Source organism: Lemur catta, chromosome 4 (genome assembly GCF_020740605.2).
Source record: "Lemur catta isolate mLemCat1 chromosome 4, mLemCat1.pri, whole genome shotgun sequence".
NCBI classification, from domain to species: domain Eukaryota; kingdom Metazoa; phylum Chordata; class Mammalia; order Primates; family Lemuridae; genus Lemur; species Lemur catta.
The window spans coordinates 98,946,204-99,018,292 of NC_059131.1; the positions used below are offsets into that span (position 1 = coordinate 98,946,204).

Genomic DNA, 72,089 nt, shown 5'->3' on the forward strand with positions numbered 1-72,089 from the left:
ACTGTAACCCAGACGGTTTGGACATACTTACAGGACCTCTTGAGATATGTTCTCTGGACTGTGCTACTCATATTCAGCTTAGAATAAACCACTTTAAATTACAGTGTTTAGGCTTTTTCTGTTAACAATTAACCAGGGGGTAATCCGAAACTAATTAAGAGGTTGAAATTGTCCAATTAACTTTTTCCTATAAATTTGATTAGATTTAAAATTACACATTATTTTGTAATAACCAAATAATTTTTACAAAGGAATTCAGAAATGTGTGATAAGCTGTCCACACATGTAAGCCGTCCCCATGTACAATTCTTTGTATACAAAATACATAGGACCCTAGAAAATTACTACTTATTCTTCCATGAATTTTTGTTTCACTGTCATAGATCATATTTACTAATAAAATGTCCCCTGAGAGTATAAAAATCTTAAATGCCTGTTATGCCACTATTAAAGAAAAATTATTCATTTATGACACTTGTTCCAGAAGATACAGAAGACTTTATTCTGGGGGGAGGCTATCACACACAACAGGTATAGGTACCAATGCCCTGGGGTCTTGCAGTGAGGAAGAGAAATTGAGTTCAACTCCAAATACATCAAGAAAAAGTGGGAATTTATAGCCAAGGGATAGGATGAGGGTCAATGGATGGAAAATTATTAAGAACAAACTTTAGGGGGGTGGGGGAATTCCGGCTACCCAACCTAACAGGATTCTTGTTGAACACATGCCAGGGTGACAGGTATCACCTAGCGGGATGGTGGAGTTTGAGGAAACTGATCACATTTCAGGGATAATACAATGGCTACACTGACTTAGTGTGATTCCTGCTAAAATTGAACAATGCAGAAATGCACAAAGATGTCTAAACCTCAGGACTTAGTTAGAAAAGATTTCAAGCGAGCCAGTGCAGAGTTTGGTCAAAGAGAATCATGATTGGGAGTGGGTAAGTGGGAGTAAAATGGAGAATTTTTTCAAAATTTTCATGTTTATACACATCTATATTTTTTACAAATGTCTATTACATTTATAACAAAAGGTATTAAAATTATTTTATAAAACTGAATTCAGTAACATCATCTCTGCCCTCACGTCATTTTTCTTGGCAATATTGCCTTCTTTTCTCATGTTGGACTCGTCCAATTAAACTATGTATTCATTTTCTTAATGATTATTACCTTTTTTCATCATTAGCATGTCTTGAAAATTCACCCTTTGCATTCTATCCAATCTTCCATTATTGTAATCAAAGGCTCTAAATTATATGGCCTTAAAACATATCTGAGGGCTTGCTCATAGCCCTGCCAAATTTACTCTCTTTCCTTTATCTCTCATCCTATTCAGTCTGCATCATTGTGCTCTTTGCTAAACGGAAAGAACAATGGCATGGTTGCCTGGAAATTTGGTTCCAAGCTTCATTTTTGTCATTATTTTCATCACCTTGCTAGTGTCACTTAAAACACTAGGTCTCATTGCCATCAATTTGAAAAGATAGATAATACCAGGATATTGCTGTCTTCCCTTCTTTCTGTAAACGTTTTTGAAGTTGATACTTTTAAATATCTAGACTGGATTCATCAAGTTTATTATTTTCTTGTATTCCACTATATAATATTCCACAGTTTCTTTTCTTCGCCACTATTTTATCTTTCTTTGTGTGCTTTGTTCTAAGTAGGTTAACACACTACAAAAGCTCCTTCTCCATAAGTTCCATAAGTCTTTCCTCCATTTTCCTAATTAAACCTTTTTTTAAAACACAAAGTCCAACATAATTCTTGTTTTTTCCCTAGTCCTCTACAATTATTTAGAGCATTCTTCTCTTCCTCATTTCAATTTGAATGGCAACTATTATCAGTTCTAAAAAATCCAGTAAATTTTGTTTTTTAATTGTTTTGTGTAATTCATTAAGGGCAGAATGTGGTTTTAGTTTGTACCTTTAATAACTCATAGTTCAACATTGGACATACAGTGGATAATAATTACGGATTGTATGAAAGGATAACAATTGAAAATTAACTGTTTTGTGCTATCGGCAGAATGATTAGCATCAAAAACTAAGAACCATTTATTTTCTCTTCTAGTTGTGAGACAATAGTCAGGGCTTTATCTCCTGGTGGGTTGGTTTTCTGTCTTTTATTCTGTCAGCCTACCAAATTCTGGTGCATAGAAATTTTAGAATGACGTTGGGGATTAAAGGGTGACTGGCACTGAGTTTAGGCTCTGTCTAGGAGATGTTCACAGATATCTGGGAAAGGCACTTGTTTCTGTTATTTCCAGGGTATATTTCACTTCACTTTGCTGCTTCCCTATTATTTACTATCCCTTTATAAACTTACTTTGTCTCTGCTTTGATGAAGTGTGGGTGGATACCACACAGATTACCAGAAAAACAAAATACAATTTGTGTCAGGCACATGTGTTGGATTTAAGCATTAAACCAAAGCAATGAGACACATCAGAATAAACAAAAGGGATATTTTCCTCCTCCTCCCATACTGCACCATACTATGTCACGTTTTGGTTGCCTCTCTGAAAATATTAAAAAATGTAGCTCAAAATGGCTTAAACAGGAAATGGATTTACAAGTTCACAGTCCTTCCCAAAATCTGTAAGTACGTGAGTTTAAGACTATTCATTCAGCAACTTAAAATGATCAGGAATCAGAAATCTTCTGATATTGCAGAGCTGACCCATGACAATTTGGTGTTGGCCATCAGGCATCCCTCTCATGATTATAAGATTTGTCACTAGCTCCAAGCTTCATACGCTTGAACCCAATAATGTTATAAGCCACAAGCCCAGAATATTATTTCTTTGAGACCCTTTTGAAGTGCAAGAATTTTTTTCCCCAAGTCTTCTTTCAGAATTCAAAGACAGGCAAAATTGTACTATATTCTCTTTTCAAGACTGAGATTGAGAATGGAATCATCTTGCTATCTTTAATTAGCTTGATTCACTACATGGGATGAAGGAAGGGCACAGATTCCTCTAAAGCACAGGACGATTTGGAACCTAAAAGCAAGTCAGATTCTCTGCTAACGAAGAAGTGAGAGGGTTTAGAAGTGATCTGATATATTTTGTTTCTAGGCACCACATGGTATGTGCCACTTGTATGTTTCCAAACTTTTTATCAAAAAATTGAGAGCTAGAAGGAGAGAAATGTGAGTTATATCTGCATTATGGCTTAGTGGAAAGAGAACTGGGCTGGATGCAGAAGTAATGAATCTTGTTTCTGACTCCTTTTGCAATTCCTGTCTGCGATAGCATTGTATCTATCTCATTGGGTGTCAGTGTCTTCATGTATTAACAAGGTTTTGAAGAAAGGGGATTTAAAAGATCACAGTTTTCTGGTTTGAATATTTGTATTGGGAAAGATACTATTTGTTAAGATAGATAATATCATGGGAAGGATAAATTTTAGAAGATAACAGAATACATAAAGACCTATTGGATGTAAGGGAGTTAGAATATTGATTGGCATATGGCCCTGTAGAGATGTCTGGGAAATGTAAATATTATTCATTTATAAAAATATATGATATTTGAAACAATGAGGCAAAGTAAGTTACTAGTCTAGAGAGACAATATAGAGGTCCAACTAACACTAACATGAAAGCATGAGAATAGTTAAGGAAGACTTTCCAGAATATGTATATTTTTTTAAGTCAAAAGTAGTTCACAAAGAATCTATTTTGGTATTTTTAACTATTATTTTAGTCTTTTTTGTTTCACTCACTTCTTAACAAGTGTACATAACTAATATTTTGATAAATGTTTTCTTTAATGATTGCCAGAAATGTTTCTGCAAGAAATTTACATATCAAAAACTTTTATTATTTTCATTATGGTATAAAAACACATAACATTAAAATTACAATCTTAACTATTTCTAAGTGTACAGTTAAGTGATATTAATTATATTCATATTGTTGTGTAACAGATCTCTTACAATTTTTCAACTTGCAACACTGAAACTCCATATGCATTCCCCGATAATTCCCGCTCCTACTCCCCTCAATGTTTGGTGACCACCTCTACACTTTCTGTTGTTTTGTACATATCAACAATTTTACCAATCACATTTCTTAATGTAAATAATATTTTTATTGTAATTAATATGTGCTGTCTTTTTATTTTAGCACTCTGTGTTTTTATCTTTCAGTTGCAAAATGCAATAAAGTCAGGATGCAGTTGGATAATTTCATCCTCACTGAAATAAATTGTCTGTAAAATGCATAGAAATTAGAAAAATACATGATGATAAAGCTACTAGTTTATAGCAATTACTATAACTCAAGTAATAAAATCATGGATATTTCCATTACTCCAAGACGAATCCAAAGATGCCCGACACCAAATTTTGTGGGGACTAAAGAGTTAGTTATGAGCTAATTGTTTCGTGTTTTAATTTTGAGCTTATAACTTTGGACACATAATGTTTTGTTAAAGGAAAGAAAATTATTTTTCCCTTGTTAGTGACTGTAAAACTCCTTATTGATGCAGAAAGATACAAGCTAGTGGAAATTTATTGATTCATTCATCCAGTTCTCTAGCCATTCATTTAAAAATGTTACAACTTTGCATGTATTAGGGAGACAAACATGTATTATTTTATTTCCTAAAGAATTTTCCAGTATACTGCCTAACATAGAGTTCATGAAATAAATGCTTGTAGAATAGAAGAATAAATAAAAATGATAATTAAAAATAAGCCCACTTTTGTGCTATGAAACATTATATAATATAATGTAACAATTTCTATAATAAATGTCTGAATATATTGTTATGAAAAGACTGTATAGTTATAAGGAGGCTTCACAGGATAATATGACCACTGAAAGATCAAAAAATAACTCATATAAAGTATATATACAGAATTTAAAGATGGGAATAAGAATAAATATAATGAATTAATGACTGAATATGGTGCAAAATGGCTTTTAAAACAAGCTTTGTTTACCATATCTATGTCTTAATTTTTTTAAATGTGCCTCTGCTTCAATTTCACAGATCTTGTAGCTCAAGGAAGTAGTATGGCTTAGTTAACAAATTCACTTGGATAGAGAAATGTAACAAATAGAATAGATTTCTTGCATATATAAAGGATCCAATAAATGTTTTTGACAATACAAAGTATGAAAATGCATAAATTTGAAACAGCATTAAAAGAAAATAAGTCTTTGAAAATTTCTACTACCAGAGAGAAGAAAAACTCTTAGCTTATGAGTACACAAATTATACTCACTTATTGCAGATATTACAGATTTTTAGATACCTGACTCCTTGCAGATTTTTCCTTTCTTTTTTTCTTTTTACAAATCTGTGTTCATATATATTTGTGTCATGAATATACTTAAGATATCAACTTACCAAACTATGCTTGAGTATCGTTAAGTAGATTAAATTGAATGATGAAGGCTCTTTTTAATAAAATGAATGTGGTGCTCTTTCTTGTTAATTGTATTAAGCAAAATCCTCTCTTGGGATTGAGTTACTAAATTTATTCTATCAATAAAACACAGCTATTAGACATTCAACTTGATCAATATAAATGTCCAATTAAGGCAATTCAGATCTAAATACTTTTCCTGCTCAAATGCTATTTTGTTTATTTGATATAGCAAGACTGTTTTAATAAGAATGGGAGCATATTTTCTTAGTAGAATGGGCTCCAGCTTTATCCAAGCTAATACAAGAGGTGCTAGATCACTATTGGTTTTTATGGTTCAGTAGTACTCCATGGTATACATATACCACATTTTATTAATCCACTCATGTATTGATGGGCACTTCAATTGTTTCTACATCTTTGCAATTGTGAATTATGCTGCTATAAACATTCTAGTGTAGATGTCTTTTTTATGGAATGTCTTGCCATAATATCTATTTAGTGACCTAAAAATCTTCATAATTGACATTTGAAAAATCCTTGTTTGATTATTTCTTTGTCTTTGTCATTTCTAAATTTTTCTATTGACTGATTTTTCTTCTTGGTTACAGGTCATATATCTCTGCTTCTTTTTCATGTTTAGTAATATTGGATTATATGCTAGACATTGCAAATTTTGTTTTTAATATTTAGATTGTTGTTTCAAGAGTGTTGTTATTTAAAAAAAAAACAGGCAGTTAATTTTCTGACAGATCAGATTGATATTTTAAGGCTATGTTGTTGTGGGTCTAAAATAGCTTTTAATCCACATGATCAGGCTAGATAAACCTCCTAAATGTGTGCCTTTACTGGTATATCTACTGAGTGCATTAGGTGGTTCCTAAAGATTGCCTGTTCTTGTCAGTCAGAAATGAAGTGTCTCTTAATCTTGTGCCAGCTCTCCAGTAGTTGTTATTTCCCTGATGTCCTTTTCTGAGCCTGTGGAATCCTACCCACAACATGCACATCTTGGTATTCAGACAAGGACACAAAAGGAACACTTGAACAAATTTCTGAAGTTTTTTTCTCTTCTTTTTCTTTTTTTTTTTAATGATTATATTAAAATGTATTTTTTTAATTCAGGATATTGTGAGGGTATAAGCATTTTGGTTACATGAAATGTGTTTACCTCGCCCCAGCCAGAACTACAAACATGTCCTTCCCCCATACAGCGTGCCCTGTTTCCATGAGCTTTTCTCTAGAACTCTACTCCACAATTTCTGGCTACCTGAGCCTCTCAATCTTAGATTTGTCTTTGTTTAGTTCAGGGAGGTTACATTATGTTTTAATTCCCCTCCTAATCTGGTAAATTCCTGTAGGTAAAAACGTGGACAATTGTGAAGGCTCATCTCATTTGTTTCTCTCTTTCAGAAATCAAATATTTGCAGCCAGTTGTCCAATTCTGAAAACAGTTGTTTCATTTTTTTTTTTTTTCAGTTTACTAATTGTTTACAGTGGAAGGACTATCTGATAGCAGTTATTTAGTCACGGCCAGAAGCAGAAATCTACATTCTATGAGTAGGAGTAAATTAAATGCTTTGTACAAATATAAAGCCTTATATAACTACATCGGTTGGGCAATTTTAAAGGAAACTCTTGTTATTATTTTAATGAGATTGAGAATATGAACCCTATATAGTGTGTTATTAGTAAATTATTAGTATAAAAGATGTTAATGTAACTAAGACTTTCAAATGTAGGCATGCAAGCCACACAATACAGTGGCATGAAGAGATGTAGGAGATAGCTATATTTATAAAAATGGCAAAGAAATTGGTAGAAAAATGAACATCTCAGTTCTACTAAATAACAAGAGCAACAATAAGAAAAACAAAGAATAGTATTGTCATTAATAGAACCCATGTCATAAAAAAGATAAAATAATACAATTATTTGGAAAATCACTTTGAATATCTATTTAAATTGCAGCATATATAGATAAATTCATAAAGTGGAAGAGCTTTCATAAAATGAGACATGAGTAAAGAAATATTTTCTGGTATAATTAAATCAGGAAGAAAAAAAAAAAAACAAGAGAAAAGAAATAGGAGCAGGAAAAGAAAATGAAGGAGCACAAGAGGAAAAGAAGATAGTCCCCACTGGCACATGAAATTGTAACTCCTCAAACAGACATTAGTTTTCTAGGGCTACCACAGGAAAGTTTTGGATGGCTTAAACAAGATAAATTTATTTTCTTACTGTTCTGAGGGAACAGTAAGTATGGTTGGTTTCTTTTGAGTTCTGTTTCTTTGGATTGTATTAATAGATGGCCATCTTTTCCTTGTGTCTTCACATGGTGTTCTCCCTGTATATGTCTGTGTCTAAATCACCTCTTTTTATAAGGACATGAGTCACATTGGATTAGGGCCCATGCTAATGACCTCATTTTAACTTTAATCACCTCTCAAATGACCCTATCTCCAAATGTAGTCACAACCTCCAGTTCTACTGGAGGTTAGAACTTCAACATGTGAATTTGGGGGGATGACACAATTCTATCCATAAAAGTAGGTAGTAAATTTTTGAATCCAAAGTCTTCATATGTTCAATGTTTCTGTAGTTTCTATAAAGCCAGTTAAGAGGGCTTTTCACATGGCAGTATTGAATGATTATGATTTTATATATTTGTTGTAATCTTTTCAAAATGCATAGATCTATAAAGATATACTTTTATTTTATTGAAAATCTAGTGTATTGAAGTAATCTATTTTCACGGAAAAAATGGATGAAAGTGAAAAGTAGTTACTCATCGACTCATTTTTGATAAATGAACTAGAATGTATAACATCATGCTATTTCAATTCCAAGATTTATTGCAGATTTCTCATGTTTTAAGACAGGTTTAGTGAACTTAATATGAGCAGTTCAATAGAGGTTGGTTTATAGTTCAGTTTGTGATAGGCAAGTTTCAGAGGAAAGTAAGTTCCGGTGGAAAGTAGCTGAATTATCTACTCAAAACTTCTAAAATCTTTATGGTGATTTTCTACTTCATGATCCTTTTTGATAATAATGGATTAATCAATAATTTTATTTGCATACATGTGCAAAACAATAACCTCTAACTTAACCTGGAGAATAAAATAGGAATTAGCCATAATATATTCAATGTACTTATATTAGCCTGAAGTAAATATCTTAATATCAACATTAATATATTTCTATATTTATTTTTGCATAATTTTAAGTGATGATTAGCTTACTGAAAGATTTCTGTGATTGTGATTAAAGTACTTTGAAGCACACTATTCCAGAGCAGTAAAAAATTTAAAATTCTGTTTGCTGTGCTAAAATTAGGTGATATGTATTTGCCATTCTTAAGATATATGCTAAAGTGAAGGTGGTAATTTAATTTTTATTTTTGACTTTTTAAAGACAAGAATACAGACTCAGAACATCTGAGCTGTTTATTTAAGATCTTACTAGTAATAAGTGAAGAATATAGACATTATAAAACAAAGATAGTATTCTCTTCTCCATTTATTTCCAAAAATGTATTTAGCTAATGAAGACAGGATCCTTTTTTTTTCCAGTTTTATTTATTATTTAGAATAGGAAGAGTATTTCCAGTTTAATTTTATCTAGCCTAATACTCCAAGCTGTTCTAAATATATTGTCTCATTTTTTAATATGGCCAAGCACATATTTTACTTTATTTTTATTTATTTAATAAACATATAGTGTATGTGCCAACTGATGATATAGATAGTATTATTCTCCACATTTTCAAGATGAAGAAATTGAGGCATGAAAGGTTAATATTTACACAAGCTAGGGATAACTGGTGAAGTTAGCGTTTGAATCCATACAGTCTGCCTCTAGAGTAAATAAGTTTAACTACTCCACCAACCCTGTATAAACTCTCAAACAGCCAATTAAAGCAACCTTTAGGTACAGAAACACAACTTGATTATGCTTTCATATGGAAGAGAAAGGTGAATCACAAACTGGATGAGCAATACTCAAAATTTTTCCTATTAATAGATTGAAAATGTGTGTTGACCATTCAAGGACAGTTTCACAGGCATACCATAGTGTCCTTCAAAAGGTATCTTCAAACCATCTTTTACTTCTTAAAAGTTTTATTGAATTGTATTTGTAAAGATATATTTGCTTCCATTACTTTTTTATTTACTTCTCCAATGACTACAAATATTTGTACCTGGTATTTACTATGCTTATTTTATATATATACCAAATTCTCTCTAGATGTTTATTTTATGTATTTACTTTATTCTCTCTAGACTTTGAGTATCCATTTTGAGGGTACAAGGTTAGGCTTTTAAAATGGGTTTTAACACTTGTTTCCCTTACCAGCTATCATATATCTTATTTATTAACAAGAAAGTAAAGTATTTCATGAATTTCAATCTCACAAGTCCCATTTCTGGCCAATTAAACTTTAATAAAACAAATATCGAAGTACATTACAACTTAGAAGATATATTTCAACGTCTTATTTATGTTTGGGAAAACTAATGCATGCTATTCTATACAATGTCGTTTATAAATTTTGATTCTTATTTTATATGATTATGAACTAAAGTGTTCATCCTTTTTCTTATATAGAGTTAAGTAGGATGATGTTTGAGGAGTGATATTTAAGACACATAACTACTTCTTGGTTCATTTTATTAATTTTATGATGCATTTACATTGATATATTTTTATTAGTGTATACTATTCACAGAAGCTTCTGATTTCCACCTTATTTTTCATCACTTTTTGTATGTTTCCTTATTAATTTATCATTCTAATTTTTAATCATTTATGTTGCCTATTCACTCAATTTGTCATGCATCTTCAGATATGTTTATGGGTATGGATGTTTTATTAAAAGTAGTGAGTTTTTAGGGAAACAAAATAACATGGTGTAAAAATGAGTTTAAGATTTTTCCATACAATTTTGTAGAATCATTTCTGTTATTTTGTAAGTTTTTCCATTAAGTGAAAGTACAATATGTTTTAACTCCTATTTCAATTTGAATTTCAAAACCATTGATGTTCTTTAAAATATTAATATTGATAACATTGGAATTTCAAAAAACAATTTGATTTACCAATATAATATGAAATGGGGACAATTAAGCATAAAATTATGGGCAGTGGGTTTAAAATTATGCACACAGCTTATCAAAGAAAAACTAATGTCACGTGTGAAAGTAAATGTCAGAATTAATAAGTTCCATCAGAAATAGAAAAAAAGAAAGAATCTCAAGATTAGACATCTCCATGGCTTCTTAGTCAAAACACTCCACTAGTTCTGTCTCTGTTAGAATATTGCTTAGTGGGAAGCTGACTGCCTTTCTCCTTCTAACTTTTCTGTGACGACTTTTCAAGAAAATGGTTCATGCAACACTGCTGTCAAATGGCTAGGAATAAGATTCGAGGCTACAAAGATGATCAGGAACCAAAGCTTGGAAAGCTGATTTTAACTCTCAGAATCAGTCATTAATTAGTAAATGTGTCTGAAAACACCCTTTCACTGTATAACACTTTTCAGTGAAATTTTCTGCCAGCAAGTTCTTATTGTCTTTTTCTTATAGTTGCTCACTTTCATCACCCATAACTTATTTTTGTGAAATTACTTCTTCACGTAAAAGAAGTCTTCGATTGAAAATGCCTTCTTTCACTTCAACTAATCATTTTCCAAAATGGAACTCAGGGCATGTTAGGCTAGGTTATTTAGCCACACTGTCATACATCCTGAGATGACAAGCCACACAACACAATTTGATAAGTTTATGCACAAATATCAATTGTTATGGGAAAAACCTTAATTTAAGTTTTTTAACCAATCCCCTGGTCAAAGGATCTTGTAAAAATATTTAAAGACAGACTATTTTTTTAATTATTAAATTCTCCAAATAAAGCTAACAAAATTACTTTTCCCTTACTTTATCTTGTATCTGTTCAATTGTGATTTCCATTTATTTATGACAAAAGGTAAAGGTATCTGACCTACCCTAATTGTTTTAGCATTTTAATTTTTGAAATATATGGAATATATGAATTGTAAGAAAAGTATCCAGGAAGAAGTAAGTTCACTAGTGAACTCATTTAGCTAATTTTCTGGAATCAGTAGTTCTAGGAGTTATTGTTTTTTATTTTTTTCTCATAATATAATCTAGTCATTTCACATGCAAATTCTCTGAAAATGTGTTTCTGTTTGAAAAATGGTAATGCTAAATTTTAAAAATATTTTGGCATGGAATTGTGATCTTGGAATGTCATATATCAAGTGTCTAATTCACTAAACATAAAGGCATAGGAGCACAGTTCTTTGAGGATTACCCTGAAATAGTGGAACTGAAAATGAAGTTCATGTTTATAAAACATTACCAAAAAGTTTGATGAATAAGAATGTTAAAAGAAAGTATTGTAGACAGAAAGAGAATAGAAGATGAAAGGTCAGAAATAGATGGATTCAGTCCCAAGGAACAATTAACTCATCCTAGTGGTCTTGTGGAAACGTGACGTATTTTTGCCACTAGGGATGAGGGGAGATAACTTGAATAATTTTGTTACATTACTTTACTTGCTTAAATTGCCGCACTGCATATAACTTCCTATGACTCAACAAAGGCTGTGATGAGGCAAAACCCTGGGCAACTTACTTTTAACGGAAATGCTTATTTGTAAGCGCAAGTGTTAGCAAGAGAGCACAATATCAGACAAATGCTTCATTTTAAGTCCTATTAATTCTTTCTCTAATGTTTCTACCACTTATATTTATCTAAGAAAAGTGAGAAGAAATAAATATGTGTTTCCATGTGATTAAATCTTAATCTTTGGCTCAAAAAATGTTATTGCTATTATACAGATGAAAGAAGAAAAAAAAATCTGAAAAAAACAATAAAAATTTAGTTCTATGTAAAAGATCCAAATAAACATTTGATTTGAAATTATACTTATTTAGTAATTCAATAGAAAATATTTGCCTCAGCTCAATAGTTACAAAACATAGATTTCATCTGGAGATTCCTCTAAACATACCAGAAATGTAAACAAAGTAAAAATCATTTTTAATTAGATTGTGATTGGACTAAATGTAATGATAAAAATTGAAATAGGAGCTTTCCACTTATTTTATCTGAGTTGTTAAAAATATCCTGTTACTTAAATTCAAAACAAAATTTGTCATTTGGGTTGAATACTTTATTTGAAAGATTACAATAGTAAAAATAATCAGAAACATCTGTAGTAGTTTAAATAATATAATTGTAGTTTATATTGCCACATCTATTCAGTGCAATCTTGTTTCATAGTATATCATGCACTTTATGTATGTTATTAATAATCAAAATTTTTAACTTAACATGCAATATCCATAATTATTTGTATTTTTATTTTACTCCCAAAAATCCTACATAAATTTTTTATGGACTGAATTATGTTCCCCCAAAATTCATATGTTGAAACCCTGATCTCCAATGTGACTGTATTTGGACCTTTAAGCAGGTTAAATGAGGTCAAAAGGGTTGGGCCCTAATTCAATATGATTGGTGTCCATACAAGAAAAGGAAGAGACCAGGGAAGGGCACACACAGAGGAAAGGCCATGAAAGGACACAGGGAGTGGGTAGCTGTGTGCAAGCCAAAGAGAGACGCCTCACAATGAACCAAACCTCCCAGAACTTTGATCTTGAATTTCCGTTCTCCAGAACTGTGAGAAAATAAACTTCTGTTATTTAAGCCACTCAGTCTAGGTATTTTGTCATGCCAGCCCTAGAAAACGAATACAAAATGCTAAGACCAAGTTGGTCATTTTCCTAAATAAGTTTTAGGATGAGAAAAATGTTATATATAGAAATATACGGTTTGCTACTTTTGCTTTAAAATTCAAAATAGATATATACCTGAAACCACAAAGTTATTAAATTTTAATTCCAAAAAAATGACTACCATAAACACAGAGCCAGATGTTTTAGTTTATTGTTTAAAAATGTAATGGGATGAGGTGTGGGAAATCTTGGGCAGCAATAGAGTTCTACATGCTATTGGGGCTTGAAAGTAGAATGCAAGGAAACATAAAATCATGTGCACTTTGGTATATGTCTACTCCTATTTGGACAATGGGTGGTTGTCTATAAAGAGTAGATCTAGTTTTTGAAAAAATGTAAGCAGCTAAGCAGGAGATCAGCCATTTAGATAAATCAGAACAGGATTTTAGGGCTACAGGTGCACTGGAGTACTTTGCAAGAAAGCTGTGCTGCATATGGTCCATTGATATGATCCATTCCTACCACCTTACAAGGTGCTCTTCTGTACTGTAAGGGCAGCAAGCTAAAGACTTCATTTCATAGATTCTTTCACAAGTATTAGATGCAAATAAGGTTCTTTCAAGTAGAGACATTCACATGAGAGTTTTGAAGGAGAAGTGTAGTCCTGGGGTATCAGCCACCTCCTCATTCATTAGGAAGAGCATGCCAAACTCAGCAGTCCAGTGGTAACCTCCTGATGATTTTCCACTTCCCTGATTGTGTCAGAGGTTGTATCTCCCTTGGCCAGACAATTCAATAATGTAATATTCGGAAGTATAGTTCAGAGCCTACTTTTCCAGTAATGCTCTGGATTAAATCTTCTTCTGCTTATAATATTTGGTGTAATTTCTGACTCTTAGAGAAATCAAGAAGTAATTTTCCATTTTCTGTATGAAATTAATTCTACTGGCTCATGGAAAAGCAGCTGTTATCCATATTCTGAATTTGATTTAATAGAAAATGTATATTATTATAACCCAAGATATTTCCAAATGTATACAGAAGTAAACAAATATAACTTGCCCCCAAACATGAAAGTAACTCCAATTTCACACTTAAAAGTTTTTTAAACTCACAGATTCTTACTCTACTCCTCCCCACCCATCCCATATAGAATATAAATTAACTTAATTGATGATTGTGATTAATAGTTCAGTAGAAAAACTGTTTTGTCAACAAAGAGTTAGCCTTACTTTATCAGTTGGCCACAAAGTTGAGTTACAACATATCCATTCACATGCACAAAGGTATTAAACCCTCTCTTCCTAGCCCTAGTGACAGCAGGAAGAGTTTATGAAAGAAAAAAAAAGTCATGTTATTCTTTCAGTCTTTTATTCAATTCAGTTACTTTCTCTTCTATAATAGCTCAGAAAGGAAAACTGTATTGAGGCACAAACCTGCCTTTCCATTGCCCTAGGAATGTTTAGATGAATTATACCTGAAGAAGGCTTTTAACCAGCATTCCTTTGAATAATTTTAACGGAAAGGATACTTGACAGGGAGGGGTAAAAGCTTGAGTTCTTAGGTCTTTGTAGCCATTAACTAGCAAAGAGCATTTCATTAAATCCACTGGGACTTAGGTTCCACCACAATTAAAAATCAGAGGTGACCCAAATGATCTCTACAACTCCCTCTAGGCTTAAGATATCAGGCTTGTCTTCTGGCTACACTGTACCAGGAAAGAATATTTAAAGAGAGTATTTGAAATGGTCTATTATCTTATAGAAAGAAAATGCTGAATTAGAACCTGTTAATTAAATATGCACAGAAATAAAAGGAGGAAATAAGGTATTTCCCAAAGGAAAATCTATAATTTAATGCAGATTTTTAATTAATGTCATGTCTCAGATTATCAATAAATATTATGAAAGAGACTTCTCTCACCACCGTGCTACCTAAATTCACATATGTCTTGCCAAAATCCTCTAGGGAAATGCTGGCACATATCTTCTTAAACCTTAAAAATATACTTATTTGCAAAGTTGTGTATGTGTGTTATTTTCTGTCTTACAAACAAGAAATGAAAATATCTGAAAATCATAATTTTCAAGGTGATTTTTGGAGCAGCACAATGGTGAGGAAATTCTGGCTGTTCAAAAGATACGATTTGATAAAAATTTATCCCCAGGATATTTACTTTTATTAAGACCCCTGGCTTCACTTTCTTAATATTTTTAAGGCTAAGATTCCTTAGATATTAGGAAGAGATAACACTAGCAACGACATTTTGGGATTTATTGTGATTCTAGCTAAAATGCCAGTACTTCTTTTGAGTTTGTTGCCTACATGAAAAAGGTAGGCAATAGGTCAAAATGAGACAAAGGTCTCTGAGAAAAGCTTTGGAGTTCAGATACCATTACAAAATTTGCAAATTAGTTGAATTACCAAAATTTATCCACTATTATAAATTAGTTCTCTCAAGTTCATGGTACAAGGCATGGTAAGGTGCATTACTGATGGGTTATGGACAGCATTTTCCATGGGCTACGTTGTACACAAATTCATCAATGAACAGAAAAATTCTTATAATTTCAGATATATTTATAAATGTCTAGAATTTGAGAAAAATAGTCCTTTACACATTGTTTACACTGGACAATCAGTTTGGCCATTTGCCTAAGCATATTAGTCAATTTGAGCATTAAATATAACTGATTAAGGAAATGAATTGACCAGCTGCGTGACTGAACTAACCAAATTAAGCAATCCATTTAGTGTGAAATACGTGTAGTCTAACTGCCATGTAATTCATTAGTTCTATTATTTTGTTTATGCCCTGGGAGCTCTCTGACCTTCTCTGCTCTGAGAGATAGCACGCTCAACAACAAAACAGGCCAGAGGCATCATGATCATCAAAGGCTCAGATACATTGTCAATGCAAACAAATACCTACAGAGAATTAGAACTGATGAATCAAGGTTTTCCTGTAACTTTCTCCATTGAAATTTGGGTAACTCCCAAGGAAGCAGGAAAAGAGCTTATGAACTAATGATTCAGGGATAATGATTTTCTCTGGGCAAAGATTATTGACACAAAATGGTACTTTTGAATACTGGAGGACAGAAAGACAGTTTCCAAGCCAAGAAGGTTTTTATATAAAACGATATATAAAACACTACATAGCCTCACTAGCACTAGGCTTGTAAACAGAAGAATTCTAACATATACTCTGCAGCAAAGTGGAAAGAATATGGGTTTTGAGTCTGACAGAGCCAATCATCACATTTCAAAAAATTTTATTTCCTTTGGATCTACAAGAAATGCTGTGAGGTATAAAGGTAAAGTGTCTTTCTCACATGAGAAAAGGAAACATGTTTAAAATGAATAAATGACTTGCTAATGATCACGTAAATATCAGAGCCATGACTAGTACCTCAATGTTTTTGCTTTTAATTTATTGTTCTTTCCTTCCATTAAATAAAATTAAGTCTTACATATTTCACTTGCAAATGATCAAAGTGTCAATTTAAAAATAAGCCCCATGCCCAAAAAGTAAGTAAGAGGGAGATTCATTGGTTTTACACAATCAGAAAATCCAGAGGTAGAAGTGACTTCTGGCATTGCTGGATCCAGCAATTCAAACAAGCAACTTGGTTATGCAATCTCTCTCTCTTTCTCTCCTTCTCTCATCATGCATGTTTACCTTCTCTTCCTCCTTTCTCTCTTGCTCTGCTTCTGTCCGTATGTTGGCTTCATTCCTTATTACTGCTGACAAGTTCTCCATACCTGCCAACAATGATGACAATTTCAAGTCAATATTCCGTTCTTTTCAGTCTTGTGACCACACTGCCCTGCTTCTGCTTTTCCTCTTTCTTCTCTTCCTCCTCTGTTTTTATCTCTGATTCCTGACTCAAATCACAGGTCAATCTGAAGACTCATCAATGCTTCCAGAGCTGTAAGGTACCTTTATTTTTCAGACCTGAATCACATTTATCCCCTAACCAAAGATAATTTCACTAGTAGTCTTATGAAAATCACGTGAGGATGTGTGATGATTCTGTCCAAACAAAAACATAAAATGTTTGTTGATTATATCATGTTGTTCAATAAAGAATGATGTAAGAACTTGCATGAACATAGCATGACATACTAATGCATCAGAGGCCGGAAGTTTAATGAAGAAAAACTGGGAATAAAGGGAACCTAGCATATAATTGGACATCTACAGGGAAGTGCTGCTAACTAGTTCCAATCACACCCTCAAGTGGAGCATGGTAACCAACCCGTGCTGATTTATTGATCTGAAAGGAATTCAGTCTAGGCAATGACAGATTTAGGAAGAGGTGACAATGTTAGAATCTAGGTTGGAAATAGTAAAAATAGCCAGAGTATCATGATATAGGTGTCATAGACAGGGAAATGTTTTTCTGGTTAGAAGGAGTTTTGGATATAGCAGATTCAGACTAATAGCAGAGTTCCATTGGCAGTTTCACACTAGTGGTAAAGTTATCAGAAGAAAGGCGACATTTGGAGTTCTGTCCTCCTCTCTGTCTTCTTGATTAAGAACTGGAACAAAGAAAATGGTGTCCAACTATTCATTAGGCTCTCATAAATTCCTCCCAAAACCATTGACTCTTATCTTTCAATTTTTAAACTATTAAGACATAACTGGATTGAGATATAGTAGTTATTTATCTAATTTGGTGTTTTTTCTTGCTTTTTTAAGTTCAAAAGTGATATTTAAAGTTTCCCTCTACATAGAAACTATAATTGTTTTCTCAGGGTTTTCTTTTTGTACTTGAAAGAGAGGCATCTAAGAAGGATAAGCAGGAAGACGTAGCATTTCATCCTTAAGCAACCATCCATCGAAGCTGCTTCTAGTGTTACGGGTTTATTCTTCCAAGGTAGAAAGATGGTTAAGATTATAATTGTGTAGTGTCCCCAGAGACACAGCCTGAATAAATTAAGTTTTCAAGCATAAAGGAGACATTTTCTGCTCCCAAAGGACACAGGCTCTTTCCTACTCCCAAGAGAAATCTAGCTGTTAAATACAGTACTCAGGATTTAACAGAGTTTTCCTTAGTAACCAAAGTTAAGTCCTTGCAACACGCATATTTGCAGAAAAACCCTTAACAAAAACAGATTCTCAGACATTATTAATCTCATATAGCATTTACACAGTCCTTAGATTGGTATAGATTCATCCCTGTTTATGAAGTGAGTGGTGATATTGCCAAAGGAAGCAGTACATTTTAAAAGAAAATAAATCCTCTCTTTAGCCATAAATTTTATGATTTCATGAAGTGCCACTGACATAATTATCTTTAATAAACACTAAAAAATTATAATAGTAAATAAGAGTCTTATTACAGAATAGTTTACTTATCCTGATGAAATCTGCTAGTAGTTTTTAAAACTAGCCAGAGACTTGTTTCATGTATTGCAGTAAATGCTATGGAAAAAAGATAGCTATTGAAAGACATTTACTTTAAATATAAACAAATTTGAGCCCTAAATATTAATTAGAGTATATTTCAGTCATGGACAAGTTTATGTTCCCCTAAAGACAAATCTGGGCAAAACTTGCCGCATTTTACATTGATGGTTTTAAAATGCTTGACTTTAACATTGCTAAAATAAAATCTTGAATTCTTATTTCCAACATTTTTTCTTGCATTCACAAACATGTTTATCATACACAAATCTTACAATCACAACACCATACTCAAGTGTTGTAAATAAAACTATTTTTCTAGAACTGAAATGAATATATGAACTTTCATTTCTTTTCATAGAGAAAGATATTCAACACTTCATCTTGCCAATTCAAGGTCATGTAAGCTATTCTAATTTTAAGTGTGGTCAATGTAGATATCAAATTGATTCCACTCAAATGTATTCATTTTTAATTTCTCCTAGCTTCCTTAGGGTTTTCTAAGTCTGCAGCCTGGGTTGGTGCATATATACCATCCTGGCATTGGAGAGTTATACCTAGACTAAGCCTTATCCACTGACCTCTGCCATGGTGCATTTTCATTTTACGTTGTCTTATTCATTAGGCACTGTGACAACTGTGGCTTGTGTCTATGGATCCACCAGTGGCCACAAGCCTCAAAGTCACCTACACACTTTGAGTTGTTCTCATCTCAAATGATGTCTTTTGGGTCTACCAGCTCACAGGAACCCTTCCTTTACTCTTTTCTGCCACATAGGGGTATGTGGGACTCTGTGCTTTGCCTGACACACATCTTCCTACACACTTTTCACAGGTTGACTAGGGGGCTTTGGTATTCAAATTGCATTATCCTGAGCTGCACCTAGAGTAGATAGTCACAAATAGGACTGTTCTCAGCATGACTAATAAATCTAACCGTTGACAAAATCTCTGTCCTTGATCAAACTTTATTCAGCTTTTCCTGAGCACTCTTTTACTCTAGACTTTAACCTTGGTCCCCATTTTATCTTTGGCCTACCTAGCTCTGTCTTAGCAATGAATCCTGATTAGTTATTCCTTCCACTCACCCTTGATATCTGATCAATTTCTTCATCCCCTACCATTGATATCCAAGTCCTTAGCCTGGCTTTAGCAAGAATCTTATTAGGACAGTTTAGCAAAAATTATTTTACCTTTGGTGTCTTCTCTTAGCAATTTTCCATCCATTAATCACCTCACCTTCCAACCTTGCTCCTTGGCTATATATTCCCATTTGTCTTTGCTGTATTCAGAGTTGAACCTGATCTCTTCCCTTTATTGTAATAGTGTTGACTCCTGTTACAATCGTCTTGAATAAAGCCTTCCTTACCTTTTTAAGAAGTGCCAAAATAATTTTTTCTTTAACATTATCCTACCCAACCCCCCACCAGCCCTATATCATCCCTAAGTAATATTTAGAGCTCCAATCTGTTTATATTTTAAGCAGATGTCTTGCCTAGCAAGATGGCGGACTAGAAGCAGCCCGCACAGGACTATTCTCTGGAGAGGATTAAAAGTGACCAATAGATATCCACCTCTGGATCAGTCATCTGAGCTAGAACACTGGGAATTCATGGAGCTGAGGCAGGGGTGAAGTAAAGGACATAGAAGTGGGATGAGCTGTTCAATAGGACTGTTGGTAATTAGAAAAGGCACTCACATCAGGAAAAGGGAAAACAGGAAAAAATCTCAGACTCCACGCTTCCCCTGAAGATACTACAGCCGCAGTAGTGGGAGGGCTCCTCCACCACAGCAGGCTTCTGAACTGTAACAGAGACCTGACTGGACGCTATACAGCTACATTGCTCCGGAAAGAAGGGACTATTGGTTGGTGAGCCCTGGGTGCTCCCATTGGCACCACTGTAACCTCCCAACCCTGGGACGCTACTTTTGCCCAGGGGTTAGATCTGTGACTGCTGACTCACCCTTGTTCCTGCCAAGTGGGGAGGGAGCAGGGAGTCCTAGTTATCTCGTGCAGCCATGGGCAGGAGATATACACCCCTGCCGCCACTGCAGCTACGGGCCCTAAGCAGAGCAGGAGATCACAGGCCTAGTGCCTACTGCTCTAGCCCGGGCAATCCCTCTCAACTGTACTTCCTGTGGCACCCTGCAGAGCATGCACTGGTGGCCCTCAGCACCCACTGCCCAATGCCTAGTAGCAGGACAGGTATTGTCACCACTGCCTGAAAGGCTCTGAGTGAGATGAAAGACAGTGTAGCCATGGCCTTTGGATCTGGGCAGGCAGCACACCAAAGACCCGCACCATCCTGCACAGGTACCCTAGAAGCCCTGCCTTGCCCATGTACCCTGCCCCACAGCACTCCAGCACACAAACCCCATTCTACTAACCAGCTCCAGCTCTCCTGAGCACCTGGCCCCAGGGGCCAACCCTGCCATAGTAGCCCAGTGACAACCACAGGGGCACAGGGAAGACACACCATAGCAGCAGTGTTAAAGACTCATAGTACATCTGCCACTCTGCTGCCTGGTCAAGTTTGCAGAGTAAGAACCAAGCACACCATCTAGGGACCCATAATTATTTTCATCAAGCAATAGAGGAGAACTGGTATATTATATCTGTTACCTGTTTTGAAACTAAGAGAAAAGGCCCCAGATGAGAAGGAACCATTATAAAATCTCTGACAACATAAAAAAAAAAAAAGAAAGCAACAGACTGTCTCAACCCCCTCAAAGGATCACAACAGCTCTCCAGCAATGAATAATTGCAACCAAAAGAAAACTGTTGAGATGACAGGGGAATTCAGATTATGGATGACAAGTAAGATGAATGGAATTGAGTAGATGGTAGAAAACCATCACAAAGAAACCAAAAAAAATTTCAAAACATGAATGAGAAATTCACTAAAGAGTTAGATAACATGAGAAAAGATATAACAGAACTTAAAAAAATGAAAGAGTCATTTAGGAAATTTCAAACTATAACAGAAAGTTTTAATAACAGGATAGACCAAACAGAAGAAAGAGCTTGAAGACAAGGATTTCAAAGTACCCAGTAAGTAAAAAAATATAGAAAAAAGAACAAAAAAAAAACAGGTAATCACTGAGAGAAATATGAGATTATTCAAAATAGAGAAATATAAGAATTATAGGTATCCCTGAGGGAGAGGAAGAAAAAGCAATGAACATGGAAAACCCATTTGAGAGAACAATAGGGGAAAATGTCCCTGATATCACCAGAGGTTTACATATCCAGATACAAGATGGTCATCAAACACCTGGAAGATTTGTAGCAAACAGGACATTATCAAGACATACAGTCCATAACTACTTTGCAAATTTCTACACACAGAAACTAGAAAATCTAGAGGAAATGGGTAAATTTTTGGAAACACATGACTTCTCAAGATTAAATCATGAAAAATAGAAATTCTGAATGGACCAATAATGAGTAAGAAGCTTGAAACAGTAATAAAAACTCTCACAGGAAAAAGAAAAAAAAGCCTTAGATCAGATAGATTCATAGATGAATTCTGCCAGACCTACAAAGAAAAACCGGCATCCATTCTGCAGAAACTATTTCATAACATTGAGAAGGAAGGAATCCTCCCTAATTCATTTTATGAAGCCAGTATCACCCTGATACCAAAGCCAGGAAAGAATATAACAAAAAAAGAAAACTACAGACCAATATCCCTAAGGAACATAGACGAAAAAATTCTCAAGAAAATACTGGCAAAGCAAATTTAATAGTACATCAAAAAAATAGTGATCAAGTAGGATTCATCCCAAGATGCAAGGATGGTTCCATATATGCAAATCAATAAAGGTAATTCACTACATAAACAGAATAAAAATCAAAGACCACATGCCCATCTCAATAGATGCACAAAAAGCATCTAATAAAATCCAGCACCTCTGCATTACAAAAACCCTCAACATACTAGGCATAGAAGGAACATACCTAAAAATAATAAAAGATATATATGACAAACCCATGACCAACATCATACTGAATGGGGAAAAGCTGAAAGCATTCCCCTCAAGAACCAGAACAAGACAAGGATTCCCACTGTCACCACTTCTATTCAACATGATACCGAAATTCCTAGCTAGAGCAAACAGGCAACAGAAAGAAACAAAGGGCGTCCAAATTGGAAAAGAGGAAGTCAAACTATCCCTGTTTGCCAAAGATATGATCTTGTACCTAGAAAACTCTAAAAACTCCACCTAATAACTCCTGTAACTCATAAATAACCTTCAGTAAAGTTTCAGGTTAAAAAATTAATGTACACAAATCAATATCATTTCTATATACTAATAACAATCAAGCTGACAGTTAAATCAAGAATGCAACACAATTTACAGTAGCTACAAAAAAATACCTAGGCATATACTTAACCAAGGAGGTAAAAGATCTCCACAACAAGGAATACAAAACACTGACAAAAAAAATCCAAGATGACACAAAAATATGGGAAAACATCTCATGCTAATGGATGTGAAGAATAAACATTGTCAAAATATCCATACTGCCCACAGTGATTTACAGATTCAATGCAATTCCCATCAAAATTCTAACATCATTTCTCATGGATCTAGAAAAAAGTAATACTAAACTTTATATGGAAATGGAAAAGACCCCAAAGAGCTAAAGCAATCCTAAGCAAAAAGAACAAATTGGGAGGTATCACATTACCTGATTTCAAATTATACTGCAAAGCTATAGTAACCAAAGCTGCATGTTACTGGTATAAAGGTCAACACATAGACCAATGGAACAGAATAGGGAACATGGAAATAAAACCATATAAGTATGACCAACTGATTTTCAACAAAGCATACAAAAACATGGGGGAAAGGACAGCCTGTTCAGTCAATTTTGCTGGGAAAATTGGATGAACCATATACAGAATAATGAACCTGGATCCCTATTTCTCATCATATAAAAATTAACACAAGATGGGCTAAAGACTTAAATGTAACACCTGAAGCCATAAAATTTCTAAAATAAAATGTGAGAAAAACTCTTCTAGAGATTAGCCTAGGCAAAGAATTTATGAATAAAACCCCAACAGCAAATACAGCAGCAATAAAAATAAATAAATGGGACTTAATTAAACTAAGAAGTTTCTGAAATACAAAGGAAATAATCAACAAACAGACAACCTACAGAAAGGAAGAAAATATTCACAAACTATACATCTAACAAAGGCTAATATGCAGAATTGACCAAATGCTCAAATAAATTGGCCAGGAAAAAACAAATAACCCCATTAAAAAGTGTGTAAAAGATGTAAACAGACTCTTCTCAAAAGAAGATAGACAAATAGCCAACAAGCATATGAAAAAATGCTCAACATTACTAATTATAAGGGAAAAACAAATTAAAACCACTATGAGATACTACCTTACCCCTTTCAGAATCGCTATTATTAAAAAGTAAAAAAATAGAAGTCGGTGCAGTTGTGGTGAAAAGGGAATGCTTATACACTGTCAGTGGGAATGTCAACTTGTAAAATGCTATGGAAACAGCATGGAGATTTCCCAAAGAACTAAAAGTAGACCTACCATTTCATCCAGGAATCCTTCTACTGGGTATCTAGGCAAAGAAAAAGGAATCATTTATACAAAGACAACAGTACCCAAATAATTATTGCAGCACAAATCAGAATAGCAAAGATATGGAATCAATGTAAGTGCTCATCAACTGATGAGGGGTAAAGAAAATATACCATGGAGTGTTACTCAGCCATAAAAAAGGAATGAAATATTGTCTTTTACATGGATGGAACTGGAGGACATTAGCTTAAATGAAATATCTCAGGAATGGACAAACAGATACTGCATGTTCTCACTTATAAGTGGGAGCTAAATAAAAGGTATATATGGTCATAAAGAGCAATAATGGACATTGGAAACTAAGAAGGCGGAGGGTGGGAGGGCAGCGAGCAATGACAATTTACTTATAGAGTACAATGTACAGTATTCTGGTGACATGTACACTGAAAGCCCTGACTTCAGCATGATATAATTTATCCACATAACAAAAAACACATGTACACCATAAATTTTTCAAAATATATAAGAAAAGCAGATTCCCTTAAATAGCTATCTTTTTCCATAAATTCTACCCCTGCATTTAAAACCATTTCTATTCTTTTACTTCTATTTTTAAAACACTTCCTCCAACCCAGGAATATTTATTTATGTGTTTTTCTTTTCTTTTATAAGATGGTAAACTGCTCGTAAATCATGACTCTGAATCATTTTCTCCTACCTTGCCAGAATTACATCATTCTATGGCTTTTTTCCTATGTTAAAATAGCTCTGAGTCCTTTAGTTTGGAACAATTTGTGTGCATAGCCATAAGTTTTGGAATTCACCAACAATTTTTTCTCACACATTTTGAGCTCTACTATATACTTTTTTCTCAGGTATTTTGTGTCTACCCTCCTAGAGAAATACTGAACAAGGAATATCATGGGTTGCATGTAGTATCCTAAATGTCACCACTACAATTAAAGCACATTTAGTTGAAGTACAAAGAACACAGAGTTTTAATTCTTTGCATCGACTCCAATCCTCAGTCTGTTCTCATCTTTCCTGCTAGAGGAGCCCCAATTCTCTTTAGATATACAACTTTTTCAATGTGGCTATGTGCTTTAGAAGAACCAGGTGCTATTCTAATCCTGAAATGTATTCAATGGATAAACACATCATAGTGAAAAAGTAAACGTAGAAAGATATGATGAGATGAAAGAAATGGTCCTTGTGCAAAATAGTACTACAGGTAATAATAATAATGATATACTGAAGTAAAGAATAACTATTTGTGCTTTAGGCAAAACAAAGTAGGAAACACACACCCATTTCTGAGTTGCTATTTTTTTAATCATAAATATATAAAATATCTTACCACCTAGGTATAAAAAACTACCTTCAAACACTGAGCAAATGATAACCATTTATTAATTGCTGCGTATGTGGTAGGCAACTGTAGCAGTAAATAGTGGAACAGTAACCTGTGTCATAAGACCGAAACAAAGAATAACAGATGACTTTTCTAAGGAAATCGTGTTTATACTTGAGCCTGAAGAGTTAAGATATATTTAGGCAAACAGAAGATGAAGAATATTCTAGGTCAATGGCCAATGCGTGCAATACATTGGCTGGCCCAACAGCCAGAGTGGCTGCTACAAAGTAACTAATGGAAGAGTCACTAAAGACCAGTATGCCTTCTGCAACAAGAAATACCAGAAAACAATGAAGAAAGCCTAGAAAAAGTGAGACAGCTCAAAAGTTTTATTCTCAGCCACTTTTTAAATGTGAAAAAGCAACTTTTATTTAATCATTCATTCAAGAAATAAAATATTGAGCCGAATAGAGGCCTGCTCTGCTCTGGATAAACAACATATATAAAACTGAGTTCCTGCCTTCAGGGAGCTCACATTATGATAAAGGAGATTGGAAACAAACAAACACCTAAATACTATAGTGGCAGGTGGTAATGAGTCCCGTAATAAAAATAAAGCAGGCTAAAGGAAAAGAGTGTTAGAAGTGCTATTTTAGCTGGGAAAAATTAGGAAGATTTCTTTGAAAAACTGACACAGAAGCAGAAACCTGACCAAGGTGAAGGGAAAAAATAATGTAAATATTTCAGGAATAATTATTTCAAGGCTGAGGGAGTGTTCATTGGCAAGGCTCCGAGATGGAGAGTACTGAAAAAGTTCAAAAAGTAGCAAGAAGGCCAGTGTGGGTAGAGTGGGGTAAGCAAAGACCACAGCAGCAGAGGATGAGAAACAGAGAGACAGAAGCCGATAGTACAAGGTCTTTAAGGTTAAAAGGAGGACTTTCAACTCAAGTCTATGTGCTTTGTGAAAACATTAGCACACATCAATTTTGGCTTGATGAGAATTATGCGTTCAGTATGCTATGCTGACTTCTCTGTGGTTGATGATCTAGGTGAGGCCAAGGGTCAAAAGAGTACTTTCTACTTATAATAGCAGAGTGACTATAGTTAACAAAAATGTATTATATATTTCAGAGTAGCTAGAAGAGAGGACTTGAATGGTTCCCAAACATAAATGATAAATACTCAAAGTGATGGATACAACAAATACCTTGACTTCATCATTACATTCTATGCTGTGCATGTAACAAAATATCACATGTACCCCATAAATACGTAAAATGTTATGTACCAATTTAAAAATTTTAAAAAGAGTAGTTAGAAAGAGAGAACAGTTGGAAAGTTATTGGTATACTTCAGGCAAGAAAAGCTGGCTGCATGAACTAGACAAGCAGCATTGGAGTAAACAAGGTCAAATTCAAAATTTTGAAAATGCAGAACCAATAATATTTGTTGATAGATTGGTTGAGGAGCAAGAACAGAGTGTGGAGTTTACCGGGATTCCAGGTTTTGGTCTGAATATCTACGTATAACATGGTCATTCACTCCAACAGGGACAATGAGGAGAGGAGCAGGTTTTGTAAAACAAATCAAAATTAAGAAAACTCCAAAGGATAAGTTATCATCTTTAATTAAGACGGATTTCATAGGCAGTTTTGTGTGAATTACAAGCAGCAGCGCTGCACAGTATCTGCAAAGATTCCTCACACCAGGCCTCCAAGCTTAGCTAGCAGAATTATCAACTGGATTGCAGCTCCCAGAGACCCCTTTATCTGTGCTCCTTGGTGTAACACACAAACTGCACTCACGCTGAAGAGCTCTGCAAGTCTGTATCTAAAATTAAATTAAAAATTAAGGTCTTCTGTATGATCATGATTAATAAAGCAGAAACAATATTCTCCCATGAGGCAAATGATAAACCTAACAGATTTAACTAGAAGATGTACTTCATTGACAATTTGTACATCTCAAAGTCTAGGGGTTGGGGGCAATGGATAAAAAGTGTTGATGAAGGATTGTGGGTATTGCTGTCACTAATCCCTATTTCGTCTATTTCAATAACATTTGGTATTTTGGAGAAAAAAAAACCTATAATCCTTTGTGTTTACTTGAACTATTGCAGTACACAAATATCTGCAAGTAGTTTAGTCAAATAAATATGAGCTATGTATGGTCATCTTGGGGGGAGTATTATCTTGAAAATAAACTTTATAAAATTTTAATACATTATGTAGTTGGGCTTAAATATGTATAATGTCTAGAAATAAGAAGAAAATGTTTCTTGTGTATCCTGCTATAATAGCACTGTTTGTTTCCTATTTGAAAAATTACCAGTTAGAATAATTTTATTCTTTCCCCTAAATTGAAAGAGGGGGGTGTAAAATGAATTTTTCTTAGCATAACATTCAGCTTTATGTGACCTTTGGAAACAAAGAAAGAGATCAAGGTTTAAAAATTTCTGGCTGGGAAATTATAGGCTCATGCCTATAATCCTAACACTCTGGGAAGCCAAGGTGGGAGGATTGCTTGAGCTCAGGAGTTTGAGACCAGCCTGACCAAGAGTGAGACTCTATCTCTACTAAAAATAGAAAAATTAGCCAGCCATCATAAAGTGCACCTGTAGTCTCAGCTACTCAGAAGGCTGAGGCAGGAGGATTGCTTGAGCCCTGGAGCTGGAGGTTGCTGTGAGCTATGATGATGCCACTGTACTCTACCCAGGACCACAAATGGAGACTCTGTCTCAAAAAAAGAAAAAAAAAAAAAGTCATATGCCATAATCAAAAGTACTCTAATTTCAGGCAACAACTGCTAACTACTACAAACATCTTAGTTTCTAGTTTTACTATATTTTTGCTGCACCAATATAAGAATAGCTTATTCACTTCTGATGGTATATTTTGGGTGTAATAGACTAGTATAAAGCAAGATTCATTTATCATGAAAGAACAAGAAAAAATTACAAGATGATGGGTACTCAGGTGGATAGCTAGAAAAATAGAAATAAGTCAAGGGTCCAGTCATTACTCCACAAGAAACTGCTAAGCTAAGTTACTAAAAAACTGCTCAACTCATTTATTTTAAGGAGAAAGATCTGACATCTTTGGAGTCCTGCCTGAAGCCCAGAGTGTGTGAGGGAAATTGGTAAGGAATGCTGGATAAGAAGGATTGTGTGTGAGTGTTGTTGCCATTAATCCCTCCTCTGTCCATTTCAATAAATAGATTTCTTCCCTAAGGAAGGAGTTTTTAGTAGCTCTTCAAGTGAACTGCTCACATAGCTAGAAAAGAAATACTTTGATCATCGCTACCCACTGCCTTCATAATGTGAAGTACAGACATAACCGAGTCATACCTCCAGAACTTGTTGGCTGGAAGATCTTGAATTACGTAACCTCCCTAAATGTCAATTTATGTTCCTGTAAAATTACTATGTGATTGACTTTTGAACAACACAGGTTTGAACTGCATGGGTCCACTTAATACGAGGATTTCTTTTTCAATAAATATATTGGGAAAACTTTTGGAAATTTGTGACAATTTGAAAAATACTCACAGATGAATCATATAGTCTAGAAATGTAGGGGAAAAAATTTTTTTAACTTAAGAATGTCATGAATCCATAAAATATATGTAGATACTACTCTATTGTATCATTTTCTACCATAAAATATACCCAAATCTATTATAAAAAGTTAAAAGTTATTAAAACTTACTCACACACTGACAGATCATATATGGCACCACTCACAGTGAGAGAAATATAAACAAATGTAAAGATGCAGTATTAGCTCATAACTGTGTTATTGAACCCAAAAAGGGGTCCAGCCTGGGTCCTGCCACTAACTGCATAAAGAACCAATTATTAAGACAATGAAGAGTGTCAAGGAAGAAAGTAATTTTAATGCAAAAGATGTCTGTGTGGTGAATGGTAGAAACAATCTAAAATCCAACCCACCGACCAACTAAGGGTAAGGGCTTTTACAGCGGGCTGTGGAATGCAGATCAAGCTGAATGCGGTTTGAAGCCACAGGGTCTTCAGATGGTCACATTCTGAGGGAAGAAAAAGTAGAAAGGAGGTTACTTTGCAAGACTGATAACAGCTGCATAAAATTAACTGTAGTGTACACTGTACTACTGTAATAATTTTGTAACCATCTCCTGTTGCTATTGCAGTGAACTCAAGTATTGTGAGCATTCACTTTATAAAGCCTTGTAGTGCTAATCATCTCGTGAGCAGTTCATCTCTCCAGTAAATTCTGTATTGCAATAAAAAGTGATCTCTTGTGGTTCTCATGTATTTTTCATCATGTTTAGTGCTATACTATAAACCTTGAATAAAGACATGGCATTTGCATGAAGTGCCACCAGTGATGCTGGGAGTGCTCCCAAGAAGCAGAGAAAAGTCATGTAATTACAAGAAAAAAGTTGAATTGATTGATATGTACCACAGATTAAAGTCTGCAGCTGTGGTTGCCTGCCATTTCAAGATAAATGAATTCAGCATAAAGACCATTGTAACAGAAAGAAATTTTGAACCCATCATTGCAGCTACATCAGTGGCATGAAAACCTTGCACATTTTGCAAAATACCTTTTTGTCTCATATTGAGAATGCAACTTTTATGTGGGTGCAGGATTGCTATAAGTAAGCCATAGCTATAGACTGTAACATGATTCGAGAAAAAGCAAACTCATTATACGACAACCTAAAGTAAAGAGGAAGGTGAAGGATCTAAAGCTGGAAAATTTAATGCCAGCAAAGGATGGTTTGACAATTTTAGAAAGAGGTTTGTCTTTAAAAAATATCAAGATAACAGGAGAAGCAACTTCTGCTGACCAAGCATACAAGTTCCCAGATGCCATTAAGTAAATCATTGAGAAGAAAGTATATTGCCTGGCAGGTTTTTTATACAGACAGAAGTGCCCTATTTGGGGAAAAATGCCACAAAGATAGATATAGATATTAGTAAGGAAGAAAAATGTGCACCAGGATTAAAGGCAAGAAGGTATAGGCTAACTCTACTGTTTTGTGCAAATGCAGTAGGGTCTAAGATCAGGACTGTCCTTATCTATAAAGCTGGTAACACCCCAGCCCTGGAGGGAGAAACTAAAAGCTAGTTCTGCTAATATTAACATCTTGCATAACTGTATCATATTTATCAAAACTAAGAATTTAACATTGGTACAATACTGTAATTAACTTAAATGCAGACTCTCTTCAAATTTCACCAGATTTTCCAGTAAGGCCCTTTTTCTGTTCCATGTTCCACTCCAGAACCCCACATTGCATTTAAGATGCCACATGTTTTTAGTCTCCCCCACATGTGAGTGATTCAGTTTTTCCTTGTCTTTCATGATCTTCATGTTTTGGGAAAGTATTGATCATTTGTATTATAGAATGTCTCAACATTTTAGAATGTCTGACAGTTTCTCATCATTAGGCTGAGATTGTACATTTTGTGGCATGAATGCTACAGAAGTGATGTAAATCATTTGGTTAAGGCGGTGTTTTACTGGGTTTCTCCATTGTAAAGTTATTCTTTTTTCTATTAATTATCAAATATTTTAGGATGAATTCCTTTGACACTATGCAAACATCCTGTTCCTCAGATGTTGGTACAACAATTTTATCACCCATGGATGGATCCTGTCCACAATTTTTCCTGTGGTGTTCTAATGGTGATTTTTCTATTTATCTCTATCCCTTCTACATTTATGAATTATAATTATTATCTAAAGAAGAACTAGCTCATCTCCCTCATTTTTTTATTTGTTCAATGATTAGTTTATATTATTAGGTTCAAATGAACCCATGGATTTACTTTAACCTATGGTTTTTCATTCAAAACTATCCTATTTATTGCATTATTCTAAGTATTCTAGCTTTGGCCATTGGGAGCTGCTTCAGGATAACTACTATAATCTTTTGACATGTCCCTGTCTTATTCTGTTTTGTACTGCTAATACAGAAAACCACGGACCCGAGTAATTTATAATGAACAGAAATCTATCAGTTCACAGTTGCGGAGGCTTCAAAGTCCAAGATTGAGGGGCTAGCATCTGGCTAAGGCCTTCTTACTGCATCATCCCATGGCAGAAGGGCAAAGAGAGGATGAGAGAGAGAGAGGAAGACAGCTAACTTGCAGCCTCAAGTCCTTTTATAATTGGCATTAATCTATTCATGGAGGTGGCACCCTCATAACCTAAACACCTCCCATTAGGCTCCACCTCCCAACACTGTTGCATTGGGAATTAAGTTTCCAACTCATGCTTTCTGGGTGACACATTCAAACCATAGCATCCCCTCATCCTTTTTTTGAGACTTTTTTACTTTCTGGCACCATACAATGTTCCAGGATCATCCTGTGTTTTGTATTAACCATTTTTTTTTCAATAAGACCTTGCTTCTTTTATTGGAGAATGGTATTAATAAACCAAGACCTGCTATTTAGAAACATTACTGCTAAGAAATCCTTGCTTTTTAGGCCTTCAAAATGGCTAGAGCTTGGAAAATATAGGTTTTTATTTCTATTTCTGGATGGATAGATAAATAGGTATGAGATAGGTTAGATAGATAGGAAGAGAGAGAAATAGAGAGAGAGATACAAATTTACATCTGTATTTCTACATACCATAACTTTATGTGATATGTTGAATTTCAGTCGAACACCACAGGTTTCATTCTAAGGAATGAAAAACCTGGTCCTCATTATTTACCATGTATTTACCAATTTGTACAGTCCTAGAATATGTATGAAATAGTTTCAGAATTGATGACTCATACCCCTGTGAGAAACAAATTTAGTAACTACGGTACAATATCTGTGTACATTTTTGTCCTGAGTCTTACAGCATCCAGTCAAAATACTATTTCTCAAAATAAATTAGGTTAGTTCCATACTTCTGCACATCCTTCAATATGACTATATTATTCATATGTAGTGCAGGTGGTTTCATATGTACATTTTAATTTCCTCTTACATGCTTCTTGATTTTTCATATCTACAGAGTGTGGTCAATTTATGTTTGGAGAGTAAATGGAAAGAGAGATGGATGGATGAAAGAATATAAATTTTTTTAGAAGAAGTTTCTCTGTCAGGTTTCTCAAATAGTATATCTGTTTTGGTGATTAACAGATGTTTTGTCATATTCTTTAAGTGTCATTGGACAGGTGACCTCTCAGTATTGTGTATGTGTGCGTATGTATGTGCGTGTATATGTGTGTGTGTGTTTCCAAGAGATGGAGGCAGAGAAAATGCAAGATATGGCAGGGGGAGAAGTATTTCAGATTCTGATGTTTTTCTCATTTATGGTATTCTTTGTCCAAGTGCTCCCATTCTTTCCCTCTTTACTGACTGATTCTTGAGAGCATTTAAAATGTGCCTCATGTGGTATATCAAATCATTTGTCCTCTTGCATAGAGTCAAGCTCTGAGAGTTGATTATTACTAGGTTTCTGGCCCAGTTCTCCATATTAAAGTTTCTACTGGCATTAATAAAGTACACTTCTCCTAAAACTAAATGGCAACATTCAATAACTTCAGTTGCTAAGAAATACAAAATTTTATATGTAAAATGCTTGCTGAGCAAACAATAGATTAAGTTTCCTACTTCGTGGCCTACACATCCAGTTTGTCAGGAGAATAGGAATTCGGATGCAGCAAGACTAATGTGAGGAGGGTAAGGCATTTGCCTCAGGCATGAAGTTTAAAGAAGTTATAAAAATACCCAGTAATTGAGGTAATGTAATATCACTGTATACTCCACTTGCCTCAGGTTTAAATATGGTTCATCAGGTTGCTGTTGTTGACCATTCTGTATCTAAAATTTTGATATTTTGTTTATGGTGATTTCTTTTGCATTAATTTTTGTTGTTAAAATATGGCTATGGCATTAAGTATAATTTGTCTTGAATACTGAGTTTTGGGTGTACCCCCTAAGATTTTGCCTCTGAGGTAAATTTCTCACCTACCTCACCTCACTGTGGCACAGCCCTTGCTCAGAGCCTCTATTTTACCTGCACTTGATATAGTAAATGTTGACAGTCATAAAATCACAGAGTGTATATATATGTGTGTGATAACACATATGCATATGTAAGACTAAAAAGGAATAATATCAACATAAACCAACATAAACAGTTTGTCTCCTAATAATCTATTTACTCTTAGAGACTATGTCAGAATACCATTCATCCCACAACAACAAATAGCAAAGTCACACTATCCCAAATCAAGCAAAAATCATAAAAGAAAATTTATGAGCCTTTAGTAACTTTTTTTGACAGAAACATATGAGAATTCTATTATGGAAGTGAAGACACTAATTATAGATTTCTTGCCAGGAGAGATGAATGCATGTCTAACAATGATGCAAGAGGGGTTCTGCAGTAGCCAATTCTCTTATTTTATCAAGCAGGGATTTTCTTTTTAAGTTTCACATTATTAATGATAAAAAGAATACAAATCCCTGGCTGCCCAGATTGCTAAATCTTACTTTTAATACCATCCAGATATTTTGAAATCTCAAGTGTCTTATGATTAATATCTTTCTCTGATACAGTAAATTAAGAAGTTGAAACTGATCCATTTTGCTTCATACTGTCCGAGCTTCCCTTTTTATGATCCGACATTCTTGTCTTAAATAAAATCATATTCAACTCTAGTAAATTGGTTGCCTCAGTGTATCTAGAGGGGAGAAAAAAAGCATTCTCTTCTCGCCCTGTTGTCAATCCAATTTGATGCAACCGAGACAGCATTTCTTCTGAGTTTCCATTCCAATATTTAAGACCTCTAATTTTAATTTAAAATAAAAGAAAAGAAAAGTGATGTTTTTAGAAGGTATTTCCTAATTCCTAAATTATCTCTAAAAGGGAGTAATTCAGTATCAGCGTCAAATGACACCTTAACATTACAGGAAATGAAACACTAGATTTGGAAGCTTGAGGAGTTGATCCCTCCACTGAGACAACTACTGAGCCGGTAAGAACTGTCTGAAAAAACCATTATGAAACTCTAGTCAGGTTGAACACCTGACACATCCAGAGGAGTCCTTGATGGAGGAACTCTCAGAGATTTCAGTGAATTACGCGTTTCCTATTGTGGCTACCATTGCTCATCTTCCAGCCCTATGGGGATGTCAGACCACAATGGAGTGTGACTTGCTGGTGCCAGAGTGAGAAATAGAGATTTTATCCTCCAGAAATTAAAGTTTTTCATTTTGGTTGGTGCTATTGATTGCTGAGGAGTTGCCACAGAGGTAGACAATTAATTTACCATTGAGCTAAACAGGTCATTCGTGGGAGAGCATTTAAAGCAACAGACACTCTTTTTAAAATTTTTCTTTTCCAGGCATTTAGAGAAATCTTTATCAGGTTACTGACTGACCAAGGAGATAGCAGAACAGAAACTTCAGTGACCACACAGAACAAGGAATATAGCCTTTCCAAAAATGGATACAAAAAGTTGCTAAATTGACAATTCAAGCACTCATCAAGTAATAACAAATCCTAGGGGAGAGGGGAGAAATCTGATGTCCAGAGTTACCACATTGCAATTTTCAAAATGTTCAGTTCTCAACAACAAAAAAATTATAATCCATCCAAAAAAGTGAAAGTATGGTCTATTCTAGGTTAAAAAACAAATAAATAGAGACCACCCTAAAGAGGTTAAGAATTGAACTTATTAAGCAAAGACTTTAAATTAACTGTCTTAAATATGCTCAAATGTCTGAAAGAAACCATCGTCAAAGAAGCAAAAGAAATTAAGAGAGGAATTAATAGACAGGTAGAGAATTTTAATAGATAGATATTATAAAAAGGAATCCAAGTGGAAATTCTGGAGCTGAAAAATACAATAATTGGATGGAAATTTAACTGAGAAGTGTTCAAAAACAGATTTGAGCAGGCAGAAGACAGAAGCAGAGAATGTAAACATAGGACAAATGACCCGTCTGGAACAAAGAAATAAAAAAGAACAAAGAAAAAATAAACAGGGCCAATGGAACATATGGTACACTGTCAAATGTACCAATATATATATAATGGGAGTTTTAGAATGAGATTAGAGGAAGGGTCAGGAAGAGTATTTGGAGAAATATGGATAAGAACTTCATAAATTGGATGATGGATGTAAACTTACATGTCCAAGAAACTCAATAAATTTCTAAAATAAACTCAAGGAGATCCACAAGACATATCAAAATGAAGCTGTAAAAAACTAAATAGAAAGAAAGAATTTTTAGAACAATAAAATAAAAGCAACTCTTCAAGTACAACCTTTCCTCATTTACAGTAACAAAATCACCCAGATTAGAAACAAAGTGGAACAACTATCTCTAACTGTAGAAGGCATAACTCATAAAATACCCCCAAACCTAGTAGATCTAATAAACAAATTCAGCAAATTTGCAGGGTTCAAGATCAACTAACAAAAATCAGTCATGCTTCTATACAACAACAATAAACAATCTAAAAGGGAAATTAGGAAAGCAATTCCACTTATAATAACATAAAAAAGAGTAAAATATTCACTAATGACTTTAGCCAAGGAAGTAAAGATGTCTATACCAAAAACTACAAACATTGCTGAAAAAAACTTACGGAAGTCTTAACTAAATAAATAAATAAAAAGATTTTATGTTCATGGTTTGGAAGACTTGATATTATATGTGATGACTAATTTTATGTGTCTCTATACTTAGGTTAAGACATGTTAAAACATTATTTCTGGGTATATCTCTGAAGATGTATCTGGAAATACATGCATTTGAGGCTCTGCCCTCATCAATGTGGGGACTCTCATTCAATCTTTTGAGATAGAACAAAAAAGTGAAGGATGGGTGCATTCTTTCTCTCTGTCCTTGAACTGGGACATCCATCTTTTCTTGCCTTTGGACATCAGAGCTTATGGTCCTTAGGCCTTTGGACTCTGCAACTTATACCAGCACCCTCCACTCCCATTCTCTAGCCTTCAGCTTGAGCTAGGAATTAAATCAGCTTCTCTGGTTCCCAGGCCCTCAGACTTAGATTAAATTACACCACTGCCTTTGCTGGCTCTCCAGCTTGCAGACAGTTCTGTTTTTCTAGAGAACTCTAACTCATACAGATGTCAATATTCCCCAAAGCAATGTATAGCTTCAATACAATCCCTATCAAATTTCTGCTGCTCCTTTATGCAGAAATGGAAAAGCAGATTGCCAAATTTATATAGAAATGCAAGGGGCCCTAATAGCTAAAACAATCTTGAAAACAAAGAATAAAGTGGGAGGATCCACGTTTCCTTATGTCCATATTTGTTACAAAGCTACAATATCCAAAACAGTATGGTGATGACTTACAGACTAAATGTAGACCAATGGAATAAGGCTGAGAGTCCAGAAATCAATCCAAATATTTTTAGCTAATTGATTTTCAACAAGGGCTCCAAGACCATGCATGAAGAAAGAGCGGTTTCCTTAATAAATGATGCTGAGACCACTGAATTTCCACATGCAAAACAATTTGATTTGGATCCCACCAAACTTGATTTCTTAAACTGTTTGGGATACTGTAATAAAATATAGATCCCTTGGCTTATAAATAACAAAAATTTATTTCTCACAGTTCTAGAGACTGAGGAGTCTAAGATAAAGACACCAGCAGATTTGGCATCTGGTGAGGGCCTGATTCTTCGCAGACAGCTGTCTTCTTACTCTAATCTCATATGGCAGAAGTGGTGAGGAGTCTCTCACAAGCCTCTATTATAAGGGCACTTATCCCATTCATGAGCACTCTGACCCCATATCCTATTAATCTCCCAAAGCCTCCACATCTAATAATATTACCTTGGGGGTGAGGATTTCACCATATGATTTTTTTAGGGGGGAACATAAACATTCAGACAATAGCACTCAATATATAAAAGTTACTCAAAAACTGACCAATTATTAATGCTTACATATAAAAGCTAAAAATATAAAGCTATTAGAGGAAAACATAGGGATAAGTATTCATGACCTTGGAGTTGGCAATAGATTCTTAAAATGAATACCAAAAGCACAAGCACAAAAGTAAAAAAACATAAATTTTATTTCAAACTCTAAAAATTTTCATAAAGAACATTTTCATCACAGGACATTATCAAGAATTTGAAAAGGAAATCTACAGAAATGGAGAAAATATTTGCAAATCATATCTTAATATGATTCTATATATATAATACATATAATATTTCCAGAATATAGGAAAAACTCTTAACATTTCAACAAGATAAAGACAACCAATTTAAAAATGGGCAGAGAAATTGAATAGGCATTTCTCCAAAGAAAATGCAGCACATGAAAAAAATCAATCATTGATCATTAAGGAAATACATATAAAAAACTTAATGAGATACCACTTCACACAAGTAGTATTGCTTCAATCGAGAATGTAGAAAAAAACATGTAGTGTTGATGATTTGGAGAAATAGGAACTCTCCTACATTTTGATGGGAATGTAAAATGGTGCAGCTACTGTGTAAAACAGTTTGTTGGTCCCTTAAAATGTTAAACATAGAATACTCAGCAGTTATACTCATAGGTATATACCTTAGAGAAATAAAAATATATGTCCACACGGAAACTTGCTTACTAATGTATATAGCAGTATTATTCATAGTATTGAAAAGGTGAAAATAACTTGAATGTCTTTCAATGGATAAATGAGTAAACAAAGTATGATCCACATAGACAATTGAATATTATTCAGTCAGTAAACATAAACAAAGTACTGATACATGCTACAACTTGGATAAACCTTAAAAATATTATGTTAAGACAATAAGGCCATTACAAATGGTCAAATATTTGTATGATTTTTTTTCTATGACAACACAAATCCATAGAGACAGAAAGCAGACTAGAGGTTACTAGGAGTGAAGGAGGTTGGGGACAGAGAATAAATACTTAATGGGTATGGGGTGTCTTTATGGGATGATGAAAAAGTTTTAAAACTAGAGACAGACAGCTGGTGTTAGCAGAACACTGTAAATACTGAATTGTACACTAAACATTGCTGAGTTATAACTAAAATGACTCATTGGAAAATATATGAATTTGAACTCAATTTTAAAAATTTTAAAATAGCATTATACACAGTATTTATTAGTATAATCTCCACCGAGTTTAGAACCAATTATACTAAAATAGATTGGGTTTATGTTTTACAAATTATCTCCATTCTTCTCTCAATTATTTAATTGGCATTAGAATCAACTCTAAAGCTTCCAGTGTATTTGTTTTCCAGAGAACCAGATTTTGCAAAAGATAATATCCATCCTGAATGTTATTTCCCTTATTAATTCTATATGCAGCAGTAATTATATGTCTGAGACACCAAATTCAATAAAAATCAAATTTGTCATTGAATAATATTTACTAGAGATTATTTATTTACTATCTTCCTGAAATTCTTATCTTTTAATTAGTTGATAAAGGCATTCAAAATGATAATTCTGTACATTTGTTCTCAAATGGAAATAGAATTAAGTACATTATTTTTATCTTTGCATATTCAATAAATTCTACAAAAGATTTTAGGTCTTATTGAGCTGGCCTGTAGAAAGGGGATCGGTCCACTAAATTCATTTGATGTTTAAAACTGATTTTGAGTGGAAAAAGTAACACACGAACAGAAAGTTTGTAATGAGAAAAATTGATATTGATGTTATCTACTTCAAAAGAACACATTATATTTTTTCTAATCATAATTTAGTAAAACCCACTAAAACTTAGATGTTAATGGATGCTATCTCATTTTTTTCTAGTAATTAGTTTCAAAGGTACGTTATGAAAGAATACTGCATATTGAAAAGCTGAATATTCAAACCCTATAGTCGTTTTATCTTTTTTTTTTTTTTCTCGCTATGTTGCCTGGGCTGGAGTGCAGTAAGTATTCACAGGCACAATCATAGCACACTGCAACCTTGAACTCTTGGGCTCAAGTGATCCTCCTGCCTCAGCTACTCAGTTTCTGAGTAGCTGAAACTACATGCATCCACATTCAGTTTTTACAATTATTTAAAAGTATGCTCCAGCAAAAGGATAAATTTTATCCAGTAGATTGTAATTTCTTAAAATAATAATTTGTTAGAACATAAAATATTTTGGAAAGTGGCAAGAAAAGTGAGTTTAAGGCTTATCTAATCTAATGTCTTCTTTTTAAAGTTATTTGTCCTATGTGATCTTATTATAGGCAGAACCGAGACTTGTATCCAAAGTTTTTTTTTTTCCAAATTTTCTGCCTTGACTCACCTGTACTTACAAGATACCTCACTTGCAGACCTTTTAAAATATTTGAATAATTAAATGGCTAAGTCCAATCTTATTGCTCTATCAACTCATTATTTCTGCAGTGTACAGATTATTTTACTAGAAATGAATCTTAAATCTCAATATGCAAAATTTCTTTAAACACCATATGGAATTTTCATATTGGCTGAAGATCTATCTACATATCAATCTATTCATTTATACACACACACATATATTTGTAAATATAAATATATAATCATATTATCTATATTACATTATTACTATTAGAACGTTTTAATAATATTGCATAAGATATGATAATATAAATTCTACTATGTTATGAGAAATGCTATATACTATTATTGTGTATAATATATATTAATGGTACATACACTTATACTATAATATGTGTCAATCATGTGTGTATTGATATAGATATCTGATTTTTTAATCTTAATTCTTTAATTGGCCTGTAGGATGATAGGTAGGTGGATAGATAGCTAGAGATGCATATAGATATTAGTCATCAACACAATGTAGGATTGTTGCCTGACCAAACTTGGTTTCAATGGGTGACATTTAAGTGTCTAAAAATTGGATTCAGGTATTAAAAACCTATTTGTACCTTTTCAAGTATTAAACACTTACTTGTACAGTTTTATGACTGTGAATGTCTCCAAATATAGAAGTTTCATTAAGAAAGTTAAAAATAACTAGTATTGAAAGTTTTCTATATTTGAAGTATTGTTCTAAGCACTTCATGCTTCTCAGCTTATTTAAACAATAAAACAACTAATTAGGTAGATATGTAACAAATAAATCATAATACTATTTTGTATGAAATAGGGTCATATGGAGAGTTTAATACATTTTATTTGTGAAGAGAAAGTGAAAAGTAAGTGACACACACTATGCAAAGTATTTATCACATTGCAATGGCAAAAAATAAAATACTTAAAACTATGATTATTATTAAAGTCATTTTAACATACTTTCAGATTATGAAAGGAATACAGGAAAAGCGTGGGACATGGCAAACTGATTAAATGTGACATCTAAGGCTAGTTAACTACAGATAGAAATCAGGTTATCTACCAGGAGGCATTCTTATTATAACATACAGGACAGAAGCTATGTTATATAATAATTTAAGATGTTTCCTTACTGTACTATAGTATTTATAACATGAATCATCAATCTATGTGTACACACTATGTATCAAACGATGTATTGTGAAGTTATTATTATTTAATCAAGAATATAATGCTTAAAAAGAGGAAATCAAATTAAAGGAATTTTAATTAATGGTGGGAAGAAAGTTGATGATAGTTTTGATTATGAATCTTGACAAAGAGCTAAAATTTAACTGGACAAGGAGAGAGACAGAAAGAAAAACAGAGAAACAGAAATGGAGACAGAGAGAGACAGAAGCGGGAGGGAGAGAAAGAGGAAAATAATAGGAGGAGGAAAGATGAAAGAAGGGAGCAAGGAGAAAGAGAGAGAGAGAGGGAGGGAGGGAAGTAAGAACATGGAGCATTAACTTCAATTTTGAATAGGAGGGCATTGTATGTTTGTGGTTGGAATACAGTCCTGGTTGTGAAAAGATGTAAGATTATATTCTTGGTTTTGTTGCTCGCATACGCTGCCCTTGGTGTCCTCTCCCATGAACATATCTTGTGATGTCTTTAATGGACTTTGATCTCATCTGAGAAAAGATGATTGAGGAGGCGCTATTTTCCTCAGTTCTTGCAGACACTTGACAGCGAGAGCTATCAATTTCTCAGATGAAGTATTGGAATATCCTTTTCTGGGAATCTTAACAATTGACTGGTCAAATCATAAAAAAATATTGTAAGAAAAATTGGAAGAAACAGTTCTGTGCCTTTGGGAAATAGACTGACAGCAGTGACAGACCTTTGAAGTTTATTATATTCTTTGTTTTAGTAGTGCTACAATTTTTAACACACTTTTTCTTTTAAAAATGTGTATTCAATTTTAAAATAATTTGAAAGAAACAGCTTCTGTTACTTTCTTCAGAAACCTATCATTCCAAATTTATAGATTTATAACATACACTGTGATTTTTTTTTCCTTCATGAACAGCCACTTTCCTTAGATCCTTGTAAGCTTTCATGAGCACCACCTATTCAGTTTTCTTGAGTTTTTGGTCTACACTTTCTCCCTTCTGTGCTATACTGGATGCTACAGCTCCAACTTCTACAAAGAGAGGTGTGAGTGTGTGTATGCGTATGTATATGTGTGTGTGTGTGTGTGTGCACGCGTGAGATCAAATGTATTGCATCACAGTTTGTATACACTTTTAAATGTCAAATATTTATATTATCAAATTGAATGCCTTGTACAATATATTTTAACATTTATCCAAAATTAATACTTTAAAGAGAAGATTAGAGAGTGTTATACAAGATACCTATATTTTGTGGATAAACATGACTTACTTCTCATAACTCAAACAAATTGGTATGCCTATTTTTGGGAGAATGAAATCCTTACTTCAGATTATCTGTGACTAAATTAACAAAGAATAATTCTCAAAATGTTCTTTATTTATCTGTCAGTGTTTTGATGAATAGTTTCTCCTAACTGTAATTTCAATATGATCAGTCATAAAACCTGTGAGATATTGAAAAAAAAGGAAAAAATTCATTTGGAAATACTTTAAAGTAAGGTTATGAAGAAACTAATTATTTTCTATAAATATTATTTCTTTGTATAAAAACTGTTAAAGATGCTGAATGTCTCAATCTTGAATTCACATAACTTTAAAATATTTTGCTGTATAGTTATTTAGAAAAGACTTTTAATTTTAAAAGTGTATATAAAATCACAGTGGATAACAGACTTAAACCTAAGATGTGAAACTATTAGAATTCTAGAAGAAAATGTGGGAAAAACTCTTATAGACACTGGCCTAGGAAAAGAATTTATGAAGAAGACCCCAAAGACAATCACAGCAATAAGAAAAATAAATAAATGGGACCTGATCAAATTAAAAAGCTTCTGCACAGCCAAAGAAACTGTCACAAGAGCAAACAGACAACCTACAGAATGGGAAAAAAATTTTGCAAGCTACACATCCAATAAAGGGCTGATAACTAGAATCTATTTAGAACTCAGGACAATCAGCAAGAAAAAAATCAAACAACCCTATCAAAAAGTGGGCAAAGGACATGAATAGAAATTTTTCAAAAGAATACAGAAGCATGGCCAACAAACATATGAAAAAATGCTCAACATCTTTAATCATCAGGGAAATGCAAATCAAAACCACAATGAGATATCACTTATCTCCAGTGAGAACGGCCTTTATCAAAAAGTCCCATAACAATAAATGTTGGCATGGATGAGGAGAGACAGGAACACTATACACTACTGCAAATTAGTGCAACCTCTGTGGAAAGCAATATGGAGATACCTTAAACAGATACAAGTAGACTTACCATTTGACCCAGCAATCCCATTACTGGGCATCTACTCAAAAGAACAAAAGACATTCTATAAACAAGACATCTGCACTCAAATGTTTATAGCAGCACAATTCACAATTGGAAAGATGGGAAACAACCCAAGTGCCCATCAATACATGAGTGGATTAATAAAATGTGGTATATGTATACCATGGAGTACTACTCAGCTATAAGAAATAATGATGATCTAGCACCTCTTGTATTTTCCTGGATAGAGCTGGAACCCATTCTACTAAGTGAAGTATCCCAAGAATGGAAAAATAAGCACCACATGTACTCACCATCAAATTGGTTTCACTGATCATCACCTAAGAGCACATTTAGGAATAACATTAATCGGCTGTTGGGCAGATGTGGTTGGGGAGGGGATGGGTGTATACATACATAGTGGGATGCACACTATCTAGGGGATGGACACACTTGAAGCTCTGATTCGGGGGGGGTAGGGGGGCAAGGGCAATATACGTAACCTAAACTTTTGTACCTCCATAATATGCTGAAATAAAAAAAAGAAAAAAGTGTGTGTGGATATATATATATATATATATCCATATATATATATATATCCATATATAAAACATATTCTGTTGTTTCTTTTTCTCTGGAGAACCCTGACTAATACAGCCATTAATTCAATCCAATATTTTTTTTAAGTGCTATTGAGTATCTTAGAAGATTGGTCAGAGAGAAACCTGGTAAGTGTCATTTTGCCTATGCTTTGAATATGGCTTATACTGCTGTGATTTTTTAATGAAGAAAAATCTTGTTACTAGATGCATATTCAAAGACAGTATTTGAGAAACTATTAACAACATACAAGGACTGTCCAGAAAGTATCAAACCATTGTTAATATAACAAGAACATACTACATGGCTGGATACTTTCCGGACAGCCCTTGTATAGCAACAGAGTCTGCTCCATTTTCCTTGTATCTACAGCCCTTGTCAGCAGTGAGTAGAAGAGTCTCTCCCAGCTCTCCCTCCACCACCTTGCTCCTTCAGGTGTGATCCTTGCAGGGCTCCTGCGTCAGCAGGACTCTGGTAATCAAAGAGCTACAGGGCTCTTCATTGTGAAGACTAGGAGAAAATGATAGCAGAAGCCTATCTCACCACTGCTCTTAAATGTGTCACCTCCTGACTTCCAGTGCCCAGAACTCACATTTAAAGTATCTTTAGGTATATTTCATTTCATCAGGAGTCTTTATCTGTGATATTAGTTTAGATGCATTGGTAAAACTGAAAGTATGTGAAATTGTAATATTTTGCTTCTTGTAGCAACATTTCTCTTTAGGACCAAATTCTAAAACACTTCCTTTTGGTGAATAAAGGGGATTTCAATATAATTATTTTGAGATATAAATGTGAGAGAGCGCACTTAGCCGAGTACTACATCCTAAGAAAGATGTTCCTTGATTTCTGGTAACTAAAACTCATACTTCTCTTGCACTCTTTTGTCCCCATTCTGCCTTATGTTTCTTTTTAACACCACTTGCTCTTTGACATTACATAGTTTATTTATTTTTTGATTAACTTCTATTTCCTGTACTATAACTTAAGGTTTATGGTGAAAGAGATTTTCATTTTTTTCTGCTCAAATTCCAAATACTACAACAGATGATCAATAAAAAATTCTTCAATATTTATGAATGGAGTAATTAATTGATAAATGATGCATTGGATATTTTGGAATAATTTTTTTCTTCTGTGAATAAACCCGATTTCCAAGTGTGTATCTCCTCAGTCAGCCATTAAAGAAGACTCTTTGTACATTTCTGTTCAGATTAAAATAAATATTTTATCTTATATCAAGAAAACCATACAGATTCCACCAGGAGACACCTATACTTGATAAATAAATTCAGCAAAATCTTGGGTTACAAAATCAATGTAAACAAATCAATAGAATTCCTGTACTCCAGTAACTGTCAAGCTGAGAGTCAAATCAAAGACTCAATACCATTCACAATTGCTACAAAGAAAATAAAATACCTAGAAATACACTGAACCAAGAAGGTGAAAGATCTCTACAAAGAGAACTACAAAACATTGAGTAAAGAAATCCAGATGATATAAACAAGTGGAAAATCATATCACAGTCAAAGGTAGACAGAATCAACATTGTTAAAATGTCCATACTACCCAAAGTGACTTACAGATTAAATGCAACCCCTATCAATATCATATTCAACATCATATTTCACAGATCTAGAAAAAAATAATTCTACACTTTGTGAGGAGCCAGAAAATAATGTGAATAGCCAAAGTAATCTTAAGCAAAAGGAATAAATCAGGAGACATCACATTTCCAGACTTCAAACTATACTAAAAGGCTACAGTAACCAAAACAGCATGGTATTGGCACAAAAAGAGAGACATAGACCAATGGAAAAGAACAGAAAATCCGGATATAAAACCATCCACATACAGCCAACTGATCTTTGACAAAGCAGACAATATTCACTGGGGAAAGAATCTCTATTCAGTAAATGGTGCTGGGAAAATTGGGTAGCCACATGTAGAATAATGAAACAGGATCCACATCTCTCACCACTCACAAAAATTAATTCAAGATGGATAGAAGAATTAAAACTAAGACATAAAACCATAAGAATTCTAGAAGAAAATGTTGGAAAACTCTTCTAGATACTGGCCTAAGCAAAGAATTTATGAAGAAGATCCCAATGACAATCATAGCAATAACAAAAATAAATAAATGGGGCTTGTTTAAATTAAAATGCTTCTGTACAGCCAAGGAAATAATTAACAGAGCAAATAGACAACTTACAGAATGGGAGAAAATATTTGCAAGCTATATATCCAATAAAGGACTAGTGACCAGAATCTGCAAATAACTCAAGCAAATCAGGAAGAAATGCCAAACAACCCCATCAAAAGTGGGCAAAAGACATGAATAGAAGCTTCTCAAAAAAGATAGACAAATGACCACATATGAAAAAATGCTCCATGTCACTAATCATCCAGGAAATGCAAATCAAAATCATAATGAGATATCATCTTGCCCCAGTCAGAATGGCTTTTATTAAAAAGTCCAAAAACAATAAATGCTGGCATGGATGCAGAAAGGAACACTTACACACTGTTAGTGGGACTGATAATTAGCACAACCTCTATGGAAAACAGTATGGAGAACTGCTGTTTTGGCCATTACTAATAATGCTACCAGGATCATTTGTGTACATGTTAGCCTTTTTATGTGCAGATTTATGTTGGGTATATACCTTGGAGTGAAACTGCTGGGTGATAGGGAATACATATATTCAGCAGAGAAGATACGGAAAAATAACTATCAAAAATGTTTGTATCACTTTATTTACCAAAAAGTAGTGTATGAAAGTTTTCATTCTCCACATAATACTAACAGTAAATATCATCAATCTTTTAAAATTTAACCATGCTGGATGTGTGCCAGTATCACAGTGTGGTTTAATTTTCATTGCCTTAAAAAATGTACTGGTCATTCTGGCTATTCTCTTTTGTGAAATGCCTGTTCAAGTTCTCTTGCCCTGAGCTCGCTTTGGCAGCATATGTACTAAAATTAGAATGATACAGAGAAGATTAGAATGGCCCTTGCGCAAAGACTAAACTGAAATTCTTGAAACATTACATATAAAAATAAGTTCTCTTGTGCATTTTTGGAGTAGGGAAGGGGCATTGAATGTTTTTCTCTTATTAATTTGAGTGAGTTCATTTTATACACTCTGGATGTCAGCATTTTAGATAAAGTAACTACAAATTTTTTAGAAGTTTCATCTTTTTGTATTTAGAAAAACAATCTGCCTGCAGTTGGTTTTGTGTGTGCTTTGATATAAGAATCAAATTCACTCCTCCCCCATTGGTATATCCAATTAGCCCACAATTGGCCCAAAGTAATTTGTTGAAAAATTGCTCTCACTACTCTCCCATGACTTATTTTACTTAATTTCATTTAATGTCCCCTTTTCTGCAATGTAGAAAATGGATGGCAGGGCACTAAAAATGGGGAAATGGGAAAATATTGGGTAAGTTAGGGCAACAGCAAAGATTTGAATCTATAGTTTTAGCAGTGGAGATGGAGACAGTGAGATTCCAAAAATGTTTTGAAGGTTGATGGTTTCTTAACATATTGAATATGGGATTCTGAAGGAAAGAGACAAATCAAGGATGACACTTATTTTTTGGATTAACTGAAAGTCCTGTGTGCCATTTGTGAGTTGGGAAATGTGAGCAATGTTTCATGTGGATTTTAGCTTCATAATGTGGGAATCTTGTTAAAGCTTTTCTATAGAGAAAGAAGGTTATGATTTGCAAAACTTCTAAAATTTATCGATACTTTTAAACATCTAAATTGAAACCAATTACCTCTGTTTTTCCAGGAAAAATTGAGTTTTCTAGAAATTTCAAAGCATTTGATTGCATGAATAGTCCAGTGATAATACTGTAGTACTTAGGAAAACTCATCAGATGCATTTTTAATAATGTAGACAATACTAAATGTTAAGTAAATGTTATTATTTAAGAAGTCTATGTTTTCCACAGATCATTTTATGTTATTTGAATCTACATAATTGAATTATTATAAAGAAAAATTATATGCATAATATTTGGGCTAATTATTTTCATTCATTCTATACATTGCTAAAAGTCACATGGAATTATATACAGATTTTCTTAAATATCTCTGTATTTGATATTATTTTTCATTTTAATTGTTGTTTTTAATTTAATTGCATTTGTGTATATACATACATAAAAGTGTTTTAAAAAAGTGCTTGAGAAAATCATAGAAATTTGAATATTGTTCTCTTTTATTTTGATTATAAAGTGCTTTCCTGTCATGATAATTGACCTTTACTCCTAAAATTCATCCCTGAGATGGTAAATTGGGTCATTCATGTAATAGTAGCTGTTTAAGTTAAGTAGGCCTTTAAGTCTACAATTCTAAATCGCAGCCTGAGTTAAAGGTGCTTTAGAGGAATAAAAAACTATTTCCTCAAAAAAAAAAAAAAAAAGAATGAAGTCACTTTGACCATTTTAGCACTTGAGAAAGTAAAAAACACAAAAAATTTTGACTCTGTGCAACAGAAGCACAAATGTTCCTTTTGTATAAAGCTTTTAAAGGAAATGAATTAGAAAGTAAAGTTCCATCTGTTAACTCATCCTTTACAGTGGTGTATAAAATGGAAGGAATAATATAAGACCAACTATGTTTATAATTCAAGAAAAATAAAAAGGAAGGAAACATGAATTTCAGACTTCAAAAAACTGTGGATACAAAAAGATGACCACTATATATAAATTTGGTGCTCTTTTGGAGAAATCTAATCAAAGAAAGTAGTAATCTGGTCTCTTTAAAAAGAGATCATTATTGTATACTTTGATCACTTTGCCATTCATATACTGAAGTTTTCATAAAAATGATTCTAAGCTAAAACATTCTAGAGATAGTAAAGGTAGGATGAATAACAAATAATATTTTCTTTTAAAATTATGGAAGCTCTCTCTATCCAGTAATATGGAAACTAACTAAAGATATCTTTGTAGCTGTTGGTTTGTTTTCTGTTTTGATATTTATTTATTCTTTGATTCAGTCAAGTTCATTTTTTTATTTATTTTTACAATTTTTTTTAAATGAAACAGAAACTTAAAATTTCTCAGGCTCAATATTTTCTCATTTCAGAGTTTTAAACATGTGAAGCATATAGGTTAAGGATTAATAGAATAATTGGGGCATCAAAATTATAAATATGAATGTTTTCCCTGTAAACTACCAGAGAAGAGTGATACTCATATTCAGTGAACAATTTGCTTTTCAGTTCAGGATAACTGATGATAATACAAATACTTCTATTGTTGGGTGGGCATGTCAAAATGTTCCAGCTTTCCATAGACATATACTTGTTTTATAGAACTAATCTAATATTAAAGTATGGGCTCAATTCATGATTACTGTTAATATATGGTCATCATCCCCATTTTTACAAATATTGATTTGACTTGATAACTCACTCACATAAATGAATTTAACACCCTAACTCTTCTAGGGCAAACATGGCTTCAAAACAGGTGGTCAATTTGGTAACTACATGAAGTCCTTATTCCTGTTTCCAAGAGATTGTGGTACCCTTTCTTGTAACGTTTGAATGTACTTGTCTTTCTTCCTCCATGAAAGCCTTTGTCAATATGAGCTGGCAGACGATGAAAGTATGTGCTCTTCCAGAAGTGGTGTCCCGAAAGTCTTTATCTCAAACGACTGCACAATTCTTGTCTCTCCAGAAGTTCTTTCTCTGGCTGTTTTCTCTTAATCATCAGGAAGATCTTAACTTCTTCTCTTTCTCTTTCATCACCATAGTACTAACTCAGTCATTTGCAACAATCTGGAAGGTACTGGAGACCATTATCCTACATGAAGTATCTAAAGAATGGAAAAACAAACACCACATGTACTCACTATTAAATTGGAACTAATTGATAAGCACATGTGCATAGAGGGAAGTAAAACTCAGTGGAAATCAAGCAGGGTAAGGGGCAAGGAGGGATTGAATGTAAACTTACCTAACAGGCATGATGAGTACTATCTTGATGACAGACACACTTATTAATATAACCATGACTCAAGTGTTATAAAAGCTATCCATGTAACCAAAATGATTTGTATCCCTGTAACATCTTAAAATTTAAAAAAAGAAAAAGAAAAAAAGAATTCTTGCTTATGGTTAATGTCTCTTTTGAGACAACTAGAGAGGAAAGAACAAGCTTATTCTATAACAGTATGAAACACCTACCTATATTTTCATATTTCTAAGGGAGAAACTGCTCGCTCTCACTTAAAATGAAAATAAATATTTTTATCACAACAACACAAAGCAACACAAAAACAACATTAGTCTCCAAGGTTCAGTTTCATAGTGCCCAAAATACAAATATAATAAACCTTTTCTTGAAGATGCTTAGCATGTGATTGTCACTGCACAGAAAGCTCTCAAATCTACATCTTCCTTCTCTCACTTGTGCAAGCATAGACTTTATTACAGAGTTTCCAGTTTCAGGTAAATATCTACATGAGAGTGTTTTGCAAAAACAACATTTTGAGTTAAATATTACAAGAATTTAACAAAATTTTGAGTTAAATATTACAAGAATTTTTAACAAAGATTTAAACAAATTAGCAGGTATACTTTGTATTTTTGGTAGACTGTATTTTCAAAATTGTTTTTGTTTTATAATATAATCTAAATATATATTCTAGAGATACCAATGCTTATTTATCATTTTTGGTATTGCCTAAAAATTGAGGTCAGAACCACATTCTAGGAAACAGTGGTTTTGGTCAATTAAATGGCTCTATAGTAAACTTCAAGTCATGTCTAATTCATTAGTGTTCAAATGATCTTGCAAATACATATACCTCTCAATTTATCAGAAGTTTTATTATACTTACTAAAATGTTTTTAAAAATGTGAATCACTCAATACCCAAGTGATGATGGCTTTAAAATGCATTAGGTAAGCTTTTGCATTGTAGTTACCACTATACTTTTTATTTACATGAATTTACTAGTAAAATCAATTTTGCATTTATTAAATATACATTAAATGTTGCAGGCAGACATAAAGTCCAAGAGTTCATGGAAGAAGCTATCCCAGAATTAAGACAGGCTAAAATAGATCATTGCAGCCAAATTCTCTCATGGATAATTAAGAATGGACAGGGTATAAAGCACACAGTAAAGAAAATCTATATAAGAAGCCATTTCCATTTTAATTAGTTGTTTTCTCTCCTAATGGAAGGAAATAATGATGAAGACAGTAGTGATAATGGTAATAATTATACTATTAATAGCAATTACCATTGAATTGAATGATTACTATGTTCCAGGTTCTAAGTAACCCATTTGACAAATTTTATCTCTTAGTTCTCTATATGTATCTATTATAATCCCCAATTAAGATGAGAGAAATCCATTCTTAGGAATATTCAGACATATTCTCCCTAGGTAATACATTTAGTATACAGCAGAGCTAGGTAGGATTCACACATGGGGTTCTCTCAGTCCAGAGCTCATACTTTTAGTGACCATATGGTAGTGAGTGATGCTAAAATCCAGGATTCTTTTGACAGCTTTTTTGGTGATTTTTGTTACTGTTGTTTGTGATTGTTTCTCTGTAGATAATACCACAGTAATAGTGGTACATCTCTAGCAAAAAAGGACTCATGTTTTAAAGTATTTTTTCAATTACCTCAATGAGATGATGTTTATAAAGATTTCTTATCATTTTATTTTAGTCTTTCAGGAAGATAGTAATCAAAAAATATTTCATAATATCCATATTGATATTTAATCTGTTCTCCTCATACTCACTTATGAGTAGAGTTGGGAATATAGGTCTGGAGTGGCAGATACAATTATTCCAATCAATCCTAACCTACACAGGAGTAACATAAATCTTAAATACATATTCACTAGAGCCTGAATTTCTGTTGAAATTCTTAGAATTTGGTCAATAGCTAGGATATCTGGCAATGTTCCAGTCTTGGTTGCATTTATTTTTAAAATGGTGTGTTTTCCTAAACATACAATGATGTACTATTCATGTAATTTCTACAGTTTAAATAGGTACTATGGCCTATTTCTGGTGCAGTAGGAGTGACCTTTCTAAAACATAAATGTGATTATATTAATCCTCAGCTTAAAATACTTTGATGATTTCCTACTGGTTGTAAAATACAATCCAAGAATTTTAGCATTGAATATGCATCCCTTGGATTAGTCAACAAATACCTGTTGATACCTACTGCATTAGGTGTCGTGGTTTAAGGAGCAAATATTTATTGATTTCACATAAGACCAGAATGACGCTGTTGATAAGCTGGTGTTATGGTTCGTGACAACATGAGACACAATTCTAGGTGCTTTTCATCTTTCAACACTGTTTTACATTGTGCAGTCCTTTGTCCCCATGCTTAGCACTCTCATGGTCGCAAGACAACAGTACTTATCCAGGCTCATGCCTTTACAATAGTCAAAAGAAAAAAAAAGAAAGTGAGGAAAAACCTGTGCCTATATTAGGGAAACAATATAGCAGACTATATTGAAGAATCAATATTATTTCATATTGGCCATTTGTCTATCTTATTTTGAAAAGGTTCTGTTCATGTCTTTTGCTCACTTTTTAATGGGATTGTTTGATTTTTTCTTGCTGATTTGCTTGAGTTCTTTATAAATTCTGGTAATTAGCCCTTTATTGTATGTATAGCAAGAGAATGTTTTCTCCCATTCTGTAGGTTGTCTGTTTGCTCTATTGATTGTTTCCTTGGCTGTACAGAAGCTTTTTAATTTAATCAAGTCCCATTTATTTATTTTTGTTGTTGCTGTGATTGTCATTGGGGTCTTCTTCATAAATTCTTTGCCTAGGCCAATATCTAGAAGAGTTTTTCCAATAATTTTCTAGAATTATTATGGTTTCATGTCTTAAGTTTAAGTCTTTTATCCATCTTAAATTAATTTTTATGAGTGGGGAGTGATATGGGGGGGGATCCTGTTTCAGTCTTTTACATGTGATTACTCAATTTTCCCAGCACCATTTCCTGAATAGGGATTCTTTTTCCCCAGTGTATACTGTTGTCCGCTTTGTCAAAGATCAGATGGCAATATGTGGATGGTTTTATGTCTGGGTTCTGTGTTTTGTTCCATTGGTCTATGTCTCTATTTTTGTGCCAATACTATGTTCTTTTGGTTACCAGATCCTTGTAGTATAGTTTGAAGTCCTGTAAAGTTACACCTCCAGATTTTTTCCTTTTGCTTAAGGCTCAATATCATCAATCATCAGGGAAATGCAAATCAAAACAACAATGAGATATCATCTAACCCAAGAGAGAATGGCTTTTATCAAAAAGCCCCAAAATAATAGATGCTGGAGTGGATGCAGAGAGAAAGGAATGCTTATACACTGTTAGTGGGACTGCAAACTCATGCAGCCTCTATGGAAAATATTAATGATATGGAGATTCCTCAAAGAACTAAAAGTAGACCTACCATTTGATCCAGCAATCCCACTCCTGTGTATTTATCCAAAGGAAAAAAAAAAAGTCATTTTATCAAAAGGACACCTACCCTCAAATGTTTATAGCAGCACAATTCACTATCGCAAAGGTGTGGAATTAACCCAAGTGCCCATCAATTCATGAGTGAATTAATAAAATATGCTATATGTATACCATGGAGTAATATTCAGCCACAAAAAATGAATTAATACCTTTTGAAACAATTTGGATGGAACTGGAGACCATTATCCTAAGTGAAATATCTAAAGATTGGAAAAACAAACACCACATATACTCACTATTAAATTGGAACTAACTGAACAGCACTCAGATGCACAAAAGGAAGGAAACTCAATGGAATTAAACAGTTGGGAGGGGGAGGAAGGGATGAGTAAAATCATACCTAATGAGTAGAATGTACACTAACTGGGTGATAGGTACACTTATAACTTTGTCTCAAGCAGTACAAAAGCAATCCACGTAGCCAAAACATGTGCACTCCTGCAATATTCTGAAATTAAAAAAAGATTACTTCACTTGCCATCTCTAAATCTAAGGAGTCTGGAAAATACATTTTAGCTAGACACCCTGGGAACCAAAAAGTAATGATGTTCTATCTGTAATGAATATTAGGAAAACAGATACTAGGTTGGCATCTAGCAGTGCCTACCTGATAGCAAAAAAATATGTTGACCATTGAGCTTCCAAATGATTACAACTACCTCTGCCTAGAATATTTTCTAGCCTGTCCCAATAATTGTATCTCTTGTCCTGCCTTGCCACTATATTTAGTCTGTACCTCAATGTAACTGAACAACTGATTCCCTGAATGTTCCATATACTTTCCTTATTGTCTTGCCTTCACAATTGTTATAATTTGACTTACAATACTGCCTTATTTATTTATTTGTTTTTTATTTATTTTTGAGATAAGGTCTTGCTCTGTCACCTGGGCTAGAGTGCAGTGGCATCATCATAGCTCACTGCAGCCTCAAACTCCCGAGCTCAAATGATCCTCCTGTTCAGCCTCCAAAACAGCTGGGACTATAGGTGTGTGCCACTATGCCTGGCTAATTTTTTGGTAGAGACAGGATCTCGCTCATGCTTAGGCTGGTGTCAAACTTCTGGCCTCAAGTCATCCTCCTGCCTCAGCCTCTCAGAGTGCTAGGATTACAGCATGAGCCACCGTACCCAGCCAGTGCCTTCTTCTTGATATGCCTGCTGAGCTTCTCCATTTCAAGCATCTTCTCCTCTTTCAAGCATTCTCATATTCTTTTTCTTAAATGCTCAATACAAATTCTATTCATCTGTATCACATTACACTGTGAACATTCATATATATTTACATTCTTATGAGCAAGTGATTTATATTAATCACTGGAAATTTAGAATATATTCAAATTGTGGCCACAGGAAAGGATTGATAAAACTTGCTTTCAAATGTTTAAGTATTAATAATATGTGACCCCCCCAAAAAAGAAAAGTTATGTAAGGATGTACAATTCATTGCTGGAGGTTTAATCTTAATGAAAAGAAAATCTTTTACTCGGCTAAATTATTTACTCTTCAGTCATCATAGAAGAGGTAAATAGTGGAAATTTGAATATATAATCCTTTAGATGTTGTCACACATTGTCAATGATGATATGAATTAATTACCAAATTATGTTGTATAACTTTCTATATTTTGAATATATCACTCTATAAATAACATTAGTTTAACACTGTTTAACACTTTTATGCACTACCTTACTTGATCTTAAAAACAATCATTTAAGGTAGATATGATAAACATCATTATACTTCTTTTATAGATTAGGAATGTGTGTGTTTCAGAGAAGTTCATGGATGTGCCAAAGGCCACACAGTTACTTAGTGGCAAATTGGAAGTTAAATGTAGATCATTTGATTCCAAATTCAATGTTTTGTTTATTATATAATTCTGACTCTTGTTATAAATATTTTAATTTTATTGTGAAATTTTCTCTCCTGGGTGTTTTGTGTTCATATTTTTATTACTAATACACATTTATAAATCAACAACAATTAGTTGTTGAGTTATAATTATTTTTAAATGTTACATAAACCGTAAGCATTGTGAATATATTATAATTTATTTTCTATGGATCACTCATTATTGGAGGTCAAAATTACTCAGTTCTTAGTACAGTAACCAACTTGTTCTGGTTTGCACAGGACTTTCCTTCTTTTAAACCCAAATGTCCATGTCCTAGGAAGCTCTCAGTCCTGAGCAAATTAGGACTTTTGGTCACTGGTTGATATTATGGGAAACATAAAATGTTAATTTAAGTCCTGTAGGCTTAGTTGTTAATTAGTTAGAATTACAAAATGCCTCAGTAGCAATTTAATAAGGAATCTTGAAAGAATGAGTACTCATTGACACAGTTTAACAAAGAGGCAACTAGTCATGTGTCATTAGACACATAAAGTTCAACAAATCTTTATATTCTAGGAGTTGTATTTTAACATAAAATCAGTTAATTTTATGTATCTTCTGTATCAAAGTATCATTGAATTAGGTTTGCGCTTATATTTATGTACACAAAGAACAAAAAAGGTGTTTCTATAATTTTGAAAGAATTGTTATAAGTACCATTGACTTTAACCCTGAGAATAAACGTATTTGGATTTAAGAGTTTTTGAATGAAACAGTCTCTGTTCACTTAAAGGGTAAACTGTATTCAATACAGGAAATAAATTTTACTCATTATGTTGAAACAATAAAGCATCTTTGCTTCATTTATGGAGTAATTATTTTCACCATAATAATGCAAAAGGACAAGAAAGAATTATAAAATAAAGCGCAGAGATAAAAATAAAAATATTTTTCATTACAATAAATTGACTGCAAACATTTTTAATAACACATACTGAAAAGGGGACTTCTACTTCTGGATAAGATGCAATAGGTCACATGAAACAGTGCTCCCTCTACAACATCTAGAAAAATAGTTTTAAAGGTGTTGAATAGCTATGTAAGCCACAGGAATATAGTAAACTCAAATTCCAAAGAGGAGAAAACCCTAAAGTAGAGATGGCCACCATTCTCTTCTTGGATTCAGTAACTGATTTTGTAGGGAGGCTAGGTAACAGGCCTGACCCAGGAAGACCCCAAGAAGTAGAAACCAACAGAAGAGTGGTGGTTGAATTAAGGTAAATTCTTGAATGACGGGTTGAAAACTACAGAACCCTCAAAGAGCTCTTTATCCATGGAATAGTTTCAGAGTTCTGGAGCTGCAATGGAGGTAGGGATTAAAGATACACACTTCTAAACTGTGAATTAAAATAAACCTCTCTCATGATTCCTATGAAAAAAGTCCTGATGGAGTTCAGGAGCCCGTCTCAAAAACATGGCCAGTTTCCCCTCAAAACATTTGCTGAATATCAAATATATTGGATACAGCAAAGAAAAAGAGCTAAGGTGAGAATTGAATTTCTTGTAGACTTCTGGGACTAAGATGTAGAGGACCACCAGTTTCTTAATGAAAGCCATGGGAAGGCCACACACCTGGCCCCACGATGAACCAGAGATGGTTCATCTGCATCCCAGGCTATCTCTAGCTTAACTGTGGATTGATGGATGATACTAATACTTACTCATAAGTAATGGTTACTCATAATCTGGCTAACACAGAGAAAGGGGAAATCATTCTGGAAAAATAAACCATTTTCTGGATCTATACAGTTGTTTTATGCATAATAACCTAAATACAATTAAAAAAATTTATAAACAATTTGAAGATAAAGGAAAATGTGACTAGACAGAAATAAAGAACACTAAAAAAAATAAATATTTGGGTAAATGTAAAAGAACAGAGACTGTTTCAAATAGCAAAAAAATATTAGCACTGCTGCTACTGACCAAAAATAAATAAATAAATAAATAAATAAAATGAAATAGTAAAAACAATAATATCTTGTGGGTTTTAAAATATATGCAAAAATAAAAGACATGACCAGAAAATGTATGGATTATGGGAGGGTGCAAATAGAGTTTTAGATTTTCAGCAGCACATCCTTTAGTAAATTTTTAACTAATAAAAGACCTTCTGGTTATAGCCCTTCTGAATCCATTCATGATCATCATTTATTGATTTTATCCTTATAATTACTTAATAGTTAAGCAAGGTATAATAATTCCCTTTGATCTTTACAAACATTATTCTAGTCTTTTAATCAGAAAAATCTGATCCTCATGCAATTTCTTCATGCTGTAGATAACTTCATTCTTTAATTGTAAAATTTTTATGAATTTCTTTTTATCCTGTGCATTCTTTACCCTTAGTTCCTATATAGCCATATCCTATATAGCTTTAGTTACTATATTTTTGGGGGATCAAAAGGCAATTTATTTAGATTAGATTAATTATACTATTAATAAGTGTATATATTGATTTGGAGATAATTTATATGTCATGGCATTATTTCTTCATGTCCAAGAATAAGGGATGACTTCTGTGTAGATGTTTATTTGTCTTTCAATAATGTGCTCTCAACTTCTTCATGTATATTCTTTTCCTTATTAAATTTATTAATGTTATTAATATTTATTAATATAAGGTTGCTTGACTTTTTTGTTATTTTAAATAGGTTAATTTTCTTATTTCTTTTTCTGGGTGTTTATTGCTAAATTCAAGACAGTCTACTGATTTTTTAATCAGAATTTTTATGTCAAGTCACTTTATCCAGTTGTTTATTTCAGTATTTTGGAGGGAAACATGGGGATTGTAGATATAAATCATATCATCCACAAGAAAAATAATTTTATCTCTTTTCCCAATATTTATATTGTTTATTCATTTCTTGTGTTTTTATATAACTAAATACTCAAGTAAATGTACAGGATATGGTGAGAGTTGTGCTCCAATTGCCTTTCTTATTTTAAATGGTTTTACAATTTTGTCCTGTAGGATAATGTTTGTTCAAAATGTTGGTAAATTGTTTTGCTTAGTTTTTCTTATATTCCTATCATGCCCATAGTTTTCACTGGTAATGAATTTTGATATTGCCAAATGCTTTATTAGGATCTACCCATAGAATTTATCCTTTTATTTCATCTTCAAATGCGTGAAGCTTAAAACAATTTTTTGAAAAAATTTCTAATATTAAATCACACTTTGATTAATGGAATAAATCCTCCTTAGTAATTATACATTACATTTTATTACTCAAAAAACATATAGTGAAAAGTTAACATTCCATTATACAATGCTATTATCTTAGGCTACATATCATTCTGATGCATTTCTTGCTTCCATTTATTAATACTTTATTTAGGATATTTGTGTTTGTATTCATAAATAATTTTTCTCTCCACTCTGTTCCTCTGTCCCTGATCTGTCTCTCTCTGTCTACCTCTCTTTGTCTCTTTCTATGTGTCTCTCTGCATCTTTCTGTTTCTATGACTCTCTTTTTCTCTCTGTCTGTCTCTCTCTATATATTATTTCCCTTTGGGGACTGGAAACAAATCAACCTGGCTGTATAAAATAAACTGGATAATTCTTTATCTCTTTTTATAGCTTGAAATATTTATATAAAATTGAAATCAAGTTATCTAATGTAAAACTAATCTATCTAATCTAAAACTTAGCTAGACCAGGTCCTTTTTTCAACAGTGTAGCCTTTAAAAACACAGCCTGTTCCTTCTGTTGTAATTGATTGTTTCAAGTTGTCTAATATTTTCATCAATTTTAGTAATTTGCATTTGTTAGAAATCATCTAGTCCTTGAGGTTTTGCAAATGGGTTCTATAAAAGTTTAATGTGGGATAATGTTTAATGCTTTTGATTTCTCCAATATATTTTGTTATTCCTTTCTCACTCCTATTGATGTATATGTTTACTTTCTTCTTTTTTAATGAATTTTATTAAACTTTTAAAATATGAGATGAATTCTGAATTTTGTGTACTGCCTATTTTTTTCTTTGTATTAACTTTCATTCTATTTTTATCAAGTTCATCTTTTTATTCCTTTTAGGTTGATGTTGTTCAATTGTGGTATTCATTTTATAATTGCTTAAATTGGTCATTCATTTGCAAAAAATAATGATGGAATATAGACCTATAAATCTTTTTTTAGTATATAAACTTTATCCTATAGGTGTTGATATGAAGCATTCTCATATTTATTGTTTTCTGTATAGTTTTTAATTTCCCTTTGGATTTTCTTGTACTTCCCATGGTACTCTAGAACTATGTTTCTGAATTTAAAATTAGTTAGGATTTTTCAGTCCTCAGATTATTTATTAATATTTGTATTTTTTTGAATGATGACTAAAAATTGTAACTAAAAATGTTCAACTTGATGGCATTGTAAAGATATATTTTATGAATTTATTTATGAGTTCCACTACATGAGCTATTTTGTAAATTTTCCACATACATAAAAATGATATGCATTCTGTATGAGATATCCATGATTCTATGTGTTCCCATAAATTGATTTTATCAATTGTATTTTGTTCTGTGTTGATACTGTCTTTTGCATTACTCAAACTTTAAAGAGATTACTGAAACCTATAATTATAAATGTATTTTTTTAGTTTTCCTTGAATTTCCAAGGTTTTGTTTTATTTAGCTGTTATTTGCTTTATAAAGATTTTTAACTACTTTATCATTCACATAATTTTGAATCATGGAAAAATAATCCTATCTGTTCTCCTTAATGCTTTGGTCTTAATTTCTAGCATGTGTAATATGTTTCCTTCTCATTGTTGCTATGGGCATTTGGCCAATACCCTCTTGCTCATTGTATTTAATTCCAGTCTCCTTTTTTCTTCATGTAGCAATTTTCCTGCTGTTGTTAAGAGGATATAACTCAGTAGTATTTTTTTGACCCACCTAAACACCTACTTGCTTAAAATGGAAGAATTTAATGTATTCATATTCAGTGTTGTGATAGACAATTATATTTCTTTCTTCTCCCATTTTTTTTGTTTACTTTGTTGGTTGCTCATTTCTGTTTCTCCATATTTTTGCCAATTTGGTAACAGTTTATCAATATTTTTCTCTTGTTTTTTTTATTTCAAAATACTAAGGGAATGCAAATTTTTGGTTACATGGATCACTTTTGTAATGCTTGAGTCACAGCTAGAGGTGTGCCTATCATCCAAAGAGGGTTCATTGTACATGTTAGGTACATTTTTGCCCAGCTCTTCCTCCCCCTGGACCTACTTATTTCCATGAAGTTTTACTTCCTTGTATAAACATGTTGCTCATTGGTTAGTTCCAATTTAATAGCAAGCACATATGGTGTTTGTTTTTCCATTCTTTAGATAATTCACTTAGGATAATTGTCTCTAGTTCCATCCAAATCGTTGCAAAAGGCATTAATTCATGGTTTTTTATGGCTGAGTGGTACTCCATGTTATACATATGACACCACGTTTTGTTAATCCGCTCATGAATTGATGGGCACTTGGGTTGATAACACATCTTTGCAATTGTGAATTGTGCTACAATAAACATTTGAGTGTAGTTGTCCTTTTGATAAAATGACTTATTTTCCTTTGGTTAGACACCCAGTAGTGGGACTGTTGGATCTAATGGTAGGTCTACTTTTAATTCTTTGAGGAATCTCCATACTGTTTTCCATTTAGGTTGTACTAATTTTCAGTCCCACCAACAGCGTATAAGCATACCTTTCTCTCTGCATCCATGCCAGCATCTATTGTTTTTGAACTTTTTAACTAAAGCCATTCTAACAGGGGTAAGATGATATCTCATTGTGGTTTTGATTTGCATTTCCTGGATGATCAGTGAAATTGAGAATTTTTTAATATTTATTGTCCATTTGTCTATTTATCTTCTTTTAAAAAGCTTCTGTTCATGTTTTTTGTTCTTTTTGACTTGTACTTTTTGCTTAAGATTGCTGTGGGTATTCAGTCTCTTTTTAGATTCCAAATAAAATGTATAATTATTTTTTTCCAGATCTGTGAAATTTGAGGTTAGTATCTTTAATGGGGTTTTCATTAAATCTGTAAATCACTTTGGGTAGTATGGACATTTTAGCAATGTTGATTCTGCCAATCCGAGCATGATATGCTTTTCCATTTGTTTGTGTCATCTGAGATTTCTTTCCTCAGTGTTTGGTAGTTCTCTTTGTAGAGATCTTTCACCTCCTTGGTTAGGTATATTCCTAGGTACTTTGTTTTCTTTGTAGCTATTGTGAATTTTATTGAGTTTTTTATTTGACTCTCATCTTGTTGGTTATTGGTATACAGAAATGTTACTGATTTGTGTGCACATATTTTATAACCCAAAATTTTGCTGAATTTATTTATCAATTCCAGGATTCTCTTGTTGAAGTTTTGGGGTTTTCTACATATAAGAGCATACCATCAGCAAAAAGCGATTATTTGACCTTCTCTTTTCCAGTGCACGTACGCTTTATTTCTTTCTCTTGCCTAATTGCTCTAGCTGAGACTTAGCACTATGCTGAATAGAAGTGGTGACAGTGGGCACCCTTGTCTTCTTCCAGTTCTTGGTTGGAATGCTTTCAATGTTTCCCCATTCATTATGATGTTGTTGTGGGTTTGGTGTATATAACTTTTATAATTTTGAGAGATATTCTTTCTATGCCTAGTATTTTGAGGGTTTTTATCATGAAAGGGTGCTGAATTTTGTCGAATGCTTTTTTGCATCTATTGAGATGATCATATGGTCTTTGTTTTTATTCTGTTTATTTGGTGAATCACATTTATTGATTTATGTAATTTGACCCATACTTGCTTCCCTGGGATGAAGCCCACTTGGTTCTGGTAGATTATTTTCTTGATGTGCTGTTGAATTCAATTTGCTAGTATTTTATTGAGGTTTTTTGTATCTATATTCATAAGCAATATGGGTCTGTAGTTTTCTTTTTTGTTGTATCCTTTCCTGGCTTTGGTATCACAGTGATACTGGCTTTGTAGAATGAGTTGGGGAGGATTCCTTTCTTCTCAATGTTGTGGAATAATTTCTGCACTATGGGTATCAACTCTTCTTTGTTGGTCTGTTAAAATTTGGCTCTGAATCCATCTGGTATGGGGCCTTTTTTTTTTTTTTTTTTTTTTTTTAGACAGAGTCTCACTCTGTTGCCCGGGGTACAGTGCCATGGCGTCAGCCTCACTCACAGCAACCTCAAACTCTTGGGCTCAAGCAATCCCACTGCCTCAACCTCCTGAGTAGCTGGGACTACAGGCATGCACCACCATGCCTGGCTAATTTTTTCTATATATTTTTATTTGTCCAGTTAATTTCTTCCTATTTTTTAGTAGAGACAGTGTCTCATTCTTGCTCAGGCTGGTCTCGAACTCCTGACCTCCAGCAATCCTCCTGTGTCAGCCTCTCAGAGTGCTAGGATTACAGGTGTGAGCCACTTCACCCGGCCTAGCATTTTTTTGTTGGAAGATTTTTTATTGCTGCTTCAATCTTGCTGTTTGCTATTGGTCTGTTCAGGAGTTTTATATCTTCCTGATTGAGTCTTAGGAGGTTATGTGTTTCTAGGAATTTGTCCATTTCCTCTACATTTTCTAGTTTATCTGCATAAAAATTTTCATAGTATTTATCAAAGATATTTTGTTTTTCTGTGGTATCAGTTTTAATATCTCCTGTTTCATTTCTGATTGAGCTTATTTGGGTTCTTTCTCTTCTTTTCCTGGTTAATCTAGCAAGTGGTCTATCAATTTTTTTACTCTTTTCAAAGAACCAACTTTTTGTTTAATCGATCTTTTGTATTTTGTTTGTTTGTTTTCCATTTCATTTATTTCTGCTCTGATGTAAGTTATTTTTTTTTCTTCTGCTGACTTTGGGTTTGGTTTTCTCTTTCTTTTCTAATTCCTTGAGATATGTAATTTGACTGTTAATTTGTGATGTTTCAGTCTTTTTGATGTAGGCATTTAAGGCTATGAATTTTTCCCATAGGACTACTTTTGCTGAATCACAGATTCTAATAACTTGTGTCCCTTTGTCATTCAGTTCAAGGAATCTTTTAATTTCCATCTTAATTTTGTTCTTTACCCAATGGTCATTCACCAGCAAGTTGTTTAATTTCCATGACTTTGTGTAGAATTGAGTGTTTCTCTTGGAATTGATGCCTAGTTTTATTCCACTGTGGTCAGAGAAGACAAATGGTATGATTTCTATTATTTTGAATTACTTGAGACATGTTTTGTGGTCTAAGATATGATCAATCTTGGAGAATGCTCCATGTTCTGATGAGAAGAATGTATATTCAGTAGTTTTGGGGTAAAATGTTCTATAAATGTCTGTTTAACCCATTTTTCTCTATAGTCACATCTAAGTACACTGTTTTTCTATTTATTTTCTGCTTAGATTATCTGCCCAGCTCTGTCAGTGGAGTGTTGAAGTGCCCGGCAATTACAATGCTGTCATTTATCTCTTTGCTTAGATCTAATAGAATTTGCTTTATGAATCTGGGCACTCCTGTGTTAGGAACATAAATATTTAGGATTGTTATGTGTTCTTGTTGAATTGCTCCCTTTACCATTATATAATGACCATCTTTGTCTTTCTTTACCATTGTTGATTTAATGTCAATTTATCTGATATGAGAATAGCTACACCTTCTTTCTTTTGTTTTCTATTTGTGTGGAATTTTTATTTCCATCCCTTCTCCTTGAGTCTGTATGAGTCCTTGTGGGTTAGACATGTTTCTGAGAGAAAACAGATATTTGGATGGTATTTTTTCATCCATTCAGTGGGCCTATGTCTCTTGAATGGGGCATTCAGTCAATTCTTGTTGATTGATAGGGTTGATATGTGGAGTGTGGTTCTGTTCATCTTGTGGGGTATTACCTTATTGCTTTGTTTACTCTCTTATGCTAGTATTTTATATGAGCTCTTGCATCTATTGTGTTAATCTGTGTATAATGCAGTTCTGAATATTTCTTGCATGGCAGGTCTGGTCTTCACAAAAACCTTCAGTGTTTGCTTATATGGATAAGTGTATCCTGCTTAGCTTTGTAGGATACAAAATTTTAGGCTGGAAGTTGTTCTGTTTTAGAAGACTGAAGATGGGGCCCTAATCCATTAAGGTCTCAATTGAGAAGTCTGCCCTTTGCCTGATGGGCTTTTCTTTGTAAGCTACTTGATGTTTTCACCTCACAGCTCACAGGAATTCCTTCTTTGTGCTTACTTTGACCATTCTGATGACTATATGTCTTGTTGGTTGCCTCTTTGCAATGTATCTCCCAGGTGTTTATTGAGCTTCTTATACCCAGATGTCTAAATCTCTAGGGAGACCAGGGAAGTTTTCCTCAGTTATTCCCTCAAATAGGTTTTCCAGCCCTTGGGTATGTTCTTCTTTGTCCTCAGAAATGCCTATGATTCTTATATTTGGCCATTTTGCATAATCCCATATTTCTTATAGGTGTTGTTTATTCCTCTCGCATTTTTCTTCTTTATTTTTGACTGTGTTGAAAGAGTTGTTTTCAAGCTCTGAAATTCTTTCTTCTGCCTAGTCTAGTCTATTCTTAAAGCTTTTCACTGTGTTTAGTATTTCCTTAAATTAATTTTTCATTTTCAGAAGTTCTATTTGTTTTTGTTACATATATCTATCTCTTTAGTAAATTATTCATTCATTTCCTGAATTATATTTCTGGTTTCTTTGTGTTGGATTTCCATTTTCTTTTGGATTTCATTGAGCTTTCTTACAATCCACATTTGGAATTCTTTGTCTGTCTTTTCAACATTTTCATTTTGGTTGGGATCCATTGCTAGAGAGCCAGTATGCCCCTTTGGAGCTATCCTTTCACTCTGATTTTTCATATTTCTGGAGTTCATTTGCTGATTCCTTCTCATTTGGAGCAGCTATCACTTCTAATTTTTCTATTATCTTTTGTTTAGATGAGGCTTTTTATCTTCCCTCAGTCATAGGGGTGTGGGGTAAGAACCTTTGGTTTGCTTGTGGGTGCTTTGATGGTGGTCCACTTTCTAGATGTATGCCTTGGTTATAGATACCCTTAGTGTGGTAATTTTCTCAATTGGTAGTTGTTTGCAAGCTGTAGCAGTGATGAGCTATGTCTTTGGGCAGATTCCCTGTCTCTTGTTTATGATGGAGGTTGGAGGTCTTTGAAATCCTTTCTCTTTCCCCAGCCCTATGGTATTCTTAACAGTGTGAATTATATTGGCATGCCCAGTTTAATCTCTGAGACAGTAGGTCATCCTTGTCGGTAAGACTCAACCACATCCTGGATAATTGAGTCAGTAAATGTTGTAAAAGGCTGTACGAAATGACCTCCCTGCCAGTAGGTTGTGCTTTCTGGAGAGAACCAGCTGTAGTGTTGTTTTGGGGACCTGTAACTGGCTGTAGATCCTCAAGAGAAGAACTCAAATGCCCCAGGTGGTAGGCAAGGTCTGGAACTTCCAGGTGAGTCCTTATTCTCCAACATAGCAGAAGCCGATGGGGGACTGAGACTGGGCGGGGCTGTGTTAGATGAGCCTGCCTTCAGGCTCCACAAAGTCAGTAAGGTAGCTATCTCAGCAGGGGTGGAAAGTCCCTCCCACACTAACATGAATAGCCAAAAGTGAGGGGCTGAACTGCCCCACCAAACCAGAAAGTCTGCTTGTGGTGTCAGGGCTGAGATTCACAATCTGCTGTCAGGAGTGGGTTTTATTTTTATCCCCCCGTCCCTGCTTCTCACTCCCATCTACTGATAGGCAGGAGCCCAAACCACCTGAGCTCCTGACCAATCATGCTGTGGGGTAGGAGCTTCCCTGTCCGGGATCCTGACCTGGGCCAAGAAAACTGCTTTCCTGTGGGGGGAGCAGTGCGTCACAAGTGTATCATGGCTCAGATTCACACTACACTCTCCTCTTAATTCTGCCCAGGTGGACTCTCTTGCATCTCGAGTTTAGTTCACTAATCTCCCCCACATGCCCTTGAGTGACACCATCTAGTCCTGGGTGCTCAGGATATGACTTACTGGCTTGTCCCCAGATCCCCAAAGATCAACCCCTGTCTGTTCCAGGGAGAAGTGTGCTGGGCCCAAGTTGCCTGTGGGGTGCTCAAGCAGGTTTAGTGTCCCTCTGGTTCAGGTTGTGCCTTGCTTTGATGGAGCAGCTGGGCAAGCAACATTGGAGAGGGCCGGTGAGCTGAAGCTCATGGTCTGAGCACCCCTTGGTCTGCTACATGTCTTTAACAGGAAAGGTTTGAGCCCCACTCACTGTGGAAGCCTTGGTTTGGTATACACACCAACAGAAAGGAAGCAGCCACTCCTGAGAGCCCAGCTCAGTCACCTGTCTCAGCAGCTACAGGTTGGGAGGAGAAGGGGAATCAAAGAGTCTGGCCGGGCACAGTGGCTCACGCCTGTAATCCTAGCACTCTGGGAGGCCAAGGCGGGTGGATCGCTTGAGGTCAGGAGTTTGAGACCAGCCTGAGCAAGAATGAGACCCCCGTCTCTACTAAAAATAGAAATAAATTATCTGGCCAACTAAAAATATATATATACAAAAAATTAGCCAGGCATGGTGGCGCATGCCTGTAGTTCCAGCTACTCGGGAGGCTGAGGCAGTAGGATCGCTTAAGCCCAGGAGTCTGAGGTTGCTGTGAGCGAGGCTGACGCCATGGCACTCACTCTAGCCTGGGCAACAGAGCGAGACTCTGTCTCAAAAGAAAAAAAAAAAAAAAAGAGTCTGAGTGAAGGAGAGTTAGGACTCTAGTCATCTCAGTCTTTCTCTCTGGAAGGCAACCCACCTGGAACATCTAGGCTCTCGGATCACACAGCTCTCTCAGGATCCACTTGCTCCTGGCTCCAGCCCCCTGGCTGGAATTCAGAAATATTTGTGTGGGAATGAGCAAGACAAGAACTGAGGGGCTGAAGCTGCCTGGGGATGACACAGGTACACAGTGGGTGGAGAAGCAATACGGTGCCTGCTCTCTTGGCTCAGGTCTGTGGCAATGGGAAGCAACCCCAAGGTGGCTGGCAGCTTGGTGCTTTGTCCTGAAGAAGCTCTTGGTTCACTGGTGGCAGACACTTCTGGGCTTATGAGGGTAGAAAGGTTCTCTAGCAGCATGGGAGCCTGCCAATGGCCAAAAACGTGAGGGAGGGAGAAAAAAACAAACCCACCTACCCTTTTCACTGGGCTCCAAGCCTCTCATGGATTGATCTCTGCTTATATTTTGGTCTTTCTTATTCTTCTCTGCATCTTCTTCTGGTGGAATCTCTGGTAGGTTCTGGCACTTTTCCCTCAGAATTATACCCGGTCTATGCTTTTGGTTTTTTGTCTTTTTTTTTTTTTTCCTATTTCATCTAAAACTTTTCCTTCTTTCTGAGATGACCTGGCAGCTGATGTCTCTGATCAGCCATTTTGTCTCTCGTATTTTTGTCAACTATTTTTAATGGGAGAGATAGGGACTATAACAAACAACTTAATAACTGCATGTCTTCTAACAACAACCAAAAAAATGTTCATAGTCTCATTATATGCCATCATCTTATTTTCTCTTCCTTAAACAATTTTGTTCAAAGAAACGCTTTTAATGAGGTCATGCCAATCTATTCAGAGTTTACCAGAGAGGAAATGGCCTTGCCAACCTAGGTCACAATCTATTTCCCTTTTATTCTTACACAAGCAAGAGTTCACCAAATATTTAAGCCTGCATGACACGAACAACTGTTTTTCAGCCTTTATAATACATTAATCGCTCCATCCAATGTCTCAGATTTTAATTTTAGTTTTGTTTTTGTTTTTTAATTTTTTTAGAAACAATTCTGTTTTATTCAGCTTTCCTATAGGAACAATTACAAATATCATTGTCCTCAAAGAATATTTATTTTGTACTCATAACCCATGTTGATGGTTAAAGATTGACTTCAGAGCAGCCCTACCATATGTGTCTGCTTATACTATCACCCCAGCTGAAGAAATGGGAAAATATCAAAAGAAAGAATGGGACCACACCTTTAAACTTAAAAGTTTTTGTTCAATGATGGTTACATTATATCTAATTATATCTATATGTATTCTATTGCCCAAAGCTAGTCAAATGGTGAAGTAAATCATCAGTGAAGCAGGGCTGTAAAAAATCTACCTGCAGAAGGCACCGTAGCCATATGGTGATAAGTACTTTTGTTTAAAATATTATATGATTGAGTTTGTTGTCAACAGTAAACATTATCTATTTATTGTCAGTCCCAGAAATGTTAGAGCATGAAATTATTTCTTCCCTGTGGGCCAGTGTTGCAGAAGCAGGAAAGATGCAAGGCACATGGACAGAGTTCATAGGTAGAGCTATCTTTACCTGTACTTCTAAGATCAAATATAAGAAGACTTGAGGCAAACTCATCAAATCACTCAATAGACTATTTTTCTTCTTGAGGATCTAAAAAAGCTAAATACATTTCATAATGACCAATGTCAAAATTCAATAAGAAGTACAGAAATTCTTAAGGGCCAAGATCTTCTCAGCATTTTTTTCTTTATGATTGTCATTTGGGGCTCCAACATTATACTTTATAGAGTTTGCACAAAGAGATCAAAGTTCCAGCTGGCTTATTCCAGGGGATTCTCACAGACCTCAATGCCTTATTTGTCACTAAGATCTATAAATGCCAGTACCCTTCTGGAGTGGCAGATAAGTCAATATGTTTTAATCAGAGGGAAGGAAGGTGTGTACAGATTGACATTTTCCTTTTCCTAGATTCTCACTTCTATATAATTCCCTTATACAATTCATCTCCCTTTACTCTTCCCAAAATCAAAGTTCTTGAGATAGTTTTGTTCTTGTTGTTCATTATATCTAATCATTGTTTCAATTCACATTTACTCATTAAACCTCTTTACTTGAATATGCACCATCACCACTCTATGGAATTCTCTCTTGCTAACTCTCCAATTATCTCTATGTCCTTAAGTCCATTGGGTACTTTTGATTTGACTTTTTAGCATTCTCCATTGTTTTATCATTCTCTTTTTGAATGTTCACCTCCTTCAGGCTCCAAGTGGCCATAATCTTTTTGTTTTTCTCCTTTTTTTCTTTTTAAGGTTTTTCTTAAAATTTTAAACATTATATCTTCATCAAGGCTCTGTTCTAGGCCATTTTTCCTAATACTCAGTATTTGTTTCCTAAATAATATCCTTCATTTAAATCTAATTTCTATGTTTTCAATTCAAATGTTATTGATCCTCAGCCCTATATGTCCAGTTCAGACCATATTTCCACTTTAAATGATTTTTAAGTGACTCTAAGGCTGTGCAAATTGTACTCAAGAACTTTGTTTTCCAAACAAGATTCAGTTAACAAAACGTAGGAGTCATCCTTGACCACTTCCACAATTTGCATGGAACCTCTTTTTTCATCTCTTCACTTTCAGTTTATGTGTCTTTAAAACAAAAGTTAGTCTCTTGTAGACAACGTATAGCTGGCTTTTCTTTTTGTTTTAATCTCTTTAGTCACTCTATGTCTTTTGATTGGAGGATTTATTAATAATTCCCTTACGTTTAAATAATTATTTATAAATAAGAACTTACTATTGTCAGTTTATTAATTGTTCTCTGGCTATTTTGTAAATCCTTTTTTTGTTTTTTCCTTTCTTCATCTCATGCTGTTTTCCTTTGTGGTTAGATGATTTTCTCTAGTAGTAGGCCTTGATTCCTTATATGTTATACATTGTATATACTATAGAGTTTTGTTTTGTGGTTACCCTGAGGCTTATATATGCATGTAAGAGTTCTAAGGGGGTATTTTAAGTTGGTAGTAACTTTGGTTACATACAAAAACTCTACACTTTTGTTCTCCCCCCCACATACATTTTATGTTTTTGATATCACAATTTACAACCTGTTGTGTTTCCTTTAACAAGTTCTCATGGCTATAGTTATTTTTAATGTTTTTATCTTTTAACCTTTATATTAGAATTACAAGTGATTTACACACCATCATTACAGAATTAGAATTATGAATTTAACTATAATTACCTTTATCATTGAATTTTATTCTTTTATATGGTTTCATGTTATTAATTAGTATCCTTTCATTTCAGCTTGAAGAACTCCCTTTAGTATTTCTTATAAGGCAGGTCTGGTGATAATGAATTCCCCCAGCTTTTGTTTGTCCTTCATTTGTGAAGGACAGCTTTGCCAGGCAAAGTATTCTTAATTGGCAGGTATTTTTTCTTTCTCCAGTTTTAATATATCGTCTTAGTCTCTCCCAGCTTGAAATATTTGTGCTGAGAAATGCATTGATAGCCTTATGAAGGTTATCTTGTGTGTGATGATACCCTTTTCTCTTGCTATTTTAAATAGTCTTTCTTTGTCATTGAGTTTTGAAAGTTTTATTATAATATATCATGATGAAATATTCTTTGGATTGAACTTAACTAAAAAAAATTTAGCTTCATGTACCTGAAAGACCATCTCTCTGCCAGATTTGGGAAGTTTTCAGTCATTATGTTTTTATATAGTCTTTCTGCCCCTTTATCTCTCTTCGCCTTCTTCAATTCCCGTAATGTGAATTTTAGCTCTCTTGATATTCCATAAATATCACAGGATTTCTTCATTCTTTTTAATTCCTTTTTCTTTTTGCTCTTCTCTTACTGTATATTTTCAAATGACCTGTCTTCAAGTTCACAGATTATTTCTTCTGCTTGATCAAGTCTGTTCCTGACACTCTTAATTGCAGTTTTCATTCCATTCATTATATTCTGCAGCTCCAAAATTTCTGATTCTTTTGTATAATTTCTATTTCTTTATTGAATTTCTTATTGTATTTCTGTACTATTTTTTGATAACATTGAATTGTCAGTATTCTTTTGTAGCTTGTTGAGCTCCTTAAAAAAATTATTTTGAATTCTTTATCTGAAAATTTATAAATCTTCATTTCTTTGGGGTTAATTACTGAAATATTATTATGGTTTTTTTGTGATGTCATGTTTCCTTAATATTTTCTGTGCTCCTTGAAGTCTTATATTGTTGTCTTTGTATTTTAAGAAGCAGTCACCTCCTCCAGTCTTTACTGATTTGCTGTGGGAGAGAAATATTCCACCGATCAGCCCAGCAAGGGAATCTGAAGCTCTCTCAGACCTTTTCTATAGATTCATCATTGCCACACTATTTGTTCCTTTGGAGGGGAAGGGAGAGTTCTTAAGATTGTATGCCTTCTCTTTGTCCCACAAAGCCAGGCTGGAAACTGAGAGCCTCCTATTTGTTTTCCTTCAGGTGGTGCCCTGAAATGCTCAAGTTTGTGTGCCTTCTCCCAATTCTGCAGAGTTAGGCTGCCTATCTGCATGAGACACAGGGGTACACTTAGGGAGCTAGCATGAGGAGGGAAGGCTGAGGCATGTGGAGCATTGAGGTGCCCTTAGCCAGTTGAGGGATTCCGAGTCTGAAGGTAAGACAGCCTATGCAGCTCATCAGAGTCTTCTTGATGGAGTCTGAAGAGTAATTAGTAGAGTCCGTGACCTCTTGTCCCTGTTCTAAACCTCTTTCAAGTGCTCAGCCATGATGATCATCTCAGTATTCTGGGGGTGGAGGGCCCAAAAAACAAGTGAGCATCCTGCATAGTGAGGAAACCAGGCACTTGCTCACTACACTGTCACTTTCTGATGTGGGGGAAATTGTGGGCCAAGGGGGTCTCTCTTGGCACTGAGCTATTTCACCTTGGGGGAGGAGGGGTGATGCAGATAAAGTAAACCTACTTTCCTTACCCTCTTAAATGCAGTTATTCTCAGATTTTTGCTCCAAGGATGAGCTGGAACTTTTCCACTGGACTCCTGGACTTCCATAAAGGTACTCTTATTCATGGATAGTTGTCAAAATCAATTCTTGTACAGGAGGATGATAGTAGAAAGTTGCTATTCTGCCAT

General features: G+C 34.1%; 1 non-coding gene across 1 annotated transcript; it reads left to right on the plus strand.

Annotated features, from left to right (window-relative positions):
* The first annotated feature begins 46,753 nt into the window (after positions 1 to 46,753).
* LOC123637595 lies at positions 46,754 to 46,856 on the plus strand. The gene has a single exon (XR_006734959.1). It is a non-coding gene; the product is annotated as a U6 spliceosomal RNA (small nuclear RNA).
* The last annotated feature ends 25,233 nt before the right edge of the window (positions 46,857 to 72,089 follow it).